Here is a 72,089-nt window from a genome sequence, read left to right as displayed (position 1 = left end):
CAGAAGAGAGGAATTGGGTGGGAAGCCAAGAAGGAGGAGGGGAGTAATATCCTTCTGTCTTGTGTCTGCCCTCCACTATGTGCCTTCCTTATTTTATTTAAAAGTATTATCTGGGAATGCTCTGAACATACTCCTGTATTTTCTTCCTAAATGAGGCTAACTATGTCTGGACTAGAAAATATTGTATTGTAACTATCTGAATAAAAAATAAGACAGAAACTAATAGTGAATACCAAGGGATGTACCTCCTTACAAGCTAAGCAGTGATTTTTTTGTTGTTTTTTTGCTCAGGAAGATTCGCTCTGAACTAACATCCATGCCAATCTTCCTCTATTTTTTAGTATATGGGCCACCAATACAGTATGGCTGCTAACAGAGCAGTGTAGGTCCATGCCCGGGAACTGAACCAGGGCCACCAGAGCAGAGCACACTGAACTTAACCACTAGGCCACTGGGGCTGTCCCTAAGCAGTGCTTTTATCGCTGTCTCCCAGGTACACTACTGTGATGTGCTCAGAATGTTCCCATCCATCACAAAGAAAGAAAGATAGACTGCACTGTCTTTAGGAAGATGAGAAGATGGACCCACGCTGCTAGGGTAGGACAGGTGCTTTGAGTGCTCTTTTCCCATATTTATTTCCCCTTGTGACCAAAGATTATATTTATGAGATGCTTCTCTCTTTTATTTTTCCTTTTTGTCGTGCTTTAATAAATGAATGATCATACTAAATGATACCATTTATAAAGTACCTCTCCCGTTCCAGGAACAGTAATAAGCCCTTTTCATCTAACTTTGACAACAACGCTTGAATTAAATATTATTACCACATCTGGAAGATGAGAAGTCAAAGGCTCAGAGAAGGTGTGTAACATGCCCCAACTCACAATCCTAGGAGCTGGCGGAGCTGGAATTCGAACCCAAGTCTCCTTGTCTCTAAAACCTAAATTCTTGCCACCTCTCTAGATACTCCTGCCAAGAGGCAGACTAGCAGGGCCAGGATTAACCAGATGATGGGGGCTGATGCCAGGGACACCCCCGGATGCAGTCTTTCCTGCCTAATCATGGCCAGCGCATGAGTTCACACCACTGTATTTCTCTCTGCCTCCTCTTTCCCGCATGACTGGCCTGCCTTCACTGATGGGAGTCTCTGCTTTGACTTGGTGAACTGACTCCAATCTCTTTGCTTCCCACCTCAGTTTCTACTTTTTGGACTGCTTTATCCCAAATCCTCACCTCTAATCTGAGCATAATCAGCTCTTTCATAGTAGTTTTGTCAGTCAGTCTGGAATCCCATCTCATGAACTGGGTACCAGAAACAATCAGCATGCAGGAATTAATAAAGTTTCATATTAAAGACTTGTGAGTGTGTGTGTGTGTGTGTGTGTGTTAGAAATAGATACAAACACATTATTTAAAAAAAAAAAAAAAACAGCTAATACTAAGATGACCCTCTGTCTAGCCTGAGGAGATACTCACTAAGAATCCTTTGCTTCCTTCAGAGAATTCTTCACAGCACTCTCTGTCTGGGAAACCAGCCTGCAAGATCAAACCACCACACAACCCACAAGTTCTTGCTGTTTTTCCCAAGCCTAGCTTGCCACCTACTGGCAAGAAGCAGAAGCAAGAATCCTGGAGCAAAGACACAAGAAAAGAATGACAGGAGCTGAACAAGACAGCTGCCATCTGCCAAATATTAGCGTCCTTAGATCTTCCAAGGCCCAGATCTGCCGACAGCCACAGAAAGGCTGGGAGCAAAGGCAGTTCTCACCCCTAAACTCCTGTCGACATCTATGTCTCCCTAACAAAATAGTAGGAACAAGTAATTTGTGCCCTTGGTTGGCAGAAATTTTCCTTCCGTTAAGAAACTGCAAACAAAGGAAAAGCATCAGAGAGAAGGGGCAAATTAGAACTTCCCAGAGAAAGCTCCTGAAGGCAGCCCAGGAGGAGTCTCACAGTCCACAGTCTGCCCGCAGACATCACCAGGAAGGCAGGAGCCCGCAGTGGTGGGGCCAGCAGACAAAGTGCACGAGAAAGCCATTCACCGCTCTCCCCAGGAACTTGAACTTGTGAGCCCCAACTTGAAGGAATGCCAATAATACGCTGGAGCCCAAAGTAAACCCTAATGTTAACACTTTTACTGAGTTCGAAATGGAAAGATTCTCTGAATAATAATAATATCCTTACCAAATGCATATAAAATTATAAGTTTCTAAATATATAAAACATATCATGCAAATTTGATTTCACGGTCTTCTTTTTCCTTGCCCACACACTTGCAACATCATGAACATCTCATTAACGGCAAGTCCTTCGAAAAATGACTTTTTTTTTAAATTTTTTTATTTTTTCCCGCCAAAGCCCCAGTAGATAGTTGTATGTCATAGCTGCACATCCTTCTAGTTGCTGTATGTGGGACGCGGCTTCAGCATGGCCGGAGAAGCGGTGCGTCAGTGCGTGCCCGGGATCCGAACCCGGGCCGCCAGCAGCGGAGCGCACGCACTCAACCGCCAAGCCACGGGCCGGCCCGAAAAATGACTTTCTTTTTCAAGCTTTAATTTTGTACCCTAATTTTCTCCACATCCTGAGAAAAGATGAGAATAAGGAAGAGGGATCGACTAGTCCTTCTCATTACCCTCTGCTCTACTTGTCAGAAATTGGTCTAATGGGCTTTAAGGAAATTTTAAATGTTGGGATCTTTTTTCTATTTAAAGTGCATGTGAATTTCAGGTTAATCATGATAGATCGACCCCATGTATTCATTTCCTTTCCCTCCCAACACTCAACTAAAATGACAATGACAAAATGAAAATGATATCACCCACAAGGACAAAGAGAATGAGAGAGGAGACAACAGCAGATGAGGGATATTAGCACATTTGGGGAAGAATGAGGAATGGCAGACTTGACAGAGCAATGGTATTTCCACCAAACTGCCAGCAGAGATCAATGCTGCTGAGAAGCACAGGAATTCAGTATGCAGAACAGACTTGTGATGATGGTTGCACAACGATGTGAGTGTATTTAATGCCACTGAGCTCTACTGAAAAATGGTTCAAAAGGTAAAGTTTGTGTTATGTATGTTTTACCACAATAAAAAAATTGTTAATTAAAATAACATTTGATAATTAAATCAAGGATGACTGAACAGTCAACCATTAGTTGTCATCTACAGTATGTGGCAAGGCAAAGTGGGTTTTTTTATATAAGTAAACTCACAAGTTCAAGTTAGTTGGTCAAGGGCAAAAGTTATTAAATGATACCGTAGGCACAGAACTAAAGACAAGAAAAACAATAGAATATGAATTTTGACCTCAAAGAGTTTAGAGTTGAATGGAGGGAGAAGAGATATCAACCATTTAGATGTAAGAATCTAAGATGTGACACGCGGCCGAGATGGCACCTTAACAGCAACCACTCTATGCATGCGTGTCCACGCTAAATAAAGAAAGGGAACAGATAACTGCTATAGTACTGGTGGTAACAAAGTTTTGTGGAACTTAATTCAACTGAAAGGACCAGGGAAGACTTTCCAAAGGAGATGTTTTTGAACAGAATATTAAAGAGCCTTCCAAGCAGAAGCCAAGGGCCTCTCCTGCATGTCCAAGCAGTCCAAGTAACCCACAAACACTGGAACTATGGGGCTGCCATTTAAAGCTACAACAACTTTACAATAAACACTTTGAAATAAAGTTGACAACAAATGATTTTATGGGGAACAACAATGCTTTCTCTGACAATACGTTACCCTGAACAGAGAGGCTGACAGTCAGAAGCTGGGCAGGGAGACAAGGGCTTGAGCAGAGTTGGGGCAGAGGAGATGGAGGGGAGGAGGTTGGTCAGTGGCCTAGGATTTGCTAATTCTCTTGGTCCTACCATCAAGAAGCAATTACCCATCAATTTCACTCACCTTTTCCTAGCTTAAACAAACCAAAAAACTCTCGCCTGAGAAAATTGTCCAGATTTTCAAACCACCCAGCAGAAGCAAACAAGACAATTCATAACAAGACTCAGGAGCTTAGAGGAAATGTATATACGTGGTGTCACTCTCCTTTTGCTAGTTTCAGAGCTCAGTTTTAACTCATGTTTTCACTACAGAGGTAAGCCTTTGATTTTGTTTTATTTTTGTTTGTTTTTTTTTTATAATTTTATTTATTTATTTTTTTCCACCCCCAAAGCCCCAGTAGATAGTTGCATGCCATAGCTGCACATCCCTCTAGTTACTGTATGTGGGACACGGCCTCAGCATGGCCAGAGAAGCGGTGCGTGGGTGCGCACCCGGGATCCGAACCCGGGCCGCCAGCAGCTGAGCGCCAGCAGCTGAGCGCAACTTAACCGCCAAGCCATGGGGACGGCCCAGCCTTTGATTTTGATTTTGGTGTGCCTCCATGTCCGACACACCAAGAACATGCTTTCTAGCAAAACGCTAGATCTCATACGTTGCCATTAAGACAAAATTGTCTGATGGAGCTCTTTACCATAGAATTTTATGTGCATATGGACGCGCTTACCTCTCAGTCTTTTAATAACACTACCACTGACTTCCTCCTCCTCCAGCCCTGACCTGAGAAAATCTCACCACTTCAGGTATTCCTGGGAGTTTTGAGAATTGAGTTTAGTTTAGTTTCTCTATGGTGGGGGTCCCATGACCACTTTGGTTCTGTTACATTTCTGCCATAATGTTACTTGTGCCCTTTTTAGTTCCCATGGAACTGTGAGCCTCTCCTGAGGAGAGACTGTGTTTTATTCCTTGTGAAATGCAGGAACAGTTGGTAGAAATAGAGAAACGTAAAGCAGATGCTATGGGTGCCCTGTGCTAATGACCTCAGCCCACCCTGGAGGGCACTTGTAGGTGATTCTTACTCCCACTGCTGACTTCTGGCATCTGCATGCCTGAGGGGGTCATCTGGCCACAGAGCATGTCAGCCTACTTGTGCAAGACAGGCCAAAGTACAAGGAGTTAAGGCCCCAGTGAAGGAGGAGAGTTGGTAGATAAATGTCCTGGCTTCCTGACCCTCAATGGGACAACTCAGAGCTGTGTTCCAAACAATTTCTCATGTGGTCCCCAGCAAGATGAAGGTCTGGTTGCCCATGGCTCATTAATTCTTTATCTTGCTCCCCTACTGCTTCATAGTACTTCCTGCAACTACCTCCCAAATAATCTTCTTCTTATACAGAGTCTTTGGAAAAGCCCAACGGGGGAATCCCAGCAAAACAAATAGCTGTTCACCATTTGAAAAGCAGCTTCTAACACAGCATTTCTGTGGTCATCCATTCATCCTCTATCAGCATGTTACAAGCAACTTTTCAAATCAAGATTTTCTTAGGACTTCATGTACTTTTCAAATTCAGGAGCTGGGTGTGGTCGGATCCATGAAGCCCTAAGATCAGGCAGGTACAACATGAATGCCTGATATAAGAGAAATGCTACACTTAGGATTGGGCCAAAGCAGGTCTGCAAGACACAACAAAATTACACAAAGAGATGGCCTAGACCCTAAATTGCCAAACTCTTGTCCCTCCTTTAGTTCTTACCTATGGCCTTGTAAGGGATTTCCTAATACAAACTGATGGAAAAGGGAGAAGAAGAATAAAATGCCTGGTTAAGGATGGATCATGAAAATGGACTGCCACCAGACTACAGTGCACCTCAGGAAATCCTCACAGTGGGGAAAGCTCCGAGAAGCACACATAGTCATTAACTTCATGTGGGGGAGAAGTGGTGAGAGGTAAGGATTTTTAAGAACTCCTGGACAGTGGCAACTGGCTTGGTTGGTTGGTTAGGGGTCTGGAAGGAGCAAGAGAACAATATTCAAAGATAGAGACAAGGAAGTCTGGAAAAGGAGCACATGGATGGATCTATGGGAAGAGGCACAAAATGTGGATCTTGGTGATTCAGGTCAATGCCTACCATCATCCACCGTGAGAAGTTACACAGAAAGGTTCATCCCGTGGATGTCAGCGAGCCTCTGTCCACAGGCACACTAGTGTTTGCACATTAAGTCCATGAATGGAGTAGTCATGGTGGCAGTGATGGAGGCTATGCATAGGCCCAGTAGCATGGGCACCTTCTTATTAAGGCTAAGCTAGTTACTCCCCCTACTGAATGTCAGCACCAGAAACTAACACCAAGCACTCAATACAGTACATTCCCCAAGGGGGCCAACAAGTCACTTGGTGCAAGGTGATTTCACTGGACCTCTTCTATCCTAGAGAGGACAGTGATTCATTCTTACTGGGATCAATATGTATTCCAAGTACGGGGTTTGCCTTTTTTGCTTACACTGCCTATACCAATACCACTATTCAAGAGTTCACAGAATATATGATTTACCAGCATAAGATTCCACATAAGATCTCCTTGGACCAAGGGACTCACTTTACAGAAATGCAATAATGGACATATGGCCACAGGATCCACTGGTCCTATCACTTACCACTCCACCTAGAAGGCTGCCAGCCTAACAGAATATTGGAATCAGGTATTAAAGGCACAGTTAAGGTACCAACTTGAGAAGGACACCCTCAAAGTTGGGGTGTGGCCATTCAAGATGAGGGATAAACATTGAATCAATAACTAGTACGTAGTCAGTATCCCCAGTAATTAGAATACACAAGTCTGGGAACCAAGGAGTATAAGTATGAATAACCTCTCTCTCCATCACTTCCAGTGAGCCACTTGTGTATTTTGGGCTTCCTGTCCTTGCAACTTCAGGTTCTGCAGGATTAGAAGTTATAGTCCCTGGGAATGGAATATGTAGACCGGGGAATGGTATATATATGCTTTAGGTTCCACTGATCCTAAAGTTACCGCTGCTGCCTGGTCATTTGTGGCTCCTCCACAGGAGCTAATATATTGGCAGGGGTAACTGATTGTGACTATGATAAGGAGGTAAGGTGCTGCTACATGTCTGAGAATTTGGATAATTCACTGGGGTCTCTTAATGCATCCACAGCCTTACAAGGGCAGGATAACCAGGGAGTCAGACTCACCAGGGAGGAAGGTCTGGATCATCCCATCAGGCAGGCAATCTACAGTAGAAATGTTAACCAAAGGCAAGAGGATACCAGGATGAGCAGTCTATGAGGGAAAGGATGAATGTCATTACAGCCTGGGGACAACAGCAGCAGGGTCCCACCAACCCTCCTGTTGTTAAATCATTATATTAGGGACATGACTAAAAGCCATCTTGAAGAAGAATCAGTGCCCAACTAAACTTAATGTGGGGCACAGTGATGAGCAATATAAAGAATGCACTGCCTAACGCACAGTATAACAAATATAGACAACAATATTGTACTATTATTATGTAATGTGATAAATATCGCTACAAAGGCAACCATATTAAAATATATAAATGTATCAAAGTAACATGTTGTACACCTTAAATTTACACAATGTTATACATCAAATATATTCAATTTTAAAAAAAGACAAAAGAAGAATGAACTGTGGAGATGCATCCATGCCCTGCCCATGTCCCCTTGGCACACCCTGGAGGTCATCTGAAGACGCCCCACATGGCCCATTAGCTTCCTGCATCTCTCTGCCCAAGGGCACTCTATAGCCTGGGTGTGTGCTTGGCTGTCATGAGTGGGGCAGGCCAGAAGTACCAGGGAGTTAACACCCCTGGAGTGACTCTCAACCAGTGAGGGGATTTGATAAAGAAGTTGATAATGACCCCAGCTTTCTCACGGTGGGAGAGTTTTGTGTTGTATGTCACACTGTTTCTCAGAGGGATCCCAAAGAGACTGAGCCCAGGTACCCCCAGAAGTAACCCATTATTAACGCAGCCTCAACTGTTCTCTTCTTTTTCCTATCTCACTTCCTCACTCCCTCCCAGTGCTTCCTGGGATCACCTCTCAAATCAACTTCTTACACCCAAACCCTTGACTAAGGTCTACTTTAGGGGAAATCCAGGCTAAGACAAAAAAGTGAAGGAAATTTTGATATATCCAACTAATATAATAATATGTGGCCAATGAAAACAACTATATAGGAATATGGAAAGACACATGCATTATGAAGTTAACTGAAAGAACATTGTCTATTCTGATTTCAACTCTAAGCAAGTGAAAGCATATGCTTGTAAAGGGAATATACCAAGCTGATCCTGGTGCTGAGGGCTCTAGTAAGACAAGGCTGATGTTTATCCACGGTATGTTTTGACGTGTTTGCACAGCTTTGCTCTCAAAGTTCTCGGCAGTCACAAATCACAAGTCAGTGACAAGATTACCACCCACCTGGGTCTTGCCAGTCCTTTTCCCCAGAGCTGCTCACTTGCTCAGAGAGAAGCCTGGGAAAGCTCAGCAGATTCTGCCGTGGCTGTAGAAGCCTGGATGGGAGAAGCTAGACTAACAACGTACAACCCTTGTAAACCCATCTCAGTTTGGAAGAAAAGCTTGACTTCTGTGTTGCAATATTCGGTAGCAAAACTCCTCTCCCCGTGGGCCCCAAGCAAGTCTGACCTGTTTTCTGAGTCTAACAGGTCTGAAGGCACCTAACCCACAAGAATGACCTGCTGTGGCCTCTGTCATTGGAAGCTTTTCTTTTTACTGAGTGAAAATAGATTAGCATATGTCATAGGCCAGACCATAAATGAAAAAGATGAAAAGATTTACCATATAAAAATATAAGACATGTGGGAGACAAAATATACCATAAAAAAGAAAGGCAAAAGCTAAATAATAAACTGGAAAAAACACTTGTAATATATATGGCCAAGGGATAATCCATATCCTTAATAAATAAAAACAGGAAACGGATGGTGAATAATCTTTATTCACAAGCTTCACTGACATATTTGTTCTGAAAGAGATTGCCAGAGATATTTGGAGTTCTATGCTGACCTGAGAGAAAAAATTTAAATGCTTTACTGGTAAAAAGACGTCAGCATTTATCAATGGCAGTGGAACCGCTAGAAATTGTGGAGAAATCCAGGAAAAGCATGGGCTCATTTCTATGGTTTTACACCAAGCAAAATAAGGAAAAGGAATTGTTATGTTGGGGCTGAGGTGGCATATTTAACCTATAGAACAACGTGTAACCCTGTGATCTAGAGCTTCCTAAAAGTTAACACAGTCCCAGCAAGCTATGGGGAAAAAAAATAATAGGGGAATCATTCAATAACGGCTCTGTGTTTAATAAGTTAATGTTTTGACAATTCTATAGGTTTGTTTGTTTGTTTTGGAAAGCTTGGAAATAGTCACAAAATAAAATATGAGATAATTATTTTGATAAAAATAAAAATAACAACAAAAACCAAGACTTCACAGAGAACAAGGAAACCAATACTTTGTTTTCCTCAGAGACTAGTAACCACGCAGGAGCAGATTACCAAGGCTATAATTGGAGTGGAGAGAATTTCCTTAATTTCCACTGAAATTCAACCTTTGAAATTTAATTCATTGAGAACTCAAAGGCCTTTGGTTTCTTTTGCAAATAGTGACAAAGATATCAACCAAAAGTCATTTCCAGGGGCTGGCCCGGTGGCATAGTGGTTAAGTTCACACACTCCGCTTTGGCGGCCCAGGGTTCACATGTTCGGATCCTGGGCACAGACGTACACACTGCTCATCAAGCCATGCTGTGGCAGGCGTCCCACATATAAAGTGGAGGAAGATGGGCACGGATGTTAGCCCAGGGCCAATCTTCCTCAGCAAAAAGAGGAGGATTGGCAATGGATGTTAGCTCAGGGCTAATCTTCCTCCACCCCCAAAAAAACAACAAAAAAATCATTTCCAACTATCACCTTTTGGAGAGGATGTTTTTCGACTTAGAGTCAGGCTCCAGGAGAAGGAGACTTGAGACTGGAAAGTGACGTGAGAACTTTCCAGGGGACTTCCTAAAGGAGAAGACCAAGGAGGGGGCAAATACTCATTTCTAGCCATTCTAGCTGTGCCAGCCCACATACCTTCTGGGCACACGCACTCACAGGCACATCTGAAAGGCATAGAGCTGGGAAGAAAGTTCATCTAGATTCCAGAATAACCTGACTACTACAGTGTGGCTTGCTGGCTTGGATTAAGGCCCACCTGAGGAGTCCTCGCTAAAACATCATCAACAGACATAGAATGTCTGAACAGAACTCCTCCCACTCACTCTCTCAGCCTTGGGGGCCTCTCCAGAATTTCTCAAAACCACCCTTTTAAAGAAGCTTCTCACGTGATGAATAAACTGTCCTGGAGGTGCGTTTCCAACTTCACCACATCCACTGCACGCCCTTCTCTGTATTTGCATAACTTGCTGGGGTTGAACAGTAAAATAGTTTGTCACAGATGAGTTGGCACCTCAGGAAAGGCAAGAAAGCTTTTGTGAGAAAAGAAAAAGAGGAAGTTTGCAAAGCCTCCAGATGCCGAACACCTCGGGAGAAGAATTGCTTTGCACTGCTTCCAACCGAGCATTCTAAGCAGATGAGAGTCTATCTCATTCTAAACCACCTCCTACCAACCTAGAAACATTCAGACCATTCCCTTTGCCTTCTGGGGCTATTTCCATCATTTGGAAACCAAGAACACTAAATCTGAAAGACAACTAAGATTCTTTAGCACATACCAGTGTCAGGCACTGTGATAGGTGACTTACATGCATTTAATCCTCAATTTACCTCTATTTTTGGTGTGGGTGTAATTGTCCCTATTTCACAAAAGAATGAACAGGTGCTCACAGAGCTCAAACCCCAACCCAAAGTGAGCAACTGGGGCAGAGCCAGACAGTAAAGACAAAAAAAAAGGCTAACTGACACTAAGGCTGGGGCCTTTTCCACATTATCACTCTACTCTTAGGTTCATGGAAACGAAAGACAAATGCAGCTAAACGGGGTCAAGGTCCACATAAGTCAACTTAATGGAGGAACTAGGTATAGTCATGAGATCTTTGCTAGGGAGAAAAGGGAGAGAGGTGACAAGTGGCTCCTCCACTCATTCAGTATCCTCGGTACATGCATCCATTCAACAAGGATTACTCAAGTTCCTACTATGTGCTAGAGGATGTTCTAGGTGCTGGGGATTGCCTGGATGGGGCCAGACAAAATCCCTAACCTCATAGATCTTCTATTTTAATAAGGGAGAGAGATAATAAACACATAAAGTATATCATGACAGGTGGCGACAAGGGCTGTACAGAAAAAATAAGCAACAACAGGGAAAGAGAAGAGGACGAGAGATTTTGGAAAGGGCAGCTGGGGAAAGCCTCTGAGGAGATGACATGAGAACAGAGCTCTGCCTGAAGCAAGGAGCGAGCCATCCACATGGCTGTGGGAAGAGGGTTCAGGCTGAGGAACCACAAGTGCCAAAGCTCACAGGATTTCATTTGTCTTGTTCCAGAAGCAGCCAGGCCAGTGAGACAGGAGTGAGATGAGCTAGGGGGAGTGCGAGGAGATGAGGTCAGAGAACAAGCCACAGGCCAGGCCATGTAGTCTTCCTCAGAATCACCCAGCATGTGTGTGAAAACATAGCTTGCTGGCCTCCCCCAGAATTTCTGCTTCAATAGGTGGGGCCTGAGACAGTGCATTTCTACCCTGTTCCCAGGTGAGGCTGATGCTGTTGGTCTGGGGACAAGACTTTGAGAACCACTGATGTGGAGCCTCATAAATCATGATAAGACTTTGAATTATGCTCTAAATGCGACAGGAAGCCACTGGGGGGTTCTGCCCAGGGGATGAAGGAAAACTGTAAGGGGCAAGGGTGGAAACAGGGAACCAGCTGGCGAGTAATGACAACAGCTCAGGCAATAATAGGGATGGTCTTGAACCAGGGCAGCTAGAGTGGAGGCTGGTGGGAGGAAATGGTCCAATTCAGAATATATTTTGAAGGTAGGACTGACAGCACTTGCCAATGGACTGACATGTATGAGAGGCAAAGAGAGAAATCAAACAATGACTCCTCTGTTGTAGAATGACCTACTGAGTAAATGGTGGAGGCGTTTGCTAAAACAGGGAGGATGGGTTTTGGATTGGGTTTCGTTTTGAACATATTAATGTTTTGAGATGCCCATTAGATATCCAAGTTAGTAGGCAGATAACTTATATGTCTCAAGCTCTGAGAGAGGTCCAGCACAGAGGTTTAAATTTGGGAGGCATCATTTTATAACCAGTACGTACAATGATGGGGCTGGATGTGAACACTAGAGAGTGAGTATAAACAAGAAGAAGCCCAAGTACTGAGTTCTGTGGCCCGCAAAGCAGACAGAGAAGGAACAGCCTATGAAATAGGAAAAACCCAGGAGAACGTGAAGTGTAGAACCAAGAGAAAAAGTGTTTTCACAAGAAGAGAGTGAGCCAATGCTCTGAGAGTTAAAGAGGTGACTGATAAGTGGCCACTGGATTTGGCCACCTGCACACTGAGTCATCAGGGAGTAGAAAAGAGAAGATCTGAAATACATGGAGAGAGAAACTAGTCTACGTAAAATTCATAATTATAAGCAGAGTATTTGTTCTCATCAACTTATTGTCAAAATGGAAGTTCTTTCCTGTCAAGGAAATACTTGATAATGCTGTGAATACAATTATTAATATGTGCTATTCATTTCCCTTTTTATGTGGATCATATGAGATAGAGTTTATCAGAGTTCCTACATTTTTGGGGTACAAACTTTTAGCAGTAATACAAACAATGAGGGTATCTTTGTATAAAGTTGTATGTTTTATATATCCCTTTTACCAATAATAAAAAATGTTGATCAACTATGCTAGACGAAAGACTAAATTATCTTTATATTCTCTCTATGGAAGATTATATTATAGAATTTTGTCATATCAGGAAACAAAGAGCATGCAGAACCAAGAAATGTAGGGAAAAAGTTGTATAAAATTAAGTCGAACACAAGTAATAAAAAATATTGTTATTTTTCTGGATTTTGTCATGTGTGTGGTATTTGTCAGCTCTTTTCGATTCATAATTTGTTGACTTATTCTCTCATTCCGCATATGTATTTTCATGCCTACTGTGATTCATAATTTGATGTTATTTTTCTTACAGAGGCATCCCCACCCAATAAATTATATAAGCTTCAGGTCCACAAAACCTGCCCCCCTCCCTGATGGAGGGGATGAGAGCCAGAATGGAATATGGTCAAGAAATAGAGGGAAGAAAAGAAGTAGAGACAGCAAATATGAAAGCTCTTCAATGGTGTGTGTATTCTAGGAGTAAGAGAAGAGGGGAAGTGGAGGAGCGGGGATTAAAGAAGAAAAGTTAAATCAAAGGAAGAGAGACTGGGAACCACAGAATGGTCCACATCAATTGTCTGGAGATCTTTGACTATCATATCTTCCGGAGTTTTCAGAGATGGATAATAAGCGAGTTGGGAGCTTGGAAAATAGCAACTGAGCATCACAGAAGAGCCTTTATGTCAAGAGTCTCTCCTGGTGCCTGCATAACACTCTGATTTCATGTGGGCACCAGAGAGAAAGCAAGGTTTGGCAAGGGGTGTATTTTAATCATCTAGGGCACATGCTTTTAATGGTTTTTTAACCACTGTTAAATGGTATTTGTTTTTTGTTTAAGTAGAAAAACCCATTCAGTCAAAATCTCATAGGCATATTCAATATATATCAGAGATTAAAACACGCAGACCAAGGAGCTGCCAGATTTGGTGTCTGGTATGAAGCTGCTTCCTGATTCATAGACAGCCAACTTCTTGCTGTGTCCTCACATGGTGGAAGGGGTGAGGGAGCTCTTTGAAGTCTATTTCATAAGGGCACTACTCTCATTTAGGAAGGCTCCGCCCTCATGACCTAATCACCTCCCAAAGGCCCCACCTGCTAATATCGTCACATTGGGGGTTAGGATTTCAACATACGAGTTTGGGGAGGGACACAAACATTCAGTCTACAGCAATCCCTTTCATGCATCATGCCTTCCAGCCTTAGTGAACTACTCATCATTCTCCTAATAATTTTAACTTCCTCATCTTCACATGTCATTCCCACTTTCCAAAGAGTTTCCCAGACCTCATTCTCTGCCTGTGGACTCCCTGTGGCCAAGGTTAGTTACTCATTGAGGAATCTCTTCTCCTCAAGAACCTGTGAGATTTAAGTCAGAGAATCTATATTCATGTGGCCGGCACCAGTGGCTTAGCTGGGGTATTGGGGGTGGGAGTGTGGGCCGCTGGTTATACTTCAAGGCTGCACATCCCTCTGAATGCTTTCAAATATTTAGTAATGTAGAAAGTGTAGCGTCTCAGTTATCAATTTATTGACTCTCAGGTCCAAATCTACCCTTCATTGCCTGCTCCATGAAAAGAGAGAAGGAATTTTTCCTTTGCCAGCTGGTACAATGTTAAGCTTCATCCATGGAGGGCGTGGGAGGAACACTGAAGGAGGAAGAGTTTTCTATCTGGTTCTGCTGTGCTTCTCTCAGCAATTTCTTGCATCACGTGGTGGTAGGCAGCCAACAGCCAGCATCCTGCAGCAGCTCCGTCTCAGCTTCCTCCAACACCCCTTTTGGCCCCAAGGCATGGTACCTCCCTCCTTCTAGTTTCCCTTAGCATCCCAGAAGGCCTATTTCTAGCAAGCTCCACCAATGTGGCATCTCAGTGAATTCTCCACCATGGAGTGGGTCACGGCTGCACACTCTCCAATGTGGTCTGGATCTCAGCCCAAGACTTGACAAAGGGGGTGAGGGGGTCTTTCAGATTTGCTCCCTCCTTGAGTGGTCTCTCTCAGCCCCAGGGGCATCAGCTACTCCCTATAGCTGCTATTCCTGTATTCTTTCAAGTTCTCTTTACTCCTTACTAGCTAACTCTCTGTTACTCCAATCCCTGGTAAAATTTGATATTTATGCTTAACTTTTCCTTTTCAAATTACTGTGTGGTTTTTGTCTCCTGGTTGGACCCTGGCTGATACAGGTGGTCAGAGGGAGGAGCCATTTTAACACACTTGCTCTCCCTGGTAATAAAACCCAGATAAGCCTTTTTCCTGGTTTGTTTGGTGAATTAAAAAACTGAATCCTATATCCTGACATTGTATACAGAATTTAACACCAGTGATATTTAATACAAGATACATAAAAGGTATAAGAAGATTATCTTCCCTGAAGGACAATAGGTTCCATATTCTAGGGGCAAGATTCATACAGTAAAATAAGCAACCACTTACCATAAATGTGAAAGAAAACCTTGTAAGCCAAAACCGGTCACTGAAATGAGCTGCTACTTCTAAAGGTGCCCACCTCTGCTTTACACTTACATAAGTTCACAGTCCCTGGAAATGTCCACACTTGTTTTCCAACCAGTACTAAAAAGGGCAATAGTTACTGTTAGTTACAGATTTTTCTCACACTGTATAATTACCATTAATTCTTTTGAGTACCCACAAATATATCAAAATCAGGGCAATAATCTGGGTCTTTTGGGCAAACACAAAAAGCTCAAAAGCTGTGGTTTGAGGTGGGGGGTGCTGGTGGCTGGGCTACATTTCAGCACTAGGGGGCGATATCCTCATTTAGAATCTACTCTCCACTTGCACACACCTAATAAATTGTTGTTGTTTCTTTATTTCTCCCCATTAGGGGATTTGTCCAATTAAATGGAAGAATCCAGAGAGTACATAAAATAAAATAAAATGCCATCCAGAATTCACTTGGGGACTGAAAAATTTGCTCTCCAAGAATTTTGAAAACTCCCAAGAGTAGTTGCTTAATTCTGATTTTTTACCTGGACAGTTAGAACTTGTGATTTCCAGTGTGAATGTCTCTGTAAATAAAAACCAAAGTCCTTATCAGCCTTTGCTGTCATTTGACTATCAACCAGCGATCAAAACAAAACTTTACCTTTTTCAAGAATAAATTTCACCCAGACACTGTGAATTTAAAAGCAGGGACGTAAACTTCAGTAAAATTTCTCCCAAACTTGGTTAAACAGAATCGTTCTGTTGTAGGGAAGGAGGGAGGACAGGAAATTTGTTAATTAAGCTTCATCACAAGAACCACAGGAAAACAGAGTCTTCCTACTTTCCCAGTGCTTGGGGAACATACTCGCATTTTTCCATGGTAGCGGGCCCTCTTCTATGTCTAAAATTGCATAAAATACAGGTCACCCAACTCAGCACTGAACAAGGTCAGATTGCTCTTTAGGAAAGCTCTTTCTAGGGAGAATAATTATGAGGTCTATGGAAAAGTGAAAATTTATGATCCAGGGATCTATCCAATTTTTAATTAAAATTGTTAACATTATTTGAGCATTTATTTTTCTGCTAAACATATTATTCATTTTACCTTCACAGCAACCCTAAATTTCAGGATTTAATGACTTGCTCAAGGTCATCCAATTTGAGTGGAGAAGTGAGTGGAGCAGAGTCTGACATTAAAACTCACATGTTAATCTCTACATTATGCCACCATCCAGATGTCTAAGAGTCAGAGAATGTTAAGTAAGAGGGGCTTTAAAGGATCATCCAGTCTAGTGAAACTTTGTCTTCAAATGAATTCTTATGCAGAATTTCAAATTTGAAAAAAATTAGGTGACATCTTTAGTTGGATGGGGTGAGGGAGGGGACTCCCGGCCTTAGCCACTCATCACCACCCCCACTCTTATCAGGTCTTGTTCTGTGGACCCTGAAGCACCCTGGCTTCCAGCCAGCAAGGTACACGAGCCATAGCTCCAGTTCAACTCCCATTTTGAAGATGAGGGAACTGAAACTTAGCTACTGTTCAGATCTTCCAGATCCAGCTCTGAGGCCAGACACAGGGGTCTGAAGATTCCCAAAACATGGCTCTTTCCAGTGAAGTTGTGTTTAAAAACACAATAGAATGGACAGAAAATGATTCCTCTGGGTGGTATAAAAAAAACTTCTCCAACAGGAAGAACCGAGGCTCCATTTCCCCAATGGAGGCTCAACTGATTCCTGGTACACAGCTCGTCTTCTGAGTGGGTAGCAATTTGCATCTATGTCATGGCAGTTACGTTAAGCATTTACCATATGCCAAGGGCCAAGGCAACTGCAGAGAGTTCTGCTGTTTATTTGCTGCACAGCAGTACTCAGTTCAGGGGGTGAGGTGGGGCCCCAGAACTCAGCCAATGCCTCTGCCCAGAAGGGGTGCCTTTTTCTAATTGACACAATGGTGTCATCTGCCCACCAAGCTGTGTCCCCCCAGGCAGTGTCTGTGAGGAGGAAGGAGCCTTTTCTAACTCACACAAAAGCACCACGTGAGCTAGCTGAGGCCCTGGTGGTGCAAGTGCCTTGCCTGGTTTATTTTGTTGAATCCTCCTTTATCACTACAAGGTTGTAGTGATAAGTGTAGTGCAGCCACCTACAAGGTGGCTCCTAGTATCCCAGCTGAGGAAACCACTTTGTTCTAGGTTTCCCACGTTACACATCCAGTAAGTGGGAAAGCAGGAATCAAATCCAGGTCTCTAGTGCCTAGGCCACTACCAAGATGTCCTGGTGCAAACAAACGAAAGCTCTATGGTCGCTTATGTCAATCTGACCCCATCATATTCACATAGAGTCCCAGTCAGAACAACTGCCACGTGATCTTTCCAAAGTCCCCATATGTACCTTCCTCTCACCTATGCTCCAAAATAGGTATATAAAAATGAAACCAAATAAATTGGTAGGCTGGTGCATTAGCTATTTCATTGTTAAATATTACATGTAAGCACATAAAACAAATGTATAGTTTAAGGAATAAATTAAAGTGAACACTCCTGTAATCACCACCCAAGTCAAGAAATTACCAGCACATCGGAAGACACCTCTCTGCTAGCTCCTTCCCAGTCATAACTTCTTCCCTCTTCCCTAGAGGTAACCCTACCCTGACTTTTATGGTAATAGTTTGTCTTTATATTTTGATACCCACATATACATCCCTAAACAATATGGTTAAGGTCACTCAACAAGTATCTGTTGAGCATCTAATATGAGCCAGTCTCTGTTCTAGGTACTTGAAATAATAATAAAGATCCTTCCCATCATGGGGTTTATGAGCTAGAAAATTTAAGTTGTGTCTATTTTAGAACTTGATATAAATATCATGCCGATACATAGCACCTTATTTCTTCTGCACAATACTGTGAGATTCATTTATTTTGTTGTATGTAGTTGTAGTTCATTTTCATTGCTTTCTATAGTATCCCATGTACAAGTGTTTCATAATTTATTTATTCATTCTGTTGTTGATGGGACATCTGGGTTGTTTCCAGGTTGGGACTATGAGCTTTCTTGCACGTGTGTACAGATGGACATGAACATGAAATCTCTAGGACATATACCTATGAGTAGAATCGCTAGATCATAGGGTATGCAGATCTTCAAATTTACTAGCTAATAAACTATTATCCAAAAGTGGTTGTACTAATCTACCTTCCCACCAGCAATGTATGAATTTTTCTTGATCCACAGCCTTGCAAACACTTGTTACTGTCAGACCTTAAAATTTTTGCCAATCTGATGTTAGTGATATCTCAGTGTGATCTTATTGTGCATATCTCCAAACATGCATTGGTCTTCTGGATTTCCTCTCTTGTGATGTGTCTAGTCAAGTCTTTTGCTCACTGACAGCAGAGGGAGTTGGGGATCATAGTGGAAGCTCATGAGCAAACCTGATCCTGAGCACATGTCTGATACTCCTGGGGACTCCTAGTCCACTCCCAAATAAAAGTCATTATAATTTAGATGTTAATGTTGACAGGATGAGAGTTATACCATGGGCTGATTGGGTCTGGAATTGCTGAGCACCTACTCTATGCCAAGCAAACTACAGAGGAAACTCACCTCCAAAGGTAATTACAAGGCAATTGTTCATAGAAGCCATACGACAATCTAAGGGCAACTTTTTATCATCTAATCCAACATAATGGTCTAGCTCAAAAAATACAATTGTTAAATTGCCAGAAAAAAATCCTTTTTTTCTTTGAATACACTCAGTATTAACAGGACACTTACCACTAGAGAATAAAAAACAGAAGAAAAAGAAATCTTCCTTCCTCAATCTAACAAGATCAAAGGAGATGCTCATGTAATTGAAGGGAGCCAACAAGTAAATTCCATTGGGTGAGAGAATTGTTAAGTAACCTGAGGGATCTGAGAGAAGCTGGGACTTTGTGACGTTTGCTCCCAGTTTGTGAAGGTAGGAGAAAATTAATATTCATTGAGTACTAATATGCCAGGCATACATTACTTCATCTAATCCTCAAAACCCTACAAGACATGTATTTTTCATTTTCCAGATAAAGAAACTATGGCTCTGAGGGGTTATGAAACTTTGCCAAGGTTACTCTTTAGTAAGTAGCAGATCTGCAATTTAAACTACTTAAGTCTACCACGTTCCATAGTTCTTTACATTGCACTACAGTCCCTAGGCAGGGGATCCCAAAAGCATGCCAAGTGAAAATGTTGCTGGAAAAACCCAGAAGAGCAACTGAGCCAGAATTTAAGTGACACTGACAGGAGCTGGGGACGTGGGAAGTACTTACCATATAAGCCATTCTTCTTTATCTATGACTTATTAGGCTTCCAGAAGCAGTATGGTGAATTGTTAACATGGTTTTCTGGTGCATTTGATGAACCACTGAGGATACCAAAAGGATCCTCTACCTAAATTCTCTCTCTGACCCACTATTCTATCTTTTAAAAGATTTTTAATAGCTCTTCTTTTAAAATGAATTTCCTAGGGGCTGGCCCGGTGGCGCAAGCCGTTAAGTGCCTGCACTCCGCTGTGGCGGCCCGGGGTTCGCCAGTTCGGATCCCGGGCGTGCACCACGCACCGCTTGGCAAGCCATGCTGTGGCGGCATCCCATATAAAGTGGAGGAAGATGGGCACGGATGTTAGCCCAGGACCAGTCTTCTTCAGCAAAAAGAGGAGGGATGGCGGATGTTAGCCCAGGGCCAATCTTCCTCAAAAAAATAAATAAATAAATAAAAAATAAATAAATAAAATAAAATGAATTGCCTAGTTGGAGAGAGCAAGAGTCAAGGGCCCTGGGAAATTGCAGTTTCATTTTGAGGTACCACTGAGACATCAAGTGTCCATGCCAAGCAGGCAGTTGTATACACGGGTTTGGGACTCAGGAGAGGGCTAGGCTGGAGATAAGGAACTGTAGAACCATTGGCAAATAGGTGGTTACTGAAGTCATGTGCAAAGATGAGAGCACCTGAGGAGTTGGGATAATGTGAGAGTTAGGGCTCCACTATATCCGTGGTGTTAGTCAATTAATAGACTGGAATTACAAAATCCTAAAACACCAAAAGCAAACACAGATGGTCTAAAATGACTCAAAATTCTCTCCCAGATGTCAGTCCGAGAAAAATGCAATAATCTAGATTCTCTATTCTTCCTCTAAAGATTTAACTCACCTGTTTATAAGAGATCTGATCTGTAACTAGTTAACTCACATTTGCAACCCAATCTCTTAGTAAAGGAGACCAGGGTAGCCAGCCAAATTCCAGTTGATATTTTATAAGAACCTAATCTTTCAGTCTGAGTTTCTGTCATACTGCACCCATCTTTTCTGTTAATACAAGTGTGGATTTGTCAGATGTCTAGATCCAAATCAAAAGGTATCTAAAGGAGAGCAGCTTAGTGGTTACCAGAGGAGAAGGGGGTGAGGGAAGGGCAAAAGGGATAAAGGGGCACGTATGTATGGTGATGGATAAAATCTAGACTATTGGAGGTGAACACGATGCAGTCTATACAGAAACTGAAATATAATAATGTACACCTGAAATTTACACAGTGTTATAAGCCAATATGACCTCAATAAAAAAAAAGGTGAAAAAAAAGTGACCTAAATACTAAAGGTTGTCTAATGTTCTTATTTACAGGGACTCTAGATTGTAAAGACTTAGAAATATCCTTAGAAAAATGGCCAGTTGGGGACAAAAGTGTCAAACTCACAGGTCACCATAATCTAAGAATATTAAAGTTCATAAATTGTCTAGGCCAGTCAATTACATTCCTAGATTAATTAGGAACTGACACAATTGATTCAAATAATTGAACTTTATCTCATTTATCTCCATCATCAAAATATTCTGGACCATGCTCAATATGATTATTTCTTTTAAATCAATGCTTCTTTCATTTCTATTGCCCTTAAATCAAACTATACATAAGTGGAATGCTGAGATATGGAAAGAAGGAGGTTCATATAGACTGGAAACCTTTCTAGTTCCATAAGTAACCTTTTCAAGTATAAAGTAATTTTAGTTCTCAAACTACATACAAATGGACTGTGAACAGGTTGAAAAACTGGAGAGGGGTTATTGTGGTCCTTGGTTGAATTAAAACCGATAAATAATCTTTGGGGAAGTTAGGGAAATTATCTCAAATAGAACTCAAATGAGGGTACGATAGACTAAGCGAATAATGAATTAAGACTGATTTGGGGGCACTGTCACCAAAGTATACACATCTCTACTAATGACTGGACAAGACAATACCTAGAATAATTCTGCACTTCATAGATAATGGGATTTTCCCCAGCTGGAATCTAACAACTCCACCCATCTAAGAATCAGTCATCTAAATCTGAAAATTGCCTATAAATGATTTCTTACCACCAGAATCCTTGTCAAACCATTTGCATTACCAACGTCACATGAATAGTTTCCTTTTAAAATATTTAAAGACTGAGTCTACTAAAGATATTGAAAAGTTTGAGGATTTCTCATCTTCCCAATTCACTATAACCTCTAAAACTATGTGAGCCTTGAAAAACTCAAAGGCTTTCAGAAGCAGGGCAAGTGTGAAGTGTGAAGTCACCCTGTAACGGAAGAGTGTATGCCCTGCGCCAAAGCAGAAAGGCATTCAAATTTGAGATTTTTGTTTTTGTTTTTTACAACATAGGTATTTTTCCCATTTACAGATGAAGAAACAAAACATATACAGGCACATTCCTCCTAGAGTGGCTGCTTTGAAACCCCTGTACCAAGGACATTCTTTGAAGCATTATTTATAAGAGCAAAGACTAGAAAATCTATCCAAGATGAAATTCTATGCAGTCATTAAAAACTTGTTTTCTAGGAGTTAATGATAGAACCTATTTTTTCAATTATTGTCATCATTTTCTTTGGCAAATATTCCTCAATATTTAAACGAGTTTAATAGGAAGGTTGGATAATGGTTCAGTGTTTAGATTTTGGGATAAGTTTTGAGTTCAAATCCCAGCTCTGCCACTGATGAGCTTTGAGACAAGTTATTTAATCTCTTAGTTTCCTCACCTGTAAAATGGGTAAAATGATAGACTCCTTTTAGGAATATTACGAGAATTAAAATAAGATCTACATAAATCAGTTGGCATAGTTCCTGGAATACAGCAGTCAACAAATGGTAAGCTTTTGAAATAATAAATTCTATCTAACAAATCTCTTTTTTTTTGGTGAGGAAGACTGGCCCTGGGCTAACATGTTGCCCATCTTCCTCTTTTTGTTGAGGAAGATTGGCCCTGAGCTAACAGCTGTGCCCATCTTCCTCTATTCTGTATGTGGGATGCCACCACGGCATGGCTTGATGTGCAGTGCATCAGTCCTCGCCTGGGATTCGAACCTGCGAACCCCAGCCCACCAAAGCAGAGTGCTCGAACTTAACCTCTACGCCATTTGTTAGATAGGCTGGCCCTGTCTAACAAATCTTTTAGCTAATTGTGAATATATTTTGCAATTAACTCATTATAGTATTATCAAGGACCAAGGGTCAGGCTCAAGCAAATTCTACTCAAGACACATTCTGGAAGATACACGCTGAGATTGGTTGGTTTGTTTTAAATGGTTGAGGTGCTCTTTAACACCTGCAGTTAATTTGGAAGCCTCAAACTCTCTCTCTTATACTGTATGACACACTATCTTAGGAGTTTCAATTAAATGTTTGCCCAAGTGCCCAAACTGATTCAAAGCTTCTATAAGAGAGAATTTTCACCTTACCTGTAAATCGTATGAGGCCTACCTCAGACGATGATTCCCATTCCAGTTGCACCTGCTCAATTTTCATTGCAAACTAGCGTATGCTCTCATCCCTCCTATCTTGGCTCCCCAACCATACGTGCACAGAAGAATCTCTGTTCTCTAATGCCCAGCTACTCATACTGTGATCTGTGGCTCAGCAGCATTGGCTTCACCTGGAGCTGGCTAGAAATGCAGACCTCAAGTCACATCTCAGCGCTACTGAAGCAAAATCTGCATTTTAACAAGATCCCAGGTGCCCCATATGCATGTTAACACTTGAGAAGCACTGCTCCTTAGTACATGCTGCTTTTTAATTAACAAGATCAATAGCAGGTTCCAGGAGCCACCGAGGAATCTATCATGAACTAAGTTTACCTGGACACTGATCCTTGCCACAGACACATCAGTCCTTTTCTTCTGTGTTTTATGAACGCTTGCTCATTGTTATGTAATAACAAAGAAACACACCTGGACCATATTATCTTGATCTTGTGGAAAACTGGATTTACTTTTTATCTGACTGGCTGAATTATACCTCAAACTAATTATTCACACACCTCTCTAGTTTGGTTTTGGGCGTTATAAGCAAAAAATAGCAGTTGAATATACTACCTATGATTCCCCTAGTACAATTTCATATTCAAATATATTCTCATCGTTTGTAAAAGATCTCTTACGAGGTTAGGTACTATTTTCAGAAATGCTGTTTAAAAGCAGAATGTATATGTGAAGCTACCCAGAGTGAGTACTTACTATACACCAGACAGCATTGAGTACTTTGCGTACATTATCTAATTTACCTAACATACATAGCACTGGAACTATTTTACAGATAAGATGAAGCTCACAGGATAGTAACTTGTCTAAGATCACACTGCTATTAAATGACAAACCTTAGAAATCCAAACCAAAACTCCACACTAACCACTACTACTACTGCGTACACATGTTCCATAGAATGCTCTCTCCACGAGATTCAGAGTCAATGGGCACTAAGTGCTGTGAGAATTCCTGCAGTCAAAAATAAAAACAAATATCTAACTTTGCTTAACAGAGTACCACCGAGACTTATTTGCTCATGGAGCCCTCTCCTTTCCTCCAAACCTGTCAACTCCTGTTAGGTCACCCTTTAGACGTATGGTACAATGTACTAACCTTTACAACATTTTAAAAATGTTTTTAGAATCCCCTATCACCCAACAATTTTAAAGCATATTAGGCATGCTCCAAGCAAAAACACAAATGCTTACATGTCAAGGTTATGGATAGAACTGGTAACCCAAGAAATTTTACCAGGAAAATAATTTCTGGACTACAATTATTTCCATATAGTCAGATGTGCTTTGCTTAAAACATGGAAGGACCATCTATGGTACAAAGAATCCAAGTGGGGGAGCTGGCCCCATGGTGTAGCGGTTAAGTGCACGCGCTCCGCTGCTGGTGACCTGGGATCGGATCCCGGGCGTGCACCGTCGCACCACTCATCAGGCCATGCTGTGGCGGCGTCCCACATAAAGTGGAGGAAGATCAGCACAGATGTTAGCTCAGGGCCAGTCTTCCTCAGCAAAAAGAGGAGGATTTGCATGGATGTTAGCTCAGGGCTGATCTTCCTCACAAAAAAGAAAGAAAGAAAGAACAACTTTAAAAAAAAAAGAATCCAAGTGGGGAAAACAAATTAAGGTGTTATAGAGCGCTGACTCTCAGATTTTATCAAATATTGAATCTGCTCACCAAATACCATAAAAGTTCAATTTATAAGTGATTTTCCAAGAAAATATGTCCTGCCAAACATAAGGTACATCTACACACTATAACTCTATCATTAGAAAATAAAACCAAACCCTTATTTTTGCTTAAGAGTCAAGGAGTTATTTCCTAGGGTGTTGTAAAATGAAGATCTGGAGAAAATATTAATTATTATGGATCCATTGTTCCAAAAATAATACTTTTTCTAGTTTCAAGATGGCAAAGTCCTATCCACCTCTTCCTCTTGAAAGTCACCCCAAAACAAAAATGAACAAGAAAACTGAAAAGCAAACTTCAACTACAGGGCAACTAGGAGACACTGCAAACTATGCTGAAAAGAGAGCAGATGGAGGAACAGCAAGTGACAGTGAAAGAAGGTCAAAGTTAAAAGCTTGCAGAGGAAGAAACCCATGAGAAGCAAGCCGATTTACCCACACAGATCCCCAGACAGGCTCAAGAACTGCAGGGATTATGTACCCCAAAGGCAGAGGTGAGTCACAGGGCTGAAAAGCAAGGGAGATTCAAGGTGCTGGGATTCAGCAGTGATAAAAACTGGGTAAAAATCCTGCCCTTGTGGAGCTTATAATTTAGAAGATGCAGGCAAAAGCGAAATTTAGAAGTGCTTTGGAAAGCAAATAAAGCAGGGAATGAGCAGCACAGTGTTGGGGTGCGGGGTGGGGCATGATTTAATTGAAACAGTGGTTCCCCTTGAGAAGGTGATATCTGAAAAAAGACGAAGGTGAAGGATAAATGGAATAGGCATGCACGTTTTTAAAAGGCTCACTCTGATTTTTTAATTAAGAAAATGTAATGGTGCAAGAGCTTGAGGCAGAAATTGTTGGTGCTCATCCACATCTGGTTCTCTTTTTCTTGGGCACTCAGAAGATAACGCTCCCGTGCCTGCCAGTTAGCACCATGCGATTAGTTCTAGCCAATGCAACATGAATGGAAATGATGTGCTGAGGCATCAGTAGCTGCTGGGACTCCTCCATGCTGTTTTTCTGCTGTAGTAAATTTAGAAACCATGTGCTAAAAAGGTGGCATCACAATGTAAGGAGCCTGATCCCTGTATCGCCAGTGGAGGAGAGCCTTTACTGATCTACAATAGATTTTCTGAGAGCTAAAATAAATTTTGGTTAAGTCCAAAGGTTTCGGGGTTTGTTAGTAGAACTTAGCTATCCAACTAATACATGGCTGAGGAAAGGAGACCTGATAGGAAGCTATTACAATGATCAGGTTAGAATGTTGGTGGTAACAGTGGAGGTGGTAGAAGCTGGATTCTGGATATTCTGAAAGTAGAGCCGACAGAGACTGTTCAGAAGTTAGAATAAGGAGCAGTTAAACCCCACTTCTCCAGCTTTCCAGCTCCATCCTACATTATCAGGTAACTACCCTCCCTCCCTCCTTCTCCTCTCCACCCGACCCACCACCACCACCACCAATCACTTCCAAAGAAGAAAGGAGGTAGAGTTTCTGAAGAAAACTGGAAAAGTTTCTTACTCAGGGACAATAAGTACATAGAAGAGGTCACTCCAGCCTTCACTCGTAGCCCAATTCCTGAGGACTGCTATCCAGACAGAAGACTAAGCGGTCTTTCTTTAGAAAAAATGAATATCCCCAGAGAAAAGACGTGAAGATACTGACATGTGAGGGGAATCCAACAAAAGCCCCTTTATGGCTTAAGTCATAGTGAAGTCCAATAGTCAATAAGCCCTACTCACAAAGCTATTATTCAGCCTTTAGTGCCTCAATTTTTAACAGACATAGACAGCAAAAAGAGCCCAAATAGTTGAGATAATCCCCTGACATCAAAGGCAGAAACAAAACAATGGAAAACTTAAAGAAATAAAATAACAGAGGGAACAAAGAAAATGCCAAAGAAATAATTTAAAGTCTAAGAGTGGTAAGAAAAAATACTGCATCAATGAAACAAGAACAGGATACTATCAAAAAGGATAAGATTTTGAAGCAGTCTAATATCTCACTAGGAGAGTTTCAAAAAGGTAGTGATGTGAAATCAAGGGGAAGAAATCACCAAAGAAAGAATACAAGTATACTTCTCAGAACTGAATGGAATAACCAAATGCCCAAAACATGGAATGGGGGAAAACCCACCAAAGAAACATAAAATTTCAAAACACCAGAGATAAAAATAGGAGTTAAAAGCTTCCAAAGAGGAAAAACAGGTCATATCGAAAGAATCAAGAATCAAAATGGCATCACACTACAGTAGCAAGACTGGGTGCTAGTAGACAACAGAACAATGCCTTGAAAAATAGGGAAATGATTTTGAACTGTTAAGTGGGAGATTAGAATAAAAAAATTTTAGAACATGCAAGAATTCAAAAATACTTCCTTCTCTGAACCTTCTCTCAAGACACTTACTAGCGAATATATTCCACTAAAATGAGGACATAAACCAGGTAAAAGAAAGACATGGAATGGAAAGGTTATTCCCAGGATAAGGGCAAAGGGAAGCTGCAAGAGAGCTGTGTATCGGGCCGAGGAACCAACCAATCCATATTGGAGCCGGATGACAAAGAGTTCTAGAAGAGATTCCTCAGGAAAAACAAAAATATAGAAATGTTTTTGATCTGCAGAAATGCCATGTTAGAGGCATTTTATAGAGCTTTTGAAAGATGTAGGAAACCTAGCTAGAAATCCAAAGAAAATTAAGTAATGGAATAGGTAATTATTAACTCCAAGAAATAAACATTGTACAAGAGATATAGACATAATAAACCTACTTGGCTAAACATTGAATAATATTTAGAGAATTAAAATCCTCATTTAACATTATAGGCTGTTGATAAATAATGCCTAATATTATGAGGAGGAAATGAACAGCATTGATATAAATACAGAAGAAGTAAGAGCTAATGTCACTGACTCTTAGGAGCTGGATACGGTAGAGGTGGGGGATTGAAGTCTGCTGGGTTTTGTTGTCTTTTATCATTATTTGACTTTATAAACTCTGCATTTATTATTTTGGAGATATACCGATATCATTTTAAAGAGATATAAAATATTTTTACAGCAGCTAACAGGACTCACCACGCTACCTAGGAAAGAAAGTTAGAAAACCAATGTTGTTCCAATAGTCTTAAGATCACACGACAGGTATTCTATTCAAAGGATATTAGCTCTACTCTTAGAAAACTCTTGTCTTGGGAGATCAAGACTTAGAAAAAAAGAAAGCAGATCTCCAGAAACAGTCATATAATCTGGCTAGACTCAAACTACCTTTGAACCACATGCCAACATAAATACCAGGGAATGTTTTTAGGTCTTCTAAAAACATGCAGTGGTGGCATTTAAAAAACAAACCCTTGAGTTCAGATAGGTTAAACAAAGGAATCTAGAGGAAAAGGGAAGAACTTTATTTAAAAGTATTTTTTAATTATCCACAGGCAGACCATTGTCTATGATTCACGTATGGCACACTGTAATTTCATTTTGACAATATTCTACAATCTTACTTCTACATGCAGGCATCAGTCTAGCCAGAACTTTAAGGATACTTTTTTCTTAACCGTAGCACTTAATTATTCTTCCCTATTCCAAACAGTAAGATTTCAGACAAGAGATGGCAAACTCAGAAAAGGAGCAAATCCATTAGTCTCATAGATGATCTCAGCATAGAATGGCCAACGGGAAAGAGAAATACCAGAAAGCTGAAAAGGAAAAGTTGCATAGCTTTCTCAGTCTTCAGGACAATTCCTTTCATTTTTATATGTTTTCCCATTTCAGAACATTATAAATACCCACATTTAAGCAGTCAGCACAATGGCCAACAGCCTCCTTCTTTTCCGTCAAATACACCAAACTCCTTCTACACTTGTGCCAGTTATGGTCCATTTAAGCCAACCCCACAACCACCACCAGATACCTGCTTTCCCCTTCTCTGCCTCAGGAAGCAGACCCCTGCTGTCTGCATCTCTCGAGAGCCCTTGCTGGCCGGCTTCCAGCTGGGTTTGGTCAACAGCAGCACCAGCAGATCAGGTGGAGGATATTTCTGACTCCCTCCCTGTCTTGGCACCAGATCTCTGGCAACAGCTGCCACCTACCGCAACCCCAGCTCCCACCAGGCAACACTTCCTTCATGTTCTCACTCTGCCTGAGATCTCGTAACACTATTTACCCTTGTCCTCCTTGCTCTAAAGACAGTAACTTTAGGCTGCGGCTCGCCTTTCCCGTGCCTCACCATTGTTTATTTCTTCCTTTACGGTTGCCCAAATCTCTAAGCAATCCTTTCATTAACTTCTTTTCAGTTGAACTGTCTAGGGTGAATTCTATTTCCTGACAGATTCACTCTCTCAAAGCCTTTTTGCATTTCCTGTTCACTCTATCTAGCATGCTCTTCACTTAGCTCTTTGTACCGCCAGGTGTCAAACTTACATCGCCCTCCTCAGAGGGGCTTCCCTGACCACCAAATCTAGTATTAGCTCCCACCTCAAGCACTCTCTAGTCCCTTCCATTTTTATCATCTCTCCTTCCTCGAAATTAAGTTCCTAAAAGCAGGAACCCAGCTAGGCTGTCTTGTTCATCCAGTGCCAGCATAACAAACAGCAGGAATTAAAAACTTTTTGTGAAACGAATGAAGTAGTTCCAAATCAAGCTTAACAAAACTGAATTCCTTCAAATTTATTTTTTAAAGCAAAAAAGTCCTAAGAAAAACTCCAATTCTCAGGACGTTGTTTCCATAAACAAGACTTTAAAATGAATGCAAATGTCTGGTAGAGTATTCTTGTCTACGACACTGGTTCTCAACTGTTTTCTGTAGCAATATGACTGATTATATTCCCACATGGAACAAACTCTCAGGGCCTAATCAGATGACGGGTGATGGCAAAGACTCAACAGGCCTAGACTGTGTTCAATCCCCTCTGACTCCTACCATTTTCAAGAAAGCAACTGAGAATATGAGAACTAAGTTATTATACAGTATCATAGGCATAGCCTTGAATCTACTCCTTGTTTTTTTAATTAAGGCCCATCAAGCATTAGCAACAATGAATTGAGATCCACAACTACCAAAGGCCCATAACCGAAGAGTGTAAATGTGCACTAAAGGACCACTCATCTGATCAAATCTGATCTATTATGGATCAGAAAAGAAACAGTGGACAAATTCATCAATTAATTGAAGTAAATTTAGTTTCATGTTAAGCTTTTCTAATCACTTCCACAAGAATTAAAGGTAATAAATAAATGCCCAAAATAACTTTATATAATCTTATCTCTAAGTTAATATATTCACCTAAACAGCTTTTCATAAACAATTTATTTCCATTTTCCATATAAATATACTGAGAACTCCTGGAACGCAGATTTCAATAATTACACTTGATTTAAATTTTTACCTTTTATTAAAAATGAAAGAAATCCAGAACAATTTGTATACAACTATACAATGATTTAAACGGCTTTCCTATTCCTATTAAACCTTTATATTTAAAATGTCTACATGATATGTGCTTACACAGGTTTGAGGCTGTCAAACTTTACAACACATGTGACTTCAGCAGCTTTATTGCACAATGATCCACATAACACTGCATATTTGTTTAGTTCAGCCTCTGTCATAAAGTGCTATTCATAGGTGGCAAAGTAACAAAGCCTACTAAACACTGAAATTCTCCATGATATTTTCTACTTGGGTTGGGGGGAAAGCTAATTTAGTGCTACCAGCCTGAATCACAGATTTCCATTTTAAAAAATATATAACAACAACAACAACAAAAAGTCCTAAGAGTTTTGGTAGTCTACTAAAATATGTGAAAAGCATTCCAAAATGATTAGTGCTAAAATGCATAACAGTCTAGTTTCTGAACATTTTAACTGTAAAAAAAATAAGCAGTTTAAATAAAATCACCCAAGAAAGAACATCTTTCAAAACCAAACATAAAATTTAGATAAAATGTATTTCTTCAAATTAAAAAAACTCAACTTTTAAAAAGGTACTCACAGTCATTATGATTTTATTATTCCTAAACAATTAAATTTGTATTTTTACTTGCTTATATTATCAATGCTTATTACCAAACAAGGAGTAATAGAAAATGCCATACAACAGACCAGTTAGTTACTCCACATTTTATAATATATTTAATGACACTAAAAATATATCATGAACTTTTCAAACATGGAAACATAAACTAGGACAATCGGAATATGTAATATGTGGGCCAAAAAACAAAAATCACAAGACACAATAAGAGGGCAAAAGAACAAATAGGACAGATGTCAATGTATCTTCACTAATATCTATGAAAAATAATTATTTGATATAAGCTCAAATATTTTCACAGACTAAGAAAAAAAAGTTTTCTGAAAAAAAATCACATGAAGTGGAAAGCTTCACGTGTTAGCCGAGAACTTCATGTTTCCTGGAAGAAACCATGTTTACTACACATGCAGGTATGGGCGTTACAGCTAAGGGAATTTTAAAAATGTCCTTAAGAATACAATTTGTGGTCTTAAAAAAAAAAAAGCAGTATTCATTTTCCAGGCAATATACTCTTAATATTAGTTACACACTTGAAAATACATAATTTTTCCATTTAAATATACTGCCATTTCTATGGCCTTTTTATTTTACCTATCTATACCTTTGTTTTCCTATTAAAAACAAATGCAAGACACAATGCTTAGTACTAATTTCTATCCATAAGGCATTTAAAAAATATCTTCTCTTAGGACATAAACATGATATAAAAATGAAAAACCAAACACAAAAGAAGCATAATAAATACTTTTGTATCCCTTCCCCCCAAAAAAGGAATGTAAGCATCCGCAACAACCAGCTGACATAAATAAATTAGATTTCCTGTTCATAAAAAGAGAAAGAGGATCCAGTTGCCAAGTTAACCATTTCAGTGTTAACTAGGAAAGAGTGTCTTTTCCTGTCGGGTGTGAGTCAGGTGTGAAAGGCAGAACAATGACCTGGAAGAGGCAAGGCTGTTTAGGTTTCTGTGCCTTAAGAAGAAACAGACAAAACACAAGAGAGGCAACAGAATACTTAGATTATATGTAATTAGTTACGAAGGTTAACACCAAGGCATTATCTTGCTCACATTTTTCATCCTAAGTCACATCGGATGTTTAAACTACATGTCCTCTTGGTAGTCTTGATATTTTGCTGTGACGGGTTCTTCAAGTTGAATTCCTCCACTGCCCATTAATGCAAATGCTGGATACATCGTATGTGAACAGTCCACTTGGCGCTCATAAAGGCATCTCATGTGATCCATATCATAGAAGCCCACTTTGCCTTTATCATAGTCAAGGAAAATCCCTATACTTGTTGGCATGGGAAGAACTCTATTTTCAGGTTCATTAGAAGAAGTAGGTGACTTGGGTATAAAAAATTTCTTCATGCCTATAGTAACTAATGTAAAGGGTTGTGAAGAATCAAAACTGGCATCTTCGCTTCCGCTGTCATGTCCACTGTCCTGCTCATATCTAAAACACAATACACAAACACAAAGTGGAATCTTATCTGTATCATCATCCACAGGCCTTCATGCATCTTCAAAACATTTTCACAAAATAATATACACTGATTTAAAATTAAAATGAATTGTACCTCAAAAACTTTCTATTAAAATATAATCAATTAAAAACATAAGGACTACACTTTGCCATTTAGAGTTATACCATAGACTTAGCCTCAAATTCTCTGTTATAAGATATCATCTACTTTTACAGATATAGACACAGATGAGAACCTAAAAAATAATTAATAACTTCGGCCTATCAAAAATAAAGCAGGGTGAGAGGGACTGAAGTGACCTGTCAAACATTAAATACTTACAGCACACAGTCATATGTAAGAAAATGCAAAACCAAGATGTGCACCCTAATCCAAGGAATTACCAGACCAAGTAAAATAAATGGGCACTGCAAAATAATGCAGGAGAAAAAAGCATATTTCACTCTCCTCCTAAGAACTGCATTTCCTTGATGAGATTTCTACATGGATCTATGCTGTAAGCAGTATATGAAGGGTTTGTTTTTCCCTCTATTATAAAATAAACAGTAGCATCTTGCAGAAAATTTTGATATGAAGTTCCTTCCTTTTTTTGCCCTATGCATAGTTTGCTTTTGCTATATTTGCAATCATACTACATCAACAATTTTAATCAGGTTTTTTCACTTCCAATATTTCTCATGTTAGAAATGTTTTAAACATTTTAAACAAGATTTTAAACAAATCTTGATAGATTAACATTAATCTATCAAGTGGACATGCCACTGCATTTAATTAACCATTTCCCTACTACAATTTTCAATGTTATTTCAATTTCTCATCTTTGTGCAAAATGTTTTTCCTATCACTGACATTGTTAATCTGGGACTTCTGTTCACCTAAGTGGTCAAAAATTATTTGTCTGGGCAGTTCACCTTACACCATCTAAAAGAACTAAACTGTACAATGACCATTACATAGTCAATCTCTTAAGAAATGGGAATTTGTCGCTGTGGAAACATGTTTACAATGACCCAATTTTGTAAAGTACTTACGGGAAAGTTTAAAGAAACTGTGTCCCCTAACAAAAGAACAACTAATATCAATCTTGAAGTATGGCAATTAGAGGCATTTCACTATATATGTAATTTCCATTACATAATTAAGGTTACTGATGTGAAAGACTTTCACAATTTAAAACTGCAAAGCTATATCACAATCAAGAAGTATCCAAAACAGACTTATTTCCTCATGGCATCAGAAATCAACTGCTAAATCTTATTATTCACTGTATGAATACAAGATAATCCTCCTTTTCTTAGCCAGCCACATAAGCAGAGCCACAACACCTGAATCTAAGAAATGTACACTCTACACGTAGTAAGTAGATCAAAGTCCATTTTCAGTCTTACCTTGCTAAACAAGGATGTTTACTTTAAAAGAATCATCAAGTTCTAGATCAATAAAAGAATCTACCTTGGACTAACTGCATCTCGGGGAGAACGGAGCCATTCTTGTAGTTTATCACTGGAAGCAACTCCCACCTTCACCAGGTATGAATACGGTTCCACACGGAAGGCCCAGAAGTGTTTCCCTTTTGTAATCCCAACGTCTCCAATGATGTAGTCTAAGCTTGTGTAGTAACCCACTTGGATACGGTCCGCAGAAAGCAGAAGATTAAACCCAGCTCTACTCTCTACACGGTCTCTCTTCAAGTTCAGCAAGAGGTGCTCATTATTATAGCCACATTTTTCATCAAAGAGGAAACTGAAAACTGTAAATAGAACTTAAAATTAGTCTGGAAATTATTGATTAGCATTTCTATAATTTATGGTTAAATATGACAGGTTTTTCAGGTAGAAATTACTGAAAAGAGACATGAAGAGGAATGTATCATACTATCCTAGACAAACTATGACAAACCAAAACCTCAGCTTAGCAATAACTTCCAGTAAATTCTCATTACCTGAAAATCTTCAGAAATCTCAAAGGCAGAAGAAAATATTTTTAAGGTATAAGAGAACTTATAAATGCAGTTCCTTGGAATAGAAATAGCAAATTTATCCTAAATATTTTACACTATTGGATCAATCCTTTTATCCTTAAAAAAAGGGGTTGTACATTTTCATAATTATCTATACATTTTCTTAAATATTCATTCCAAATTGTATAAAGTTGGAACATATTAACAAGTTTAATAAGGTCTTTTCTTTATCAGTCAACATGGCAGACACGAGAAACAGTGTACAGTGTAAAAAGGCACAGGCTTTGGGTGCAGAGAGACCTGGGTTTGAATCCCTGCTCAAGCATTTAACTAAAGTTTAACTTAAGTTTAGGTTAAACTTTAATTTGCTCAACTACAGAATGGAGATAACACCACTTTCACAAGTCCTATCAACTCGGATCCATTAAGCATAACACTGGCTGCTAGCCCCAAAAGTGGAAACAGATGCCCCAAATGTCCATCAACAGATGCAAGAAGAAAGAAAATGTCAGAAATACATACAATGTAATATTATTCAGACTAAAAAAGTAAGGAAATTCTGATACATGCAATAACATGGATGAATCTTGAAACAAGCCAGTCACAAAAGGATTATATGAATCCACTTATATGAGGTACCTAGAATAGGCAAATCCATAGACGCAGAAAGTAGCACAGAGGTTACCAGGCTCTGGGGGAGGAATGGGGAGTTACTGTTTAATGGGCACAGAGTTTCAGTCTGAGAAAATGAAAAAGTTCTAGAGATGTGAATGGTGATAGTTGCACGACATTGTGAACATATTTAATGCCACTGGTCTGCACACTTAAAAATGGTTAAAATGGTAAATTTTAACTATCTTATACCACAATAAAAAAAAAATTGTCTGCTAGCAAGCTACCATTCTCCACATATAGGCTGACCATTGCTCCTGGTAATGCCTATTGTCCTGGCCTGATAATTCATGCTTCCCTTCAATCTCAAAAGTCTCCCAGTTTGCAAAATAAATTTAAATGGTCACCCTATTTAATAGGAATACGGATTATCTCAGAAAAAAGGAAGACAACTTTTAACACTTCCCTTGTTCCTTCCCCCTCCACTACGTCACTGACAACAGCAGCTACTTTCAGGGTTCTTTTTCTTCTCCTTTCAGTCAGAGAGACTAGAAAAGAAAGCCGAAACCACATAAACTATAAAATATTTACTTTATACTTGCAAATCCATCCTAAAACTCTCTGTGGGATTTTATTAAAATTCAAGAAAAATAATTTTAGCCAACTCTATTTATTTGTATCCTAATGCATGAAAAACAAATAGTGGGTAGTACACTTTGGACAAAAAGGGAAGGAAGGGCAGACCACACAAAATAGGGATACATAAGCCACTAAAAACAGGCAGGGGCAATGGGGTCTAAACGCCGATTGAAGGAACCTCTAAGGCAGTGACCAACAGGCCAGTGTTTTCTGCTACTGAGAATGAGCACAACTTTGGTTCTAAATGTCCCTTGTCTGTGGATACACTGTAGTGAACCCCAACTAAACTGTATGTCATTCTCATTCTATAAAAATCTACAGGCACTCTTTAAGGAGTATCAGTGGTTTTTAACTTGAAAGGTGGAGGGTGGGTGGCTGGGCAGGAGGGGCTTCTAGAAGGGGAGAAAGGTGTCCACGTGGTTCTAGTATATGCTTTTCCATCCCCATGTGCTAGGAATCACTGGGTTAGAAAATCCAGACAAGTCAGAATTAAGTTAATCAAAATCATATTTCATGTTATTACAACAATAATTTTTTAAACTATCTACCTAGATCCTACGTTATAGAGATTTCTATAAACTGATAAGAAAATACAGAACTATACGATTTAAAACTTGTAAGGCAGTATTGATGCTATTTTAAATGAATAGCCCTGCTCACACAAATGTCTTCCTTTCATGTTTTTCTGTAACTGATGTCGTCAAAAATCTAATCCTGTTCTTAGCCTACATGGTAAAATTCAATTATTCAGTCTATTTCTAAATCCTAACTGGGTATGGATCTACTTTTCTAGAATCTTCTACAAACGAGAGCTGGTTTGAAAGTAGGCCTACATGGAGACACTGCCTAGTTTATTTTTTATCAAAGTCTCTTCCAACTCCACCCTTTTTTTATTCCCGATATTCACAATACCTGGAGCTGGAGGAGTATGAAGAACCAATTCTCTGCTGCAAGGGCTACAGATCGAACCCTTGTAGGCTCTCACTCTGAAAGCATAGTTGCAGTTGCTGTCAAGTTCTGAAATGACTTTACTTGTGCCACACACTTCTATCTCATTCCAAGACAACATTTCTTCATCCCTATTAATCTTCCGATATTCAAGGACATAGCTATCAGCTTTATCCTTTTCTGGATGGTGCCAGCTTATCAAAGCATTGTTATAAACTTTGCTCTGTTCCTCATTGATTTCTGGCACATCTATGCCTGAAAAAATTATGAAATAGAAAACAATGTTAAAATACTGTTATTTGAGAACCTGTATTTTTCCTCAATAAAAATGATGTATTTGACAATACTTAAATGATTTCTGTACTGTCCAAGGATTTTCTAAATTTATAATACTATGTATAAGAAAAAGAATAATTCCTGCAATATTGGACAATGAAGACATCCAGTTTGCAGACGAGCTGAGTGAAATATGCCACACAGAGAAAGACAAATACTCACTGCATGATCCCACTTATACGAGGTATCTAAAATAGTCAAATTCATAAACTGAAAGACTAGAATCATGGTTACCAGGGGCTGGGGGGAGGGAGAAATGGGTACTTATTCATCAACAGGCATAACATTTCAGTTAAGCAAGATAAGCTCTAGAGATCTGCTGTACCACATTGTACCTATAATCAACAGTACTGTACTGTATACTTAAAAGTTGTTAAAAGGATAGAACTCGGGCCAGCTCCAGTACCCTAATGGTTAAGTTTGGCACTCTGCTTCAGCGGCCCAGGGTTTCGTTCCCAGGCGTGGACCTACACCACTCATCTGTCAGTGGCCATGCAATGGCAGCAGCTCACATACAAAAAGAGGAAGATTGGCAGCAGATGTTAGCTCAGGGTGAATCTTCTTCAGCCAAAAAAAAACAAATAAGGATAGAATTTTGTTCTTACCAGAAAATTTAAAAAGAAAAAGAATAAACAATAAAATAGAGATTTAAAAGGTATGCTTGTGTTTATAACTGAAAGGGGAAAGAGGAATGAAAAATAAGACAAAAACTAAAAGACTAGGGGCCGGACCAGTGGCACAGTGGTTAAGTGTGCACGCTGTGCTTCAGCGGTCCAGGGTTCACAGGTTTGGATCCCGGGCGCGCACCAATGCACTGCTTGTCAAGCCATGCTGTGGCGGTGTCCCATATAAAGTAGAGGAAGATGGGCACGGATGTTAGCCCAGGGCCAATCTTCCTCAGCAAAAAAGAGGAGGATTGGCATTGGATGTTAGCTCAGGGCTAATCTTCCTCACACACACAAAAAAACTAAAAGACTAAATTTTAGCTTTAAGTATTATATTAATTCTGAAACACAATAAATTAAAATTTTTAACCATGTGCCTTCAATTTTCACCTACTGAATAACAACTCCGGACTTGAAATTTTTAATCTGTGTTCTCCTACAAATAATTATTTTAATAAATATTTTAAAATCTAAATTTGGTGAGTGTAACAAAAACTTCAATGAAACATTACACAATTTTCTTTCATATTTTCTTCCATAGAGTTGCAAAGCAATTTAAATGTTTCTTGGCATAAAAATGATACATATCTTGTAAGAAAATCAGCAACTATATAAACATCCAAAAAATATTTTAATTAACTCAAAGATAATCACTTCAATAATTTTGTTTAGATCCTGCCAGTATTTTTCTCCCAGTGACATTCCACTATATAAATGTATCAACATTTAACTATTTTCAGAAACATGTTTCTAATTTTTCACTAAAAATACAATGATTAAAATATCGCAGCTAAATCTTTGTGCATATCCACAATCCTTTCCATAGAGTAAACTCCAATAAGCTTAACTGCTAGGGTCACATGGTAAGAATAAGCTACAAAAGTTACACAAGCACACACACACACATAAACACATATTTATATCTTTATCACAGAGGAATGTACAAAATGAAAAGTAGAAGTCTCCCTCTTCTCCTGATCCCCCAGCTACACATAAGCAATGTAAGAGGATGTCTGTGTATGGTGCATTTATGCAACTGAATGTTATGCAGCCATAACGAGATCTGAAACGTCATCCAAAACACATTTACAAGTAAAGAACCAAAAAAAACTAGTTACAGAATAACATGACTAGCATGCCCCACCCCACAGCCCTTTCTTTTCTTTTTTTGAACCATAGCTTACTCAAAAAATGTGCATGCAGGAAACAATGAGGAGACCACCCATGAGTTGGAAGCTGAGCGAGTCCTTTCCCTTCCCACCCACCATTGTACTGCAGACCTGGTATACCCCAAGATGACCCTCCTTCAACCTCATCTTCCCAAAGACTGTTCTGGGATCCCCAACGGAGGGAGGACCTTGTCCTCCTAAGTAAACTAGCATGGATATGAAAAACAATTCAAGTATACATGTTGGGGAAAAGGAGAGTACAGTATATGAAGCAGAATCAGCATTTCAAAAGAGTAACAAATATTTTATATTTGGAAAAACAAGATCATCAGGATAAATGAGATAAGTATATATCTGAAAGGAGATTCAGGTACCGATTTGAAAAGAAAGGAGGTCACAGTAATAATCCTTCAGAGTTTTTAATATTTAACAAGACAAATTTCCTTTGATTGAATGTACAAATCTATACACCTATACCTATATGGTAATTAAACTGTAAGTATACCTTTCTCAGGACTGTAATTGCTCACCGTCACTACAAGAAAAATCTGAGGGAGACAAACAAGGTGAGAAGAGAAACAGGAAAGAAGGACTCTCTGCTGGAGAACAGCAAAACACAAATACAAGCAAACGCCATGGGCTCAATTACGCTCCTCCTAAAATTCGTATGTTGGAGTCCTAACCCCAGTACCTCAAAATGTAACTGAATTTGGAGATAGGGTCTTTAAAGCAGTAATTCAGTTAAAATGAGGTCATTAGGATGGGCCCTAATCCAATATGACTAATATGACTAGCGTCCTTTTAACAAGAAATCTGGACACAGACACACACAGAGGGAAGATCACGTGAAGACACAGGGAGAAGACAGCCATCTGCAAGCCAAGGAGACACCAACCCTGCCAACAGCTTGATCTCGGACTTCTACACTCCAGAACTGTAGGAAAATAAATTTCTGTTGTTTAAGGCACCCAGTCTGTGGTATTTTGTTTTGGCAGCTCTAGCAAACTCATACAGCAATGTAAACACTTAAACATCTTAGAGTCATTTTTAGCGTCAAGATATCGCTTCTAGGTTTCTGCCCTAGGTTCACATACACGTACACAAAGAAACACAAATGCTGTTCAATACAGCATTGTGTACGACAGAGGAAAACATAGAAACAAATTGTCTCTCAGTAGGGAAATGATTTACGTAATAGAATACTATAAAGTTAAAATATAGCTTTAAACCAGAACTTCATGTCTTACCATTTATCTTAAACTTAATTTTTTAAAAAAGCAATTTACAAAAAGGGTACACACAACGTGATACCATTTACACAATGTTTAAAAACACACAAACCAGTAGAATACAGTTTTTTTGCATAAAAACATAGTTATAAAAACATAAATGGAATATTATTTTAGGATGTGATCATTCAGGGCAACTGAGATGCTGCTTGTAATATGGAACTGAAAGGACTTTGTGTTTTTTCTACACAATTAAAGTTCAGACTAAAAGAGTGAGGTTTTGCTGTTACTAAAACTTACCACTAGAGAAAAAGGACAATTCTCCAAGAAGTTCTGTTTGTTTAGATGTATTAACAACATAGTCTTCAAAAGACGTCTGAGCCGCAGGTCTAAAGCTCTTCAAAGATTCTGTAGCTTTCTGAATTCTGCAGACAGATATAGCATATTTTATATAAAAATTATTTTTTTAAAAGGCAAATCAGGGGGCCAGCTCCGTGGCGTAGTGGTTAGGTGCACATGTTCCGCTGCTGGTGCCCTGGGTTCGGATCCCGGGCGTGCACCGACGCACCGCTTGTCAGGCCATGCTGTGGCAGCATCCCATATAAAGTGGAGGAAGATGGGCACGGATATTAGCCCAGAGCCAGTCTTCCTCAGCAAAAAAAGAGGAGGATTGGCAGATGTTAGCACAGGGCTGATCTTCCTCACAAAAAAAAAAGGCAAATCAGACTAAACATTTGCAATGTGATTAACAAAACTTCACTCAACAGTCAAGAGTGAAGCAAGAGGTACTGCACACAACACAGCATTAGGAACCACTCAGAGCCCAAGCTGAAACACAGTAGCACGTGATGACATTGCTAGAGAGACTCCGAGATAGAAGTAAACACCTGAGGTGGAGCTGCTTTGCTGTCTGTACGAAGCAAGACTGATCCGTCTCCTTCAGCACTTCTTGGGCGTATCCCACAAGTCCACTGTTCTCGAGAAGCCCCTGGTATTCTTCCATTTGAGTCTGAAATTTGTCTAATCTTAGTTTCTTAGAAGCATCAATTGCTTTCAAAACAGACGATTTCCTCTCTTCCAGAACTTCAAAGAGCTTTTCAAAATGTGTGATTGCTTCTTCTTTAGCCCTCTCTCCATTACACTATTAGAAAACAAGCAAAGTGTTACCTCATCTGCTAAATCCAAACGTCTTTTCACAAAATAGCCAAAATTCAACAAAACAAACCCAAAGATTGTAAAGAAAAAAATTCACCTGACTCTTTGAAGCTTTCAAATCAATACTTGGCATCAAATACACTTAGCAAGGAACAATCAGCAACTTTTATTTAGACATACTTTGTAATTTTATAAAACTGTACTTTCCTTAAGCTTTTAATCTCCAAAGTCCAGCAATAAACAATTTATTCAATTAAACAAGAAAACAAACTTCAATTTGTATACAAAGGAACTTGAGGCAGAAATTAACTAATTTAACCAAAGACACAGGAAAATACAATTCTGGATTTTTTTGGGGGGTTTTTTGTGTGTGTGAGGAAAAGGGGCCCTGAGCTAACACCTGTTGCCAATCTTCCTCTTTTTGCTTGAGGAAGATTGGCCCTGAGCTAACATCTGCGCCCATCTTCCTCTATTTTGTACGTGGCACACGGCCATAGCAAGGCTTGATGAGCAGTGTAGGTCCGCTCCCCGGGATCCGAACCTGCAAATCCCAGGCCGTCAAAGCGGAGTGCACCGAATTTAACCACTACGCCACTAGGCCGGCCCCAATTCTGGAGTTTTTAATTTGTTTCTAATTCAGGAAATTTTTGACCCCTTCTGCTCTATTCCAATGTTTTTTTTAAGTTAAACTACAGCCACACAACTCAGAAAAAGTGACATCCTTTACCAAGATATAACTCTTTTTTTCAAATTAATATTAATTTAATTATAATTAAATGCTGTGTGGCCTTATACAAATTAACTTCTTTATGTCTGAATTTTTCTCTTCTGAAAACTGGGGATAAGAGAAACCATTTAGGTTTTTTTTGAAGATTCAAAAAGATTATTTACATAAAATGCCCACCACAATGTCATAGATTCTCAATAAACATTATTTCCACTGTACATGTAGCTATTCCTCTACATTGTCATAAAATGATCCTATCTGTAGTGCTTATTAAACATTTTGAATGTCCATAAAATCAGAGATCAACTTGATCTTGAAAATAAGACCAGCAGAGCACTCATAAGCACTTATCATAATACACTCATACACAGCAGCCAACAGAAAAGAGTCTTCAAGAACATTCTTAAAAGCTGACAATATACGGTAGAAGTGCATTATGCATTTTCAAGTGGCTTCTAGTCAACGTTATAATGAAAGGAAATTTGTTCCAGATTCTCTTCTGTTTCCTAACCCCAACAGCCAAAATTTTTTTAAAAGGCGGGGGGTGGTGGTGGGGAAGACAGAGGGTAGTGACATTTTGGTAGTATTTTAATGACACATCACCACATTAAGCTCAGAAATATAATTATCAATAGGTAAAAACATTTTTCCCCAGCTAAGTATAATTATAGATAAAAAGTGTCACAATTATCACTGAGTTAAATTCAAGAATGGAGACGAATTCTCTAGTGTAGAAGAAAATTCTTACTGATAAGCCTACAAATGCAGCTTAGGTCAACGAGATAAAAAGAATTTAAATAATTTCTCCAGGATCTCAAGGAATCAGTGTCTATATGAAAACTTGATACCTGAGTTCCTCAATTTTCAATCTATTGAATGACAAACTCGAACAGGTACTGGGTTTTCCTTATTTCAGAAGTAAAGGCTAGCATGACAGAGAGAACCAGTCAAGACAAACCTAAAATGACTAAAGCTACAGTCCCTGGGGCCACCTACCATCCAGGTGATCATTTGCTATGTGCTGGAGGATTACACCAAACTGAGAGAATTTGTCAACCAATAAAAATATGAAAAACAAAATCCCACTTTTAAATGACATGGAAAAACAACTTATTTAGGGTGGTGAATACAATCAGTGAATATCAGAAAAAGAATACTAAGAGCACAAGCAATACTGGTAATATGGCACTAATTCACATAATTTCCAAATAATTTCAACCCATTTTTTAAAAACATTTTCAAGAAGCAACAGTCTCATACTAGCCAGAATATTTTTATATTTAATTACAACTTTTAAAGTGATCAGGAGTAATGGCTCTTCAATTTATTTCAAAAAGAGAAAAGAAATAGGCAAAGTCAGTGAAGAATATTTGGAATTTTAAAATAATTCAGTCCTATCCTGTTTTACTATATTTTTTAAATGCTATTAATTTTTTATTGAAGTATAATACACAAACAGAAAAATGTACATATAGCGTAGAGATTGATGAATCTCTGCAAACACACCCATGTAACCAGCATCTAGATTAGATACAAGAACCTTACCAGTGTCCCGGAAGGCACCCTTACAACCTTTCCAGGCACTGAGCCTCCCCCTCCTTTAACAACTCCTCTCCTGAACAACATAAACCAACACAGTCCAGTCTCATCTTTCTGGAATCACACAGTACGTACTCCTTTGCATCTGGCTTCTTTCTTTCAATAATATTGCAAAATTTATCTACATTGTTGCATATAATTGTAGATATTCATTCTTATTGCTATTTATACTGCACTGTTGATGGGCATTTGGGTAGTTTCCACTTTGTGGCTATTACAAATAATGTAGCTACGAACATTCTAATTCATGTCTTTGGTGAACCTATGTCAGGTATACACTTAGGAACAGCTGGAATTTAAATAAACCTGATTCTATCCACCTATAGTAGGTTTTTTAAATGCCATCTGTTAATTCTGTAAAATAAAGATAATTGTAAAAGCTATCATTTCCCTTATATTACTACTGTGAGTCCTTGTTAACCGCCACATACAGTTACTTATTCTTTGCTCTGTGCTCCAATATCATTTAATCACTACCTCTGTCACAGCACTGATCACACAGCATAATTTACTTTTTTACACTTGTTTTCCAAGTCCCAGAAAAGCCGGGGTGAAATCTAACACAACTTTGTACTCTCAGCTCATATAACACGCTCAGGATTTTAAGACTGAATAAATGAATGTCTAGATGAATAAATGAAAAATAGATAAACCAGTTTCTCACTTACCTCTGTTTCTTTCATTAACAAGTTTAGTTCAGAAATTTGACTCTTCACCTGGCTCTCCTTGCCAATAAGGTAATCAATATCCTTTGAAAGCTTTTCCTGTTGGAACATATTAGTAACACAAATAAGCAGAAAAAGAAGTTTAACAAAGCCTTTAAAGAATTTTTTCTTTTTTTACAGAGTACTCATCCTCTTTTTTAGCCTGTGATAGATAGACAATAAAATCAACTACAGCGATTATCCTTATTAACCCAGGGTAACTAGTTACTGGCCTTCAGCACACAGGCCCAAGGATACAAGAGAGAAGCAGGTTGGAAACAAGAATAAGATAGTGCTCAAATTATCAAAAATCCTAAATACTCAAATAGTACATTTTTGTTGTCTCATCATCACTCCTAGGGCTCTTTCTCCTAAGTCTTCTAAGTAAATAGAAGGGCAGCAATGTAAATAGCATTGTCTTTCATCAGATTTTATAATTCACTCACATATGCAAACAATAGGAACAGAAACAAAGAACCTTCCAAAATAATCTTCATAGCCCATCCCAGCCTAGATGTTCATTAAATGATTACACAATACATAATAACGAACATACAGATTTATAAAATAGAGCTTATTAAGCGTCTAGAGCTTACTGAATAACTTGTTTACAAAGTAGTCATTTCGGAATTAGTATAGCTTACCATAAAGATAACATCACAGGTTTTGGTGAGATCCCTAAGTCTAGCCCAGAAAAAATATGTAATAAGCTGAAGTATATTAAAAAACAAACAAACAAAACCCCTGAAGCACTCTGGGGTACAAAGTTATAACAGACAAATGTATTCAGAGTCTAAATAATGATAAGAACATCCAGGAAACACCTAAGGAGGTGCAGCCCTGACGGGAGGATCTGAACATTTCTCGGTCACTGCTGGTGACCTGAAGGAAAACAGTGGGTAAGAAAAGAAAGTGGACAAAGACCCAGCTTTGAGGAATTTAAGAAGTGAGTCTCCTACCAATAGTATCTTCCTCTTTTTTTACTCAGACCACGTAATAGGGTAAGAGAATGGATGTGAGAAATCAAAGTGACAGGCCTCTGGCAGGACCTGTCTTTAATTCATTGAACACCCAGCAGTCAGACACAGCAAGTCTCCTTGATGGCTCACTGGAGGGACAGGGGAGGATCCATGAGGCAGAGGAATAAGATTTCTGAGGGCTAAAGGCAGGATGGGACCAAGAAAAAAATTGTAGGATGTTAGGGATAGGAAGAGACATAAAATCTTGTGTCTAAACCCAGCATTTTACAGATGAGGAAATCAAAGCTCACTGAGTACAAATACCATGTAGTCAGTAGGTGAACTAGACACTTGCTCAGTGCCGAGTACTAACCACTATTCCAGAGGCTGAGAGGTCCTTATGCAGCACCAAGCTGCACGGAAGGTGACAGTTCCTCCAATGCTGCCCCTGTCAGGCCCACGCTGGGACCAGAAGTACCGGGTGCAGGTGGTGGTACTCTACACTAGCAAAGAGAAGAACTTTGTAAAACTACAGAGGCCAGGCCTGGCCTACTTCGTGGCGTGTGGGCCTGTGTGATCTTTACTAGCTCTCGGGAGACTCTGATGCACACCAGCATTTGAGAACCAGTGCTCTAGAGGAAAGCTTTGAGCAATTTTGGGGTCCTTGAGAAATTAGCCTCTGACAGTTCCTGGAGAACTGGGGCCTACTATATATTAAGGACTTAAACTGCTTCCCCCATTGGATGTACTTCCTGAAGGTGGGAGTCATGGCCCTTTACACTTTACTTGTATGCTCAGTGCCCAGTATCGGTGTCTGGCACATATACTTTTTGGAGGACTATGAATAAATGGACACATTGATTCTTGGTTAAAACAATTCCAGTCTTAACACAGATTGCCTAGGTCAGAGGGGACTCAGAAGTGAAATGATAATATAAACCTATATCATGTTGCCCTCCAGCTTAAAATCTAAAACCAAGTGAAAAGGAAGGAGATCTAAGGAGATCTGCTTGCTACTTTTAGCAAATCGCAAATCTAAATAATTTTATCCTTACTAAAAAGTGAGTAAATTAAAAATTCCATTATGGAGTCTATTAAAAAAAAAGACTGAAACATAAATGAGACAAATTAATAACAGAATATAAAGAATAACTCGAGTGTATACTGTGGTCAAAGATTTATCCCAAGTAACAGAAAAAAATTGGGGGACAGCTTGTGTAAGATCAAACCAATAAAAAACAAACAAAAATGGTGTCAAAATTAAATTTAACTAGCAAACAGTGGTACTGCCACTGTGGGGCATAACTGCCCCAGCTTACTGTGTGGAGAAGGCTTCCAAAGCCTGGTGCGGAGCTCAGGATCTCCCAGGAGTTGAGGAGATGAAGCTGGGAGTCCAGGAGGCCAGAGTTTATATAACACCTAAGAACAGTGAGCTGCAAAGAGAAAGGACTCCGGAGATGTACAAGGGGTCTCCCTCGCTTATTCAGCAGAATACCGATCAATTCATATGTGTGAGGAAAGTGTCAGAGGCCACGGAAAGTAGCACCCAAAAGGAGAAGAGGGAACGATTCCAGGAGTTCACACAGGCTGGGAATAGCGCCTGTTCCCCACTGGCCAGACTAAAAAATAACCCTCAAAATTCACAGGGCATCAGGAAGAGTACACAAAGGCTAAGATTAGTCCCAGAACTAAATGCCACTCTGTCCTGCCTAATGAAGCTCAAAAAGCAAGACCCAAAAGGAACAAACCGTTTCCAAGTAACTTAATCATACACCAGAAGAAAATTCAAGAACATTTGTAGAGATACAAAAATATCCAGTGCCCAACAAGGTAAAATTTACGATACCTGGCAGCCAACCGAGAAACGCCAGGCACGCAAAGGAGGAAGGGAATACAAATCATAATGAGAAGAAAAATCAGTCAAAACTGACCTAGTAATGACACAGACGACGGAATTAGTAAACAAGGACAATAAATTATACCTGTAACTCACATGTTCAATGGAGAAGACTGAGCATGACAGACAAAATATAAAACTGTATGTATACATGCAAATTACATATAGGCCAAAAAATACATATACATATTGCTAAAAATAGAAAGGAAACAAAAATTAAAATGGGTGGTAGATTTATGGAAGAATTAATTCCTTTTTAAAAAGGAAAAAAGAATGAAATAAGAAAACAGCATCATACCACTGCCTACTTGGCTGCAGATTATCAATCAAATTTGAAAGTTTAAAAAGGGCCACATACAATCATGCACTGCATAACGATGTTTCAGTCAATGACAGACCAAATATATGACAGAGGTCCCATAAGATTAGTACCATATAGCCTAGGTGCACGGTAGGCTATACCATCTAGGTTTGTGTAAGTACACTCTATGATGTTCACACAACGATGAAATTGCCTAATGACCCATTTCTCAGAACGTATCCCTGTCATTAAGCGACGCATGACTGTATAAGGTTAACAGACAGGATGTAACTCAGTTTTAGCTGGTACCCACCAGAATAAACAAAAATGTTTATACTAATTCTATAGGCACGCATCAAGAATCAAGTGTCTTAAAATAGCTACTGCCCTTCGAAGTGTGTCATTCTCAAATACACACTCAGTATCATGGGCATTGGGCTCAACAAAGTGTCCTTCGTCCCTCCCTCGGTCCTCAGAGTTCAGAACTAGCACATCCCTATGACAAGGAGCTGCCTGGTCAGAAGTACTAACAACCTCATATTAGTAGATCACTAAGTAACACTTTAGATTGTTAACTCACTTCAGTAAAACAGACCACAAAACATGCCATGATTTCAAAAAAAAAAAAAAGTTAAAGGTATAAAGTAAAATAAAGTTATAAAGAATCAAAATTTTGTTCCAAAAATAAGTCCCACCTTTAAGGTTTTGTAGGCACTGCTCATAGTGGTTACACGGTGATTGGAATGATTACCACCCAACTTACAGAGATGACAAACTGGCCTCCTACATAATTCACAGTACATGTTTATTCTCTCCGTTTCATGTTCTGGGCACATTAAAATCTATTGAGTAAAGAATAAAAGTGTGATTAAGGGTCTTCATAGCTTAGATGGCACTCAAAAGGTTTCAAGTAATGGGATAAAGTCCCAAAACGCAAAGATTTGCTTTATAAAATCACTAAATAAAGCCATTTAAATGAATGAAAGTGTAAAAAGAAATAAGTGTTTGGTATATCATATGAAAATTCTCTACACTAGAATTACTGTTTTTCAATTTGAAGGTTCAAACGGTCAATAAAATACGTAGATGTTGTTATTTCCCCTAAACTTGGTGATAAGGTGAAAATTTCATCCTATCAGACTTAAGTGAAACGCTTAACCAAGCTAGAAAGGCCCTCTGGCCACACTGACTAGGCAACTCCTCATGATCGTGATCAATGTTTTTATAAGGTACCGTAACAAATAACTTATGAGAACTGTGGTCTCGTTATCTTTACAGGAAATCTGTTACTAAGAGAGTCTTGGAACACTTTATAAGCTTCCAGATGTGTTTGATGTTACATATTAATTGCAGACACATTGACCAAGTTTAGAACTGTTTTTCTGATTTAAGTTTCTACCTTTTTATTTACTCTGCAAACTACCATCATCGGTACATTTGAAATTTTACATAAAATAACTGCTTTTGTTTGGAAGAAAGGGAGGATTCCTTTAAGCTAGTGTATAATGAAATCAGAAAGTTGTCCATGATGCCAAGAGATTAGATTTTAAGTAACTATAACTGGTCTGATAACTTAGAGACATTAAAAAATTTTTTTCAGTATAAAAAGTCCTGATACAAATGTGCAGGCATAGGAGAAAAACAACTGGAAAAGATTTCAAATTTTTAAGTATTTTCAAGTTCCTACATCCTCCAAGTCATTAAATTAAAAATAAAATATAAAGTTCGCCTTTCTGCAAGGAATGATCACAAGAACTCAAAGTTATAGGCAAATATTCTACAGGATAAACGGACACCTTTTTAGAATTTTCTATAGTAAATAACACTAACGACCTGACGGAAAAAAATTTTTCTCAATATACCCATTCATGTGCCTTTGGTTCTCTCTTACCAATCTTATACTTGTAAATAGAACAAGACTGCAATTTATACTCAAAATTTTTCAGTTTCATGAAATTCTTAGCTCATAAAAACTCAAGCCCAATATAATTCATTTAATAATCATAGGTTCTCTCATGATGGAATAGTATTAATCAATTTAATTAATCTTTTAAAAGAAACATTAAAACACCAGATTGAAGTCATAAATTTTTAAAAATCTATGACCTTGAGCATTTAAAATGAGATAAGGAACATAACAGAAGATTAAAAACTATTTGATAAATCTATTGCCACACTGACAGTTTGAGAAAAGAGTCATTCAAAACATGGAAGCAGCGACTGTTTCTGGTTGAATATGCCACTCCTACACTGTTTAATATGAGTAAGAAATGCTCAGCTCATAGTTTCAAAGTAACTTTTGGGATTCTTTTCTCCCATTTTTCTATTACAAATTAAAGGTTTTATGCTCAAGAATGCAAACAGATTTTCAAACTCACACGTTATTAGGTTGTAAGAAATAAGAACTTTAAAGAATCAATTACAGTTTTTTTAATCTATATAAATCAGAAAGCAGTGTAAGTGAAGATATCCAAAAATCATTCTGCTTTTCAGTCATGTAGCAGAACAAACAACAATATATGAAGTTCTTTTGAATGTTATTATAGAAATTACCTAGAATATTTAAGACATGCAAATTCCACTTCAGACATTATATAACCACTATATCACATGCTTCAAACTATTAGGCTGTAATTACTCTTATTTATTCATAGTACTTAGCTAACTAAAAAGGTCTGGAAAATGTTTCCCAATTAAATCTTTTAGACAATTATGGGTTTATCACATTAAAGCATAAAAGCTTTTTAACAACTTCAATCTTAGAGAGTACATCTGAGATAACCTTTCTTACTCCGAGTTATCATTATGAACATTCATGTACTGTGTGGTCTTAGGCTGTACTGTGATAGAGTTAACCATAATATTGCCTTCTAAGCTGTGAGGATGTTTAGCAACATACTAAATAACCTCAACTACTAGGCCTTAATTTCTTGTACTAGCTCTTCAAGTTAAGAAAGTTCCTTTCTTACTGCCAAGTTCTAGATTTGTAATAATTTATCTTGTAATATTAATATTCTAACAATAAAAACTTCACTTACCTTGGGTCTAAAATTAGTGGTTGGGCCCACATACTCATGCTGAGCTTTTACAGTACCCCAAGGATGATAAATTTTGAAGCATTCGTTGCAGTAGCTTGCACTACAGTCCAGGCAACTTTTTGTGGATTCTTGAGGTGGTGGTTTACAAAGGTCACACATAATGGCTGTGGCTGCCCTGGCTGCCTGCCGGTATCTTTCAACAATAGTTTCCAAAGTGAAATTTCGAAACAGACCATTGATTCCTCGTTCTCCAAGATCCACATCATGCTCACAGCCAGGGCAAGGAAAAGTAGTTGTCCTAGGGGTCAATGAATTGCGCTTCCAGCCTGTGTAATTAGTAAGTCCTTCTTTAGTTAAATCAGTAGGAAAATGAATAGAATGAAGAAAAAAGGAGTCACGTTTTGGAAAGATACATATCTACAAACATTTTCCCAAAATATAATACTCAAAGTGGCTCCATGCGAATCAATTTATATTCTGAAAATGTTTTTTTAAAAACTGTTTTTCCTTGCATACAAAAGACAAGCCCAAGTTACTAGTTATTAAACCAAAGAGGAAAAATATTCTATAGAAAATCTCATATAAAAACCATATTAAATCAAACAGATATATGGACAAAACAGGTAATACAATACTACACAGGGTCAGGATCTTTTGAAATTATATAATTAGCATTTATAGTTATTTTTATATATCATATCCAAACGAATCTGGCTTCCACTTAAATGAACACAACCTTGGCTGACTGATAGGAAATGAGTTCATACATAAAAGAGCAGAAGTCCTTAAGTCAAGGTCCATGAATAGGCTCCACAGAGATCCAAATAGTTTTGCAAACTATTTGAAATTATATGCAAAATTTTGCATCTATGTACCCATGCATATTTTCTGGTTAAGAAATCATAGCTTTTGTCAGATTCTCAAAGGAATATGTGAGCACAGAAGTGTTAAGAACCACTGCAATAGAGGGTTTCCCACTGTAGTATTGTTTTATTCGGGAAAATTCAGTAGGCAAATCATTGGTTAATTGAGTGCAATTTACAAGACAGTGAAAAGCTCATTCATAGACCTAGAATCTAGTGACTTTAAAAGGGACCAACCATTTAGTATCTTCTTATGACCTGAAAAAAAGAGAATCATTAAGATTACTTAAATTCAGTAAGCCAAGAGTTACCCAAAAAGTATAAAAAATAATTTTACAATATATACATAATACAATGAATGACCCTAAACATCACACTTCTGTTCGGTATTATCCAGATTTTAACAAATCAAGAAACCAAGGCATGACAGTCCTTATCCACAGGTTTACAAGAATCTGGGGCTGTCCATTTAACACAGGTGCGTACACACCATATTCCCTCCTCTCATGAATCTGTTCTTAGAGTTTGTAGTCTTGGCTGACCACAAAATAACTCCCTAAATATAAACACAAACTTCTTAACCTACAGCCTTCTTTCATACTACTATTTATCCAGTACCAAAAATGAACGGTTAAACTTAGCATACCACATTTACAAAAGGTCTTTAAACAGCCATATTAATAGTGCCTTGGCACATTACTATCACCACTGAAAAGGTTGTCTTAAAAGATGTCTGGCACGATACACTACAGGTAAAATTAGCAATCAGCCCACGATATTATTCATTTGAAGTGAATTACAGCCTGCTAAATGGCATTGGGCCCCAGAAGCTACATATGCTGCAAACATGCAGAATATTTTTAATATTTTCATTTAAAGATATTTTTAACCTTTACATTTTTAAACATACAAAAATGCATACCAAAAAAAACTGCCCCATAAAAATCTGAAAATCCAGAATACAACATATTCTTGTAATAATTCTAAAAACATGCAAACTACAGTCCAAGATGTTTCACACCACAGCAGGCATATAATGAAACAAACGGCAGAGCTAGTTTCAAAACACATGCCAAAGAAAATCTCATTTAGTGAGAAAACAAGCCAAATAACTCTGGAAGTGATATAGTGCAGTGGTCAAGTTTAAATAAATGGAAATTCACATTTAATTGCATGCTTCCACTCATGAACTAGGTGCTAAAAATTAAAATGGATAACTAATCTCAACAGTCAATGTTTTTAAAAAGTGGGTTATTATTGGCTTTATGAATTGAAGGTTGTGATCAATTAAGCAACAAGAAAAAACAAAATTAAATCATGACAACAAAATCATGCTTTAACATGTACACTGGTGACACCCAGATTTTTGGCCTTCATGTTCAGAAATTTCAAAAAAGATGCTTTGTCCCTTTTCTGTAAACCTCGTTTAACTTATTTTTATAATAAAAATCAAGGTGTAAAGCATCACATTGAACTTCTTAAATCAGACAAAATATTCAATCAATATATCTTGACTATTTTTCTAAACAGATCTAAAAGCTCTAAACTTTTTTTATGAATGCTAAAAACTTATATTTTATTTCATCTGTCTTATACTTCTACCATTGTTTTCATAAAAGCAAACAACAGAATATATGTTCAGGGCACTAAAGAAAACAGGACAGATTTAAGGACATTCTGGGAAAGAAATCTAACAAAAAAAATCAAGACAGTGGAACTAAGAATAAAATGTACTAGAGTCAACTTTCTTCTCTTTATAGCTGTGCTGTCTAATACAGTAACCATCAGCCAAATGTGGTTAAATTTAATTAAAATTACATTATAAATTCAGTTCCCTGGTTGCACTAGCCACATTTTAAATTCTCAAGAGCCACATGTGGCTAGTGGCTACCATACTGCCCGGTGCAGGGTCAGACATTTCCATGATCACAGAAAGTTCCATTGAATAATACTGCTCAATAGCATGACATAATGAGAAAGAAAAGTAATGATGGCTGAGAAAGGTAAGGAAGCAATGGAAGCCAAGCAGTGCAATTTCTTACGTCAAACTGCATTCCTGGGGCCAATAACATATGCAAATTATTTGAATACTGTCACCTTGCAGAATTAATTCTTTTCCCCACACACCTTTACTTTGAAGACAGATTAAACAAGCACAAATCATGACACAATTTTAAAATGAAGACTCCAAAAAATCTTCAAATTGGTTTATAGTAAATCTCCACAGAGGTCAGCTTTCAGTCATATGTTTTACCATTTAAATATCAAAGAGAAAATAAAGTATTTCAAACCAGAGAGTAAATTCATAACTAACAGGTCCAAAACCTCTGTCAGCTGCATCCTCTCCCACATTCCGGCTACAACTTCCGCACTGTTACCACCTGGCCAGTAGTGGGCTACCTCTCCCCATGCTCAACATTCATGCTGCGTTTCCTGGTGTTCAGCAATGGGCTGACGTCTACTGCCACCTTAATGTTTCTCTTAGCATGTTCTGACCATCTGATACCTACCAGCTTACATTTACACTTTGAGTATTATTATCATTTTCAACCTGCAAAACCTTTTTCTTAAATACTGTCCTAATCAAAAAAGGGTAATAAGCAACTAACTTTTTTTTAAGCAAACTGCTCCTACCTTTCCTTCTAATTATTAAATTTCAACACTTAAAATTCTCAAGGACTCAGTAAAGCCTATAAGAGAAAGGATTACATGTGGCTTCTTGAAGTGGCTAGATTTTAAAATTGAGGCATGCAGATGAAGGTAAGGAAGACAGAAAAGGGATAACATTTCAGGTGTTTATTTTCTTCAATAAAATATAAGGTATCACCAGCATTCCACAAAAAAGTAGCTAATTTTACTTTAAAGGTCAACTGGAGTAAAAAAAATTTTATAATCATCTTTCAAATCAAATATTTCAGAAAGCCTAAAAAAAGCAGTGTACGTTATCTACCCACAAATGGGTAAGACCTCAATGTTAAAACTCAAACACTTTGAAACATTAACAAAAAAAGACACCATATGCATAAAACAAGCAAAGATTATGTTATGAACTACGAAAATTATCATAACCTTTAAACAAATTTTTAAATATAGGAGAAAGTACCAGCTCGTTTAACCACCCCAAGGTATCCAATACAGCTGTTAACACAAGTTTTGTTCCATTAAGTAAATGTAAAGGATTTTTAAGGTAACTTACATTAAAAAAGCTAACAATAAGGGTATGTCGTTTTCTTCAAAAATATCTTGTCATGTATATTGACAAAATGCCCGCTCTAAAAATCAGTGCTCCCTTTAAAAACATCAGAATTTGCTTGGAAATTTAGTCCTGTTGACCTTTAAGTCATCTCAGCCCAATTCGTTCACTTTCTACAAAATTTTGCAGACTTGACCACTGATATTTAAAAACCTTATCTATACAAGGTTATTTAATTTAAATCTAACACTATACTGCCTGCGGCCACACAAGCAATAAAGCATTTTCTACCTCTCCACCCCAAAGATCTCCGTTGTGAAGCTGTGAACAACGAACAGAAACCTGGATTTAGAATTTAATTTCAAAGAGAAGATTCACAACTTGTTAACAAAAGATAAAGCAGTAACTGTGTCCTGCACATAACACAATTATTGAATTAACAGCAAAAGAATGTGTTTTTCCTGGTACGCCTGGTATTTATGAAGCCATCACTGTAACACATTCATCAGCTCATCTCAGAGTTCAGAATTACTCACTGTTGGTGCAGCACTCACGAGACCTACACTGTATCTTATAGATTTGTATCTTTAAACAATCATATTTCTAACTGTTGAAAATACAAAGTAAAATCAAGCATCTTTTGTTTGATTTTGTACTATGTAAATCAACATTGTAAATAAACATCACTAAAACTGACTACATCTTTCTGACAAAAGGAAATACAAAATGAGGGGAAAGTTTGCAAATATATGACCAAAAATGTACAGTAATACAGCTCTTTTATTTTTCTATAATTTAATATGCTATTGTGTTATACACACAAACCTTACTCCTTTTAAGGCACCCTCTTATTCTAAAAATCCATCAAATGTCCATGCATTAATATCCAAAAGGAATAGTGAGCCACATGTCATTTTAAGTTTTCCAGTAGCCAGATTAAAAAAAAAAGTTATTTAATTATTAAATTTATTTAATTTTTAAATTTAAGTTTTAATTTTAAATTAATTTTAATAATACATGTTATTTATCCCAATATATTCAAAATACTATCACTTCAAAATATAATCAATATAAAAATTATTGAAGAGAGATTTCATATTCTTTTTTTCATTCTCAGTATTTGAAATCCAGTGTGTATTTTACACTTACAGCACATCTCAATTCAGGCTAGCGCATTTCAAGTGCTCAACAGCCACTTGTGACTAGCGGCTACTGGACTGGAGAGTCCATGTCTAATTAATCCCTTATTAAAACAAGGGCAAGACTAATTTTTAGAATTCTAGTCCTCCCACCCCAACTGCTCAGAATAGGTTTACTGGTTTCCTTCTCAAGTATGTCTAAATGTTGAAAAATTAAAAAAGAAACCTTCCAGAAAAAAAGAGAATACTACCTATGAATTTATCTTTGAATCTACCCTAAGAAAAATTATAGGCAAATGCCTAATAAATGGTGGGTAAGTAACATTATATTTGTAATACAATAACTTCTACTAGTTTAAAACTAGGGATCATGAGGAGAGCAATCCTAAAATTTGCATTCATTTGATAACAACCTCCAGGAATGATTACTATACTTGGAGCCTTCTCATCCTCGGGTGCTCTATATGTATTTGTTAACTTGCTCTGTATGTTGTTCTTGATGAAGGACTGTGTTCTAATTATTGTATCTCTTATGACATAGCTTTGTATACTGCTAGGCCATATGCTTCTTAAAAAAAGGAGGGATGGATCTTAACTAACTCTTTACTCTTCAGTATTTAGCCATGTCTAGTAACTAGCAGGTAACTTCAATATCCGTTGAATGAATGAATGCAAATGGTACTCAATAAGGCATTGAACGTCAGGCAGGGCTGGAGAAGATAGAGCAGTTGACGTAATAACCGCTTGACCTACCACCCAAGGCAGAAATCCCCTCTACAGTATTTGCAAACAGTGGTCACCGATCCATTGTTAAAAAACAAAGACTCCAAACAAAGACGGGCCAAGAGCTGGATGGGTCAGAGTCAAAGATGTGTTTTGGTTGCCCAGCCCTCTGTTGAGCCAGCATGGTCTTTTTAAACAATTTGAATTAACTGCCAACATTTAAAAAACAGGTTTCACAACAAAACCACCATCAGGTTTTGTGGGGGAAAAAAACAGTAAATCTGACAATGTGTCACCCCCAAACCCATATGATAATTCCCTAGTGCCAAGTGGGGCTACTGCCCCATTAGACAAGGCATCCATTCTAGTCTCCACAGGCCCAAACCACACCTTACTGTCTCCAACAGAGAAGGCCTAGAGTCACTTGGCTGCTGACACGAGGGCTGCTGGTTTTCTTATAGCAGTTGAGTTCATGTGAAAACGAAATATTTATTGTCTCTATACGAAAGAAGTAAAATGAAAGAGGGCCCTGTATTTATTATGCCTGGGGCCTGCTTTATTAATACCTATTTGGCCCCTACAGCATCTAAATTTGACCCCTAATCTAAACGCTTCTAGTGACAGGGATCTGCCAAAATCAGGAAGCCCATTGCATTTTGGACAGCCTTAGGTGTCTGTTTTCTAAGTTGAAATCTGCCTTCCTATTTCATCTACCCATTGAGCTGGACCCTTTGCTGTGACGATTCTCAGTGTACTATTCTCTTCCACAAGACAGCCATCGTGTTCTGCAGTCATCCCTTCTCCAAGTTCAATATTCTTATTTCCTGTAATTGTTCTCTCCCACTCAGGACAGAATTCAATTTAATAGGGCTCTTCCTAAAGAGGCAGGAGGAACATCTCAGTAATTCTACTTCTGATCTAGACACTGCAAAGTATGGTGGGATGGATCTCTTGTTCTGGAAAACACGCCATTACTACTGAATATAAGCCATATGGCAGGCCTTGTACAAATCTTGTAGCAGAGATTTGTCCTTCAACATCCACTCAACAAATATTTATTACATGTCTACTGAGTACTGTGCTAGGTGAGTACCTGAAAACGATGAAACTATATTTCATCTGGGTAACTATATTTCATCTATACTTCATTCATCCTTCATATGAATCACATATAAAAACTAATCAAATCTAGGGGCCGGCCTGGTCGCACAAGCGGTCGCACTCCACTGCGGTGGCTCGGGTTCTCCAGTTCGGATCCCAGGCGCGCACCGGCGCACTGCTTGGCAAGCCACGCTGTGGTGGCATCCTATATAAAGTGGAGGAAGATGGGCATGGATGTTAGACCACGGTCAGTCTTCCTCAGCAAAAAGAGGAGGATTGGCAGATGTTAGCTCAGGGCCAATCTTCCTCACACACACACACACAAAACTAATCAAATCTTTAGAGCCCATATAAAATACAGAATTTCAGAAAATACGTATGTTAGCTCAATCTAATTATAAGTAGAAATACTAGTACATAACTAAAATTCCTTTTAACAGTCTGTGCTAAATATTAATATATAAAAAGTGAATTTTCCTTTGTCAATCAAGCAAGGATCCCTAATCAGCCAATGAGGATCTACCAATACAATATCAAGTTTTATCTGATAGGATGATTTTGAGCTATTACTGTCTTCCCTCCCTCCTCGGTGCACCAGTTTCCTGGCAGGGAGGGAGACATGACAGTGATGACTTCACAATGAGCATAACCCTCTCCGCCCTTACACTCCCTACACTCCCAGTTACCTAATGCTCCTTTTTTTGTACATATGTATAATTTTTATGTGTGCAAAATATCTTCCAAGTAATTAGTAATTACCATTCAAAGAAAAATATATGTTTTTAAAATGGCATAATACTACTCTTAGAACAAACCTACTCTCATCCACTCTCTGATGGAGCACAAAGACATACACATTGCTCAAGGAGACTCCACGTCACAGTGTGAACCAAAAATATGACATTCTCTAAAATGCAAATAAGGAAAGAGAGATTCTTTTCTAATAAGAAAAGTTTTTTTACAAGATTAAAAAGTTACTCCTATACTGCAAGAGGGAGAAATGGACAGAGTGGACAAAAGGATTAAACTTAAAACCTCAAAGCCCAAATTGGGTGGAGTTGAAGCCCTGAAGTCTGGTGCTTATGGCCACTCGAGTGTTCTCCTCCACACAACAGAGGAAGGAGGTGCCTACCATGACTCTGCCTCCCCTGGGTCCTCGCTGCTTTAGACCTTAATTACCCAGTGGCCCTGTTCCCAGGGATTTCAAATTAATTTTGATCTACATTAATTCTGCAATGGATGTCCACAAGAAAGAAAGTAACGCTATCCCAACAGGAAACAATTTAAACACTGGCTATAAATAGAAGTACAATGATGTACACCTGAAATTTTTACAATGTTATAAACCAATGTTACTGCAATAAACAAAAAATTAAAAAAAAATAAATAAATAAATAAACACTGGCTATATAACAAAGGTACAGTATATGTGCTGTTTATCTCATTGGATCTATTTCTATCTTTACTACAGGATTGCACTACATGTAGTTGATATTCAAAATCCTTATTTTACAAAATAGATTAAAAATGGCTGAAGAAAATAAAATCCTCAGGTGGTATAGAATGATACCAAATAATTCCTTGAAAAAAATCTTTTAGGACTAGTCATTATGTAATCTCATCCTTTAATTCTGCATATTTACTGACATACTACCACACATAGACAGTATGGTACTAGTAAGTAGTTTAGTAGTTCATTATTTCATCTCTCATATAAAGGACATCACATAGTGAGAACACTCCCTACAATACAGACTCAGTTAATAAGGGGGTTAACACAAAGTTGCTGTTCAATATCCAACGTTAAGTGCATACCAAAAGACGATAAGAGTTCATTTTGACATTTTAAAGGGGGGAAGGGTTCGTTATAACTACAGTTTTAATTTATTCACCTGGAAAGATTAACTCTCAAAATGACAAAAATAATTTCCCTTCCACATTTATCACCAAAACTCCCCCAGCCCAAAGTTCTACCACATACCTGGTCTGCTAATTCTGTCAATTTTATCCACGCTAGGCGAGGGGAACCGCAGCCGAGGACTGCCCTGATTAGAGCTGTCTGATCCCACGTCATTGAACGAATCATCAACTGTCAGTAAGAGTTCTTTTACACATTTATGACAGATACTGTGCTGACAAGGAAGAATCAGCGGGTGGGTAAACAGCTCCTTGCATGCTGGGCAAATGAGCTCTCTTTCAATATTCCTGATGGTAACCTTAAATAGAGAAAAAGAAATCAGAATCAAAGGCTCTTAGTGGGTAAATAAATTAACATGCCTATACCTCTTGTATAAGTACATGTGCTTACCTTTCCAAAAAGAATTAAGAAACAGTTTTTTTTTAATCTAAAGCTCCTGTGGGCTATGAAATTCTATACTATCAACCCCCATCAACATCCATAGCCTAGAACTGAAGGGACATCAGACGGTAAAAACTGAAGTAGGAGAAAAATTAGCATAAAATATTAGGGGACCGTAATATTTCATCAACTATGAAGTTATTAAATGATCATTAATTCATTTATTTAAAACTTCAGTGAAATCCTAAAAGCAGATTACTTCAATAAAAACTAAGAATATAGCATTAAGAATATGACTGTCTTCCTATTTCGCACATTAATGCTGTGACTGGTAAATAAGAAGAGCTGGTAAAAATTGGATTAGCCAACTTATTCATGGAACCCTACTTGAAATCCATTTACAAGGTGAATAACCAGCAATTTTCTACCCTAAATGTGACCATTTTTCATAAGCCACAACTGTAACGTAGGTAAAATGCTTGAGTTCTCATGCTGCAGATCAAAGCCGTTACCTGAAAAGCACTTTATGAATACTGAAAGGGTACAGAGGATTAGCAGGCACCATTCTAAGGGCTCTCAATACTATAGGTTTGCGTTATTTTCAATGAAAAACATCTAGACTCTTATCACAGCTAAAAAGGTTTGATGACCTTATGCTAGTTTTCCCATCCTTTCCCTATGTAGCTTTTCCTTCATGTACCCCAAACTTCAGGTGCTACGAATCTATATTCAGCATCCCTGAAATTTTAATGATAATCCAGTTTTAAAGTACTCATAACCTTGTACAACCATTTCAACTACTGGAAATAGAAATTAAAGTTGGATTAATTCACTTATTTTAATTAAATAAAAATGTATGCTATTCTATTCCCCCTAAAGTGACAGACACAAAGTGCTTTAATAATCCCTGACAAGAGCACTACAGCCAACAGGCTTTATCATTGTCAATGGGTCTTTGCAGTGTTTCTTGCTGCATCACTCAACAAATATTTAACAAAAGCCCATATCATGTCACAATTTTAAATTTGGAAGATAGCCACACCTCACAATTCACATCAAAGAATATAGAATATTCACATCCTATCCTATTTCACAAAGGATTTGACACCTAATTCAAAGGAAAATATTGTCCTGAATGTCCAAAATAGGTTCTCACACCGCATTTTATGGGAGATTTATCTCCCACTGCAAAATCTAAAATCATTTCCATTTTTCTTGTGCAGAAGGCAGTACATAAGCTTTTAATCACAAGGGATATAAAGTAATTCTTACCCAAAAGGAAAATTAAGTGCTCATTTTATATTCACTGAGGGGAAACAATCTGATTAAGAGAAATGTGATGTGGTGGCTCCCACAATTAAGCTGTTTCAAAATAAATGAGGTTCGACGGGAAACTAACAAGTTCGAAAGAACTGCATATCCCATTCCTTCAAACAAAAACACTTGTACCCTGACAGCTGCCAGCGCAAGCCGGCCTCCCTCCAGCAGGCAAGGCCGCGGAGGAGCCTCTGCTCGCTGCGACGGGGGGCCATCCCCGGCCGGCGGGGACCTGAGCGGGACTCGAGCGCGGCCCCACGCGGCTCCCAGACAATGGACACGCGCGGAGCACGCGCCGCGGGCCGCGACCGCCACCCGACGCCCTAAAGCAAATTAATTTTACAGCCTGAACCCCATTAAAGAGCCCCGCCCGGCGTCCCCGAGGTGCTCAGGTGGGCGGTCACCGCACCCGAGCGGCGCCCTCTTCTGGGCCCAGGGGACCCCGAGTCCGACCCTCCGAGGGGGAGAAAGAGGGCGCCCCGGGTTGCGGAACCCGGCCCGGGGCGGGGAAGGCGAAGAGGAAACGGGGCCACCACACGCCCGCCCTCGCTTCTCCGGAGGAGAGGCTCCCGCCGGCTCAGGGCGGAGGGAAGAGAGAAGCCCAGGGGCCCCGGCGCGCCGCCATCGAGGCGTCAGGCGGCCGCCCTTCTCCCCGCTCACCAGCGAGTCTGAACCATCACCCTCCATGGCAGCCTTCTACCAGGTGTCATCAACGGCAGGGTCCGAACTGGCAGACGGGCGGCGCCGGGCAGGGTCTGGTGGGCGGGTCCCTGCGGCGGCCGTGGAGCCTGGGTTCGGAGCTGGAGGGCGAGCTGGTCAGCTGGAGCCGGCCAGCAGACCGACGCGGCGAGGGGCAGGCCGGGGCGGGCGCAAGCACAGGCGGGGAGAGCCGAGCTCTGCTCCCTGCGACGGCCCCCGAACGCCGCCCCGCTGCCGGCTGCGGCGGCGCCTCCGGCAGACTGCGCCTGGGCGGGCGGCGGCGCCGAGACCAGGAGGGGGCGCCGAGCAGGGGCGGGGCCAGCGCGGGGCGGCACCGTCGCCCGGGCAACAGCGCCCACCGCACAAAGGAGGAGGGGCTGCGGGGGGCCCGGCGACCCGGCAACTGAGCAGCTGGGCGGGGGTGTGGCGCGCCGTGGGGTCCCCGCCCCCTCCGCCCCTCACCCCAAGCCGGGCCGCCGCCGTCGCCCCCTGCCGGGTTAGGACGCCTCGGAGGGGCGGAAGTGAGGGCCGGGAGGGGGCGGCGGAGGCCGGGGCGGGGCCCGGTAGAGCCGTCCGGCTGTGGCAGCAGGCTGCAGCCCTGGCCCCTGGCCCGGCGCATCCCATCTGCCCTTCATTTTGCTTGCCCTGCGCTTTGGCACAGCGTGGTGCAAGGCATCACTGATAAGCCCCATTGCCTGACTCTGGACGGGGCGGTGAGGGCGAGGGCGGGCCCGAGCCGCCTTCCCAGGGCGGTCGCACTGAGCACTGCAGAGCCGCGCGCTAGGCAGACCAGGGTGAGACCCCGCCCACCCCAGCCCTCTTGGGGCCGGGGGTTTCCCTAGTGGGTCCCTGTCCCCGCCCTGCTCTTCCTCCTGCTCTTCTCGCCCAATTCGTTGGGGGAACTTCACATTCCCTTACTGGTCACCAACCACTCACATTCTGCTTTCTGCTTCTGCTTTTACACACCAGGGCGCGGCGCTGTCACGCACGACACGTTCTTGCCAAGTGGCGCGGGGTACGCCCCCTTTCCCAGGTGCTGGCCAGGAATTGAATTCAAGAGACGGCGACAAGAGAGCGCCCCCCCCCTCCCCCGGCAGCCGCTCTGCGGTTTCCCCCCGGGGCTGGAAGGCGCGGGGAAATCCGCACAGCTGCTCCTGGGCTGCTCTGGGTGCCCGTCGAGTGCTGCGGCGCGCGCTCGCCAGTTCTGTGGCTAGCAGCGTAAAATTCACCTGCCACGGCTCAAGCGCGTTTCCTGTCTTGTTTTCAAGGCAAAGGGAAAACAAAACTAATCTGGGACTGTTGAGCTGTATTAGTAGATCCCGCCGCTGCCTTCCCGGCTGGCTAAATAATTCCATGCTCACGTACAGACTGAGAAAACAGGCGCTCTGAACAGCTGGTGAAGGGACCACAGAGCTGTAGCGCGATATTCTGTTTAGGTTTTGAAATGCTTGCCACTTTTATTTCCTATTTGGGAAAAGTCTCTCGCTGTGGAAAGTTCCGCCGTGTTCCCACAGCACTGTCAGCAGTGGTAGCCTCTTCTCCAACCAGGCAATTAAATGACGGGGTAGCAATGTAGAATTAAGAACAGCAAGGGACCATAGCAACTGTCTTCAATGGAATACCCTCAATTTACAGATGAGGTGCAGAGAGGATGAACACCTTGCCAAGTGACCGGACTATTCTGATCTGGATTAATGCCCGTTCCGTGGCCCCACGTACTGGCGTTGAGGCAGCTTCCCATAGCTTCTGAAGCGTCCTAATCAGGAGGGAAATGAGGACAATAACAAACGCCTGCGTAATTTAGTTACCTATATCATGTACTACGCCATGTTTCCATATAAATTTTAAAAGGCTCAACCATTAAAAAGGCACTATAAGTCAGTTTCTGTTTTTTAATACTGGTCTTTGGGTTAAATAATTCCCCTCCGGCTGTAATCTCACGTGAGTACACTTAAATAGTGCTTTGGTCCAACACTAACTAGGTAGTCAAAGAGTAAAACAGATTAGAAGGCTTCATTAACATGAACTAAAGATAAAACTTGTATAGACAATATTTGGCTGAAAATAAATTTGAAAGCCTTTCTATTATGCAAATCAAACTTCAATAAGATTCTCATAGTTCAAAAATCATGTTAATACACTTGGCAAGAATGTGGGTAAGTAGGCACTTTTTTGTGACACTGTCGATTGGTACAGTTTATGTGAAGGGAAATTCTGCAAATCCTATTAAAAATTTTAAATGCTTATACCTTTGACTAAGCAATTCCACTTCTAAGGATTTTCCTACTGAAAGACTTGCATGTGTGCACAAAAACATGTGTACAAAGATCTACTGAGACTTTATTTATAGAAACTAAATATCTCTCATCTATAATGTACGGCCATACCATGGAATACTATGCAGCTGTTAAAATGAATGTACTGATGAGAAAGGATTTCTAAAATAAAGTGTTCAAGTACAAAACCATATGGACTCTGTATGTTGCTACCTTGGCAAAAAAGATGAGAGGCATATATGCTTATATAGGCAAATAAGTAAATAAAAATAAGTCTGAAATAGAGCACAAAAAATGGTAACAGTATTGTGGAGAAGTAAGGGGAGGGAGTCAGGTGTGAAAGACACTTTTCACTCACACTGTATTGTATTGTTTGCACTTTATAATATGTGCATGTTTTACTTCTAGAAACTTTTTAATGTAATTTAATCCACAAACTTTTGAATCTATATTTATTTAAAGTATTAACCTATAAACTTTTAAAGGCAAAAAGGGGGGAGGGGGAATATTGGTAAGAAGATAGCAAACATGAAAACCACCATTCTAAACCATGGCTCTCCCACTTCCCTAGGCATTTCTAACCCCCTTGGCTGCCATGCTTTGGGTCAACCGGTCAATTTCTCTCAACACCAATAAGTCCCAACCTCCCAGTTATCAAGGATATTCCCAATTCCTCAAGTTAAAATCCTGTGGGGTTTTTTTTTTTTTTTTAAATCCTCCTCTCTCCATCCCCCTGTACCTCTGGTCAGCCTTCAAATCCCCTTGTTTCTTCTTCTCAGATAATGTCCCTTCTCATCCTCACAGCTAATTCCCCTGCCCACCCTGGGCCTCCTCTCCCCATGCCTGGATTAAAATAGCAGCCTATCAATTAGGTATTTACCGATGACTTTCCATGGGTGTGTCGCAGTCCTTATAGCTCCATTTGCACAGGGGCAGAATAGCTACAGTCCTGGACCACAAGCAGCTTAGTGTAGGAATACAACAGGAAGGGATATATGTGCATGTGAATGTACTTTAATGTTTCTGTGATGGGGGCAGGGGTTACAGCAGGGATGGTAAACTTGCAATAACACAGAATGAGTCTAGTATAGTATGGAGGCCCTGGAATACCACGCTTCTTTTCCGTAGGCATTGGGAAGCTTTTGAAGGCTTTTAAGTGGGAAATTTGTTTTGTTTTTTAAATCACTATTCCCCCAATTTGCATTGCATATGCTATCCCTCAGTGCCTACTGCTCCCAGTTCGAAGTATCCTAGCACCTCCTTTTCCAATAGTTTCTTTTAAAATACGGGTCAAAATTCAACACAAGGAAGCCTATTCCACACCTGTCACCCCCAAGTCCACAGACCTTCAGTCCTCTTACCTACATTATGATAACTTATCTTACACTTGTTGGGGTTGCTTAATTGCTTAATTAATATCACAGAGGCAGAAGCTGCCTCGCCTCTATCTACTTCATGAAGTCCAAAAGGTCAGGGAAGGATGTTATAAATTTTCTCCTACTTCACCTGCCAACAACCGCCACTCCCCAAACACACACACAATTCAGGTTTGGTAGGCCCAATAAATGAGGCTCAATAAATGTTCACTACCTGATATTTAGAATATAAACCTGTTACCCTTTAGGCTACACACTACCCACTAAACTGGCCTGTTCTCTTTCCATACTGACTCCTAATACCCAACAAGAGATTAAATTCCTGGCCGAGTCAGGTCCTAATGACTATGGTGCATGTTTCAGTCAGTGCTACGAGGCACCAGTGGCTCTTAGTCTGTTTGGTCTGAGATCAAACACCCAGGGTACCATTCTGTTAGTATCTCCTGAACAAGAAGTGGCAACAAGGTGATATGGCCACATACTTGTAAATCTTGCCCCCTGTTGGGAACCCCCAGCCATTGAACCACTTGGGTACAAAATTAAGAGAGCCCCTGGACATAGGGGAAATAAGGAAGATGGAAATGAAGTAAATCACAGGGTTTCACAGTAGATTGGCACACGCACTTTCTATGCTGTTGGGTATCAGGAGGTTACAGATGAAGGGACAATGAATGGCATTTATCAATTATTGACCCAAGCCTCTGCCAGGCCAAGCTAATACGTCATAAAGTGTTTCTATGGGAATGACCTCAGGGGAGCCGAGTCCAGTGGGCCAGGAAGTTCAGGTTTCCGTTACCTAGCCAAATCCTACTCATCTTTCAAGCGCAGATCTAGAGCCTCCTTCCTCATTAGTCCAGTTTTCATTGATCAGCTCCCCTTACTTTGAACTCCTTTAGCACTCAGAGTCTTACCACTCAATTTAACACGATTACATACTCTCATTTCATACACTAATGTTTAATGTTCTGTAAGCCTTACCTTCCCATCCATTTAAGCTTTTGTTTGTTTGTTTTAAGAGAAAATCCAGTAGGCATTTATCTACTAAGTGGTAGCACCAGACCAACAATTTGAAATTTGATGAGAGGAACACATTGCTGCTCTGGCAGACATTTTTCCATTAATGGCAGGAGTGTACTGGTGGGCACAAAGGTCTCTTAGCCAACTTGAGGTGAACAATATTGGTAATATTTAGAGGTTGTTAGCAGGTCCCCTTTGACCGCATCTTATTATTCCTACACTTAGGGTTGCTAGGTTTAGTAAATAAAAACCCAGGACACCCTGTTAAATTTGAATTTCAGATACATAATGAAATTTTTTTAGTACAAGTACATCCCAAATATTGAACGGGACATACTTATACCAAAAAAATTGTTGTTTATCTGAAATTCAAATTTAATTCTACACACTGTATTTTATCTGGCAACTCTACATCCACTTGTTAGTGATCACAGTTTAGATATAAGGTGTCTCAAGACCCAAGCCTGTTGTCACAGGAGCTAGATGTCACAGCTTTCACTTATTAAGGACCTACTATGTTCCAATAACAGTATTAGGAATTTGCATAAAATATTCATGTAATCATTGCAATAACCCTGTGAAATAGGTATGATTTCTTCAGAGGTAACAACACAAACTCGCACCACCTCCACCCAGAGGTGAAGTACTACCCTCAAGGTCACATGGCTCGATACCAAGAGCCAGGATTCAAACCTGGGTCTCCCTCCAACATCCCTATTGCATGGCCCACAGGTAAGTATAAAACAGGTAATTTACAATTTCATAAAAAATATGATTTAAACATTCTTTGACAAAGTAGTTTAAAAGATACTTTTTTTCAAATTATCTTTTGAACAGTGTAGTAAAAACAGAGGAAAATTATAATGATATTTATGAAATCAGCTGTTTTCAAATGATATTGCCAAATTCTAAATCTTCTCTTTGCCTTCCCTACCCCCATAACATGCACATTTTACCCAATCCCAAGATATAAAAAAATATTTTAAAGAATACTTTGCAGTGGACACAACCTTGGTATTATCACCCAGTTTAGATTTCAGTTGTGTGAGCAACTATCTATTGAGCCTTCTGAAACAGATCATTTGGTGGTATTTTAGTTTTGGTCCCAGGAGATGTTTAAGACTTTACATTAGTCCAGATTTGAGGATTTTCTAAACCTAATTCTTGCAAAGTATAAGTATCTTCTTGTTTAACAGTAAACTTTGTGTTTATAAAAGTTCTTGAATTTTTTGTGTCTCAAAGATGTTCAAAGCTAAAAGTGAGTTATTACTCACCAAATAATGGAATCATTGTCTGTTTCTCTATCAAAATCAAATGTACACTTTCCAAAGCCTCTTTCATTTTCCTCAAACTGTTATACTCCTTGGAAGTGCCTGAACAGAAACTATTGAACTACGGCAAATAAAAATCACTTTCTGGCTATTTATATATAAATGTAAATATGTTAAATACTCTAAATATAAAGAGGTATACTAAATTTAAATTCTAAATTCTTCAATGTTCCTTGTCATCAGATCTTCATGATATGATGCTAAAGCCAGGTTACAGTAACCTGAAGGTTACTGTAAATATTCAATAAGAACACAATTACCTTTCCTTCTTGTTCCCGACACAGACGTTGATGAAAAGAAGTTAATCTTGTTAATGCGCTGTTTTCTTGTTTAACCTGAGGGGTGACTCAGGGTCACAAGGATTTATGAGCTTGTTTTGCAGAAGAAAAAGAATGCCTTCAAGGAAGTTATGATCACCAGATAACCAGCCCCAGCTGCCACTGACACCCTGAAGTCAGATTGCCCAGGAGCTTATCCGGAGTGAAAGAAACACGCTTACCCTTTTGTTTCTCCAAAACTCCTCCTGCTAAGCCCCTTAGCTCTAAAAGACCCCCTGCTTTCTTCCCTTGTTAAGGTGGATTTGAGAAAACCTATCGTCTTCCCTACTTATTTTGGCCAACTTGAATAAACCTTTCTCCATCTCCAGGCACTGAAGTCTCAGTGATTGGCTTACCGTGCATCAGGCACGTGAATTTGAGATTAAGAGGTTTGGTATCAATTCCAGAAGAGTGTGTGATGGTGTGAAGAGAAAAGGTGTACGAAGATGATAAAAAAATGAACAAGGCAAATCTTTCTAGAGACCAAAATAGTTTGAAAAGACTGCTTTGAGTAGTCCTAGATATTGACCACAGATTTGGAAAGCTCTCTTTTAGTCCAAAGAGATGAGTTAAAAAAGAAACAAACAAAAAGCAGCTTTCAGGAATGGTGCAAATTTCTCCGATAGTGAAATGTAAGGGAGTCCATTTATATTGATTTTTAAACGTCTTGAGATTAATCATAGATATTAACTATATTTATAGGGTATTGTTTGATGAGCAGAAAGACCACAATGGTAGAGATCACTGTGTGCTTTAAATATTAAAGTGATCATCACAATAGAGTAAAAGAAGCTGATCAAGTTTGTCATGCAGGTTTTAGGTTACCCTAAGATGAAAGGCTCACCTCCCACATTCAGAGAACACACAATAAGCTAATTTAATTTGAAATAGACACACAACAAACTGCTGCCCCTGGGGAAGGCAGTGGACTAGAGGTGGAAGTGAAGTTCCACTTTTTACTCTGTAAAACTTTCTGAAAAGTTTGACTATTTTGCAACAAATGTATTAATTTTGTGAAATTTTGAAACCATCAGAGAAAAGTGAAAGAAATGATGATGATGGTCAACCCACTAGTCTCAACTTTGAAGGAAGACAAGGGAAGGGGGCAGGAAGATTAGGGCCTCTGCTATCCTTGAACCCCATGAAATTGGTGTAATTAGACCAGTTTCGCATTATTCCTTACATTACAAACCTGAACTACAAGTGGAACCTAACTCCTCAAAGGAAAATAAAGCAAGTCAATCTCAACGGTCTGCAACTCCATGGCTAATACTCACAGAGGTCAAAGCCTGTATCACACACACAGGGAGGGTTTTAAATGGGGGGGGGGGGGCGTGAGGAAAGTGGGAAGGGAATGAACTCGAATTGAAATGGTTAGGAGGCTACTCCTGACTACCCCACCACCACCAAAAAAGGGCAGAGGGAGGAACCCTCCTAGCTCTTACTCTGAGAGCCTGCTTTCCAACCTGAGGTTTCCTAGGGACACCTGCTCCTCTAACTCGAGAAGTCAGCTGAGAACTCATGTGTTTGCTGCAGGCCCATTGCTGAAGCCTAGTCAGAGTGAGGCAGAGAAACTCAGTGGATGAAGCCAGAAGGATCAGGATGGAGCCCCGGATAGGAAGAAAAAAATGGAACGAAGGTCCTCCATTTGTACTTCTAGTCCCGGGCTGTAAACGGTAGGGGTTTTCCGAAGCACAGCACCCACCTTCGAAATGTTAATAAGTATGTATTCTATTTCGGATGAGTGTATTCCGTGTTTGCACAACAGGAGAGAGAATTCAGGGAGGCGCAGGGTTCGCCTGGGACGCTTCAGTCTGGGAGTGAGTTAAACCGGCCCCCCAGCCCGGAAGCAGCAGGACTGTCTGGCCTGAAGCTAAAACCACTCGGTACTGTATATCCGCGCAGTCGGGGTGAGTGAGGTATGAGACTGAAGTTTGAGGAGCTCACACCAGGGCTGCAGAATCATCCTTCTCCTTTCTGACGAGCGCGCGCAGGGAGTCCTTTTTTCCTCTGTGCCATCACCTCTTCTCGAAACTCCAGGTGCAGAGGGCAAATGCAGTTGCCGTATCTCCTTTCTCGCCGCCTGCGAATCCCGGCGGACCGTGCACCGCGCAGCCTTCGCATTTCCCGACACCTCCCGCCTGCAAGCCACTTAGGGGCCTCTCCGGGCACTTCCTCGGATGCCGCGCGGAGGCCAGCCTCTCCCCAAGGCTTCCCGCCCGGGCGCGGCGCCACCCGGCCCGGCCGAGGGCGTGGTCGCGAGGCGCCACCGACAGCGCCAACCTGGGTTTTGAAAGGGCTCAGGGACAGGTGCCGGGCTGAAATCCGCCTCCTTAGCATCTCCCCTCCCCACCAAGAGAAGGTGTTTGAAATGTTTCGGGCCTGGGGCAGCGTCTTAAGGACCTAGAAAGAGGGCTGAAAACGCCAAGGCAGGGTGGTCGGAAGTCCTTCTTCTATTTACCGGCCAACACGGTCCGACTGCGCGCTGAACCCGATCGCGCCCTCCGAACCTATTCACCCGCTGCTCGGACCCTCCCTCCGCGCTCCGCGCCTGGACAGGCGAGGTCACCCCCTCGAAGTCACCACGGTTGGGCAGCCCTGGGTGCGTCGAGGAGCGCCCCCCTCGGCCAACGCCCGGCCCTCCTCCCCATCTTCGCTTGCTGCGCTCTCGCGCCTCGCCGGCTCAGGAGCCCCCGCCGTGGCCCAGCTGGCCAAGTCCCCCTTGGCTCATTTCAGAGATGCCGCGCAATAAAGAAAAGGGCGGCTACTTTGCATTCTGCAGCTGCCGGGAGGCCCGGGCCGAGAGCGAGGACCCGGGACTCCAGCCCCGCCCTCCCCGGGCGCTGGAAGGGACCGGGACGCGCACAGCTCCAGGCCAGGTAGAGCCTGCGGTGGGGGTCCAGGGCGCGGCACCGCGCGCCCCAGCACTTACCTTGCCTCTGGCTAGCAATTCCATGATGTAGCCAAATTCACTTATCTCCCCCGACTCAGACATGGTTACGACCCTTCACAAACTCTGGAGGACCGAGGCGGGTGCATCGAATTTGTTCTTTTTTTTTCTCCTTTTCTGTTTCTAGTCTGTTTTTTCTTTTCTTTCTTTCTTTTTTTTTTTTTTTTTTTTGCCAAGCGCCCTGCCAGTATGCTGTTAACGAGGAAAAGTAAGAAAGCGGGGATAAAAGCAAAACGCGGGGCTGGGTGGGATGAAGGCCATAGGGAGCTCCCGGGCAGCCGCGTCCGGTGTACTTAGCCGGGAGAAGCGGTCGGGGCAGAGCGAGGTAACGGAACAAACGAGGGCGGCGGCGGCCGTGAAATCCTCTCCAGGCGGAGCCGGGCGCGGAGGCCCCGCCTCCTCGGGGGTCGCGGCCCTCGCCTGCCGCCTGGGTCGGAAGGCAGCAGAGACAAACACCGACACAAAAGCCGGTCTGCCCCTGGCGGGGCGCGGACCCAGCCCCGACACCCCCGGGCTGGTTAAAGCGGTCCCTTCTCCGATGCCGGGGAAGGCGGCCGTGCGGAGCTCTCCGCGCGAGGACCAGGAAGGATCCGCAGCACACTGTCTGGAGGTGCGAGGGCAGAGAGAATGAATGCAGAGGAGGCACAACAAAGGATCTGGCTGCCAGCGCCGGAAAAAAAATAAGTGAGGGCCCAGGAAATGGCAACGCCGCATCTCAAGCCAGCCTTCCTGAAACCCAATAGGTAACAAAGACCAAGCCCAGCGCTTCTGAGATGAGAACAAATACGAGGATTGTATTTTAAACGCTCTAAGAGTGTAAGGTCGATTGTATCTCTATATCCTCTTGATACTCAACTTTCCTTTAATTTAAAAAAAAAAAAAAAAAAAGGCATTCCTGCAAGCAAAGTCCCGGACAAACACTCTCACCCTTAGTTATGACTGACTCACTTTTCCAATTCGTTTCGTTGATTGAGTTAGACATTCAGTGCATGTTTCTCACATTTTGTACTTCTTTTTAAAATAGCAGCTCCCCAGGAGGCTGCCGCTGAAATGGCCTCTCAGTTTTCTCCCTCCTTCATTCATACCTGACAATCTTCCCTTCTCTTCGAAAAAAAACTTGGCTGAACAAAGTCAGTCCTAATCTATTGCTCGCTCTAGGTAGCCTCTTATCTTTCTTGAAAAGGAGGAAAGTGACCAGGGCTTGAGGAGCCCCCCTCCCCCCCGCCCGCAAATCTGCCAGATTCAATTAGATTCAAATGTAAGATTTACTAACAGGAGTGAAACCACGTTCCTTCAGCAGGTTGGCAGAGTTTGTGCTGGGCTCAGCATCAGTGGGCAGGGTGGTGTGTGTAAATGACCTATTTTGCAGGCAAAAAGGAGTTTTGCAGGATTGAGGAGACATAGGGGTTTTTCTTGTTTGCCTCCTCTTTTGGTC

The 72,089-nt window shown here is 40.1% G+C and overlaps 1 protein-coding gene across 4 annotated transcripts; it reads right to left on the bottom strand.

Annotated features, from left to right (window-relative positions):
* Positions 1–29,970: 29,970 nt before the first annotated feature.
* On the bottom strand, positions 29,971–70,793 carry TRIM36 (tripartite motif containing 36). 4 transcript variants are annotated; one of them, XM_014796680.2, is made up of 11 exons: positions 70,637–70,793; positions 59,054–59,288; positions 51,154–51,174; positions 50,054–50,379; positions 47,711–47,857; positions 43,823–43,918; positions 40,561–40,814; positions 39,974–40,098; positions 36,239–36,529; positions 33,568–33,865; positions 29,971–32,084 (listed from the first exon to the last, which is right to left on the bottom strand). In XM_014796680.2, the coding sequence occupies exons 1-11, from the start codon at positions 70,697–70,699 to the stop codon at positions 31,730–31,732; spliced, it is 2,211 nt and encodes a 736-aa protein (XP_014652166.2). In that variant the 5' UTR covers positions 70,700–70,793; the 3' UTR covers positions 29,971–31,729. The 4 variants fall into 4 exon arrangements, with proteins under 4 accessions (XP_014652166.2, XP_014652175.2, XP_004420357.2 ...); XM_014796689.2 differs by lacking the exon at positions 70,637–70,793 and adding an exon at positions 61,349–61,604; XM_004420300.2 differs by lacking the exon at positions 51,154–51,174 and having other exon boundaries at positions 70,637–70,792.
* Between the last annotated feature and the right edge of the window lie 1,296 nt (positions 70,794–72,089).

The sequence above is a fragment of the Ceratotherium simum genome, chromosome 4 (assembly GCF_057802395.1).
Source record: "Ceratotherium simum simum isolate JZ-2026a chromosome 4, ASM5780239v1, whole genome shotgun sequence".
Classification (NCBI taxonomy): domain Eukaryota; kingdom Metazoa; phylum Chordata; class Mammalia; order Perissodactyla; family Rhinocerotidae; genus Ceratotherium; species Ceratotherium simum.
Note: the sequence above shows the minus strand (reverse complement) of the source record. Positions and strands in the feature narration are given on the sequence as shown.

Bases quoted from the DNA above. Each gene is read 5' to 3' on its own strand.
- TRIM36 (XM_014796680.2), bottom strand. From the start codon at position 70,699: ATGTCTGAGTCGGGGGAGATAAGTGAATTTGGCTACATCATGGAATTG. The intron at 51,175-59,053 runs GTATGTGGTAGA...TCTTTTTTTCAG, and splicing joins TGACAGAATTAGCAGACCAG to GTCATAAGAAGATACTAAAT. The intron at 33,866-36,238 runs GTATTGTGAATA...TTCTATTTACAG, and splicing joins TCATACTCCTCCAGCTCCAG to TTTTCAGTTTCCTCTTTGAT.